General features: G+C 37.1%; 4 protein-coding genes and 2 pseudogenes across 5 annotated transcripts; 3 read left to right on the top strand and 3 right to left on the bottom strand.

Moving 5' to 3' along the window:
- The first annotated feature begins 13,447 nt into the window (after positions 1-13,447).
- On the top strand, positions 13,448-13,558 carry LOC125470913 (annotated as a pseudogene).
- A 10,824-nt stretch (positions 13,559-24,382) lies between these two features.
- On the bottom strand, positions 24,383-35,465 carry LOC103942226 (probable methyltransferase PMT14). Its single transcript, XM_048570713.1, is given in 9 exon segments — positions 24,383-24,911; positions 30,942-31,019; positions 31,260-31,643; positions 32,229-32,305; positions 32,307-32,512; positions 32,940-33,056; positions 33,059-33,149; positions 33,528-34,208; positions 35,206-35,465. Coding segments are annotated over 8 exon segments (1,845 nt in total). The 5' UTR covers positions 34,182-34,208; positions 35,206-35,465; the 3' UTR covers positions 24,383-24,673.
- LOC125470907 lies at positions 28,565-30,054 on the top strand. Its single transcript, XM_048570714.1, has 5 exons — positions 28,565-28,720; positions 28,828-28,867; positions 28,959-29,012; positions 29,093-29,149; positions 29,235-30,054. The coding sequence occupies exons 1-5, from the start codon at positions 28,641-28,643 to the stop codon at positions 29,304-29,306; spliced, it is 303 nt and encodes a 100-aa protein (XP_048426671.1). The 5' UTR covers positions 28,565-28,640; the 3' UTR covers positions 29,307-30,054.
- Positions 35,466-49,748: 14,283 nt separating the features above from the next.
- On the bottom strand, positions 49,749-50,249 carry LOC103942038. Its single transcript, XM_048570724.1, has one exon. The coding sequence runs from the start codon at positions 50,247-50,249 to the stop codon at positions 49,854-49,856; it is 396 nt and encodes a 131-aa protein (XP_048426681.1). The 3' UTR covers positions 49,749-49,853.
- LOC103942037 lies at positions 50,115-54,745 on the top strand (annotated as a pseudogene).
- A 4,567-nt stretch (positions 54,746-59,312) lies between these two features.
- On the bottom strand, positions 59,313-71,418 carry LOC103934529. 2 transcript variants are annotated; one of them, XM_048570703.1, is made up of 3 exons: positions 71,027-71,418; positions 65,787-66,152; positions 59,313-60,653 (listed from the first exon to the last, which is right to left on the bottom strand). In XM_048570703.1, the coding sequence occupies exons 2-3, from the start codon at positions 65,852-65,854 to the stop codon at positions 59,567-59,569; spliced, it is 1,155 nt and encodes a 384-aa protein (XP_048426660.1). In that variant the 5' UTR covers positions 65,855-66,152; positions 71,027-71,418; the 3' UTR covers positions 59,313-59,566. The 2 variants fall into 2 exon arrangements, with proteins under 2 accessions (XP_048426660.1, XP_048426659.1); XM_048570702.1 differs by lacking the exon at positions 71,027-71,418 and having other exon boundaries at positions 65,787-66,942.
- Between the last annotated feature and the right edge of the window lie 671 nt (positions 71,419-72,089).

Below are 72,089 nucleotides of genomic sequence, written 5' to 3'. Positions count from 1 at the left end.
CACTTGGCGTCGTGGACCGTTACCAAGTCCCCGTGGCGATGTTGTAGGGGTCATGGATGGTGTCAAAGATGTCTTCTTCCCAGGTTCGACTGGTGTTTTACAATGGTCGCATAAAACCCTTGATTCATGAGTCTCGTCGGAACTCAACCCCATCATAGGCTCATCGATGGGTGGCCCCGAGCGTTCCGTAGGCGGTGCATTTGAAAATAAGTCAATCTTTAGTCTTGTCTGACCATTCCGTCTACGGATATGCTGCACCGGGACGTATTCGTCCTTCCCTTTGTTTTTAGGAAGATGAGCATCCACCATACCAATTGTTGTTGAAGGGAAGGGATTGACGTCGACCGCCATCTGCTTTTCCGGAAATTTCAACTTTCCTTTCTCGATCCAACTTTGAATTGTATCTCGGAATACAACACAATTATTGGTTGCATGCTTATTAGAATTATGATACTTGCAGTATATCTTGCCCTTCAATTCATCGGCCTTAGGGATGGTATGTCCCGGCCGAAGCTTGATGATTTTTGCTGCCAATAATTGATCGAAAATTGCGTTGGCTTTGGTGATATCGAAAGTATATACTTTCGACGGTTTACTCATCTCTTTGGCGGCCGAACGAGTCTTGGTGTCTTTGGAACTTACTTGAGCTAAAGCCTTGCAAACGTAAGGTTTATCTATTACTATCTCGGCCGCATCCACACTAGCATACTGAGGGTCCTCGCTTTCGGCCAATGCATAGCTAACCGTGGGATTTTTATACAATGTTCCCCGGGATGGTGACTTTGATATCTTTTCTTCTCGGAGCAGATAATCATACTGTTCAACGTGTTGAGCAAGTTCGTACATATCTCGAATGTTCGCCCCCAGAAACTTCTTTTTGTATTCGACGTCCAATCCGTTGAGGGCAATCCTGACGAATTCCACTTCGGGGAGAGGTACTCGGCACCAATTCCTGGCCGAGTTAAACCTTGTTAGGTATTCCATTGGAGATTCGTCGGACGCTTGAGCCATCCTGGCCAGCGATGATACGGACATTTCCATCCCTGGCCGATAGAATTGTTCATGGAATTTTTCGACTAACTCTTCCCAATTCTGCACGGAGTTGGGTGGGAGATTAATGTACCAGGCGAAAGCTGAGCCTGTAAGTGAAAAGTTAAACAGCCGTAATTTATAGAAGTCGCTATTGACGTCTCCACACTGCGCTGTGAACCGAGCCACATGTTCTAATGAGGATAAAGACGATTCCCCGGCGAAGAGACTGAAATCAGGGATCTTAAAACCTCGTGGGTATTCAAACCTTTCCACATAAGCCGGGTATAGATGGATGAATTTTGGAAACTTCGGCCCCTTCTTTAGGGCCAAGTCAATCATTCTCTGGACTTCGGTTATGTTTACGGAGGCGGCTTCTTCTCCCTGGCTTGGTCCCTCGGATTTATTGCCCGGTCCACCTCTTTTATCTAAGGTAATTGGTTGTGGCCGGGCGGACCCTCTCTCGGCTTGTATTGGAATATTCGTAGAAAGCTGCCGAGGCTGGCCGACCTGGCCATCTTCGAAGGCTTTACTAACCAACAGTTCAAGCATCCTGGTCTGTGTATCGTTGTTACTTCGTATTGCTTCCAGTAAATCATTCATTTTTTGACCAATCGACTGCTCGACCTGTCGATACTGTTCATCGAGTCGTCTCCGAAGAAACAACCTAGTTGGTGGATCAGAACCCTCCCCACCATCGTCGTCGCAATCTTCCATTATTCCTTCCACGAATATGCCTGCTGTTTGGTTAGGGACCTCTGAGTTGTGAGGTTGTCCACCGAGATAGATTTCCTTCTCTCGGCGTGTTGCGCTTGTGGCCTCGGGCGGCGCAACAATGATCGGATTTTTTGCAGGGTGCAAATCCTGCCCAAGGCCTTGCACTGGTAAGTCAGCTGTTGACTTTCCCATGATTGTTTTCTTCTTTACAGACCGTGTCTCAATGGTCATGAACTCCGAAGGTTTAGCACAAAGGTCCCACTGGGTGTGCCAAAATGTTGTCTCTAAAAATTACAAAACCTACGTGGCGCGCAGGCCGAGTAATTAATAAGCTAACTACGTCTTTCGGTTGAATGCGAGGCGTGCCAACTCGTCGGTCGAGCTTGGCCGAGGAGTAAAATTCGGTGATGTCGCATTGAGCGCGTCGTTGACTTCTATCTTGCGATTGCGACCGAGGAAGGAACACTCTCGGTCTCTGGGTTCTATAGCCTGAAGACAAGGCTACTAATTCTGCGGAGTTCACAAATCGTCGGAACCCGATTCGGTCACTGTGATTATATTCGTAAGAGTATAAGCACGCCGAATCGAGACCAGACTATATGGGCACAGGTACTCAAATGTGATGTATGTCTTGATGGTAAACGTAGTTCGGCCGTCAGAATGCCGAACCCTGAAACTTACTTGCGAGTATCCAATCATAAAATCACTCGACGTCCAGTACGCCGAGTAACGCAATTCGTAACACCTGACTATGCCGAGAAGGCTAGCAAGATGACCTCTACCAACAAGGGTTCGAAAACCCTTCTTGGTCGAGACTTAGATAGGTAATCGGTCGGCCTCGACGCAGTGCTGTTTATCCAAACTGAAGGTGCTTCTTGGTCTGTTGATTCTGCGGCAGCAGTGCTGTTTATCCAAACTGAAGATGCTCACCGGGTGCCTCCACAGTGCTGTTTATCCAAACTGAAGATATGTTGGCAGAAAAAGAAAGGAAAAATCTCAAGGTATTTGAGAGGTTTTGCGCAGGGCAATTGTATGCTGGATTAAAGGAGGTTTTTCTGTTGCGTGATTTCTTGTATTTATAGCACCCCATTCCTTGAGACCGATTTGCATCCTGATCCGGATTGGGAGTCCTTGTCCCGTTTCAACTCTAACTCGAACACACCTACTCCCATTGGGTTTCTGAACTTTCCCCCCTTTCGAGGCTTTATTCTTTGCTAGTCGGGAATCCAGGTCGTACCAGGACTTCCTCGACCCTTTCTGTTTATCTGGACTACTTAGGATAGGACTTGTCCGACCCTGGCAACTGGCCCGGGATTTATCATTCGACCTATAGTATTTGACACAGCCTTGGGCCGAGCATATCCTGCTGCTCGGCCCAACAGTATTATTTTGGGCCCAAACAGTCACCCATCATGGGATTGCTCTAGCCCCCTTCTCGCTTAACTTCGGAGTTCCTACGGAACCCGAAGCCAGTGAGCTCCCAAAAGGCCTCTTGTTAGGTGGGGATGGGAATATACATATAAGGATCACACCCCTGGGCGATGTGGGATGTCACAATCCACCCCCCTTAGGGGCCTGACGTCCTCGTCGGCACATTTCCAGCCAGGGATTGGCTCTGATACCAAATTGTCACATCCCGGCCTAGGCGAGACCACTTCCTGGCCCTGCTCCACCACCATAGCACGATATTGTCCGCTTTGGGCCCCAACCACGCCCTCACGGTTTTGTTTTTGGGAACTCACGAGCAACTTCCCAGTGGGTCACCCATCATGGGATTGCTCTAGCCCCCTTCTCGCTTAACTTCGGAGTTCCTACGGAACCCGAAGCCAGTGAGCTCCCAAAAGGCCTCTTGTTAGGTGGGGATGGGAATATACATATAAGGATCACACCCCTGGGCGATGTGGGATGTCACACAATCTCTATTAAAAAATTCATAAGAAAAATTATAAGAGATATAATTACTCTTTCTCTTTACAGAAAAATGCAAATCAATGAGAAATAACACATATAAGAGATAAAACCTCTAATCTGAAAAATGATTAAGGTTGTGACATAGAAAAAAAGAAGGGGTATCGTCAGGGAGGAGGTTGGAGAGTTGGGAGGAGAATAATTTTTCTTTTAATTTTTTATTTTGTTTCACTTTTAAATATTTTAAATCAAATAAATAATTTTATAAATAAGTTTATAAAAATTAATTATTTTTTTTTACAGAAATTAGATGAAAATGTCCTTAATTGGCTTACAGAGATAAACACAAGAACCAAATTGGCCAAATTGAAAACACAAGGACTAAATTGACCCAATGACTAAAACACAGGGACCATTCTAACATTTAAGCCTATTTCTTATTGGTGACATATCATTTAGCTTATTTTCCTACTTGCAAATAATATATTTTATTGTAGAATTTTATAATTGGGATCATTCACTTTCATATTCTTTATTTGAAGATTACTCCCACAAAAGATCATTCGAATTGGAAATGATTTATCATTATAATGTATCAAATAATCATAGGCATTAACACATTAAAAACAAATTGTTCCTTTATTTGATAAATTTGAATGACAACACGATCTTCGTTCAAATGATTCTTTTGTAAGAATGGTCTTCAAACGAAGATTAAGAAATTAAATGGTTCCAATTATAAAATTTTTATGGTCAAAATAAGTTATTTATAAGTGGGAGAATGAGCTCATCTTTTCAAGGGGCAATGCCAGTATTATTCTTTCGGTATACGGAACACAAGGTGGTACACGGCATGTCATAGTACAAGTGGAGGGATATTAAAAAAATATATTTACTCTCTGCTTATATTATAACACGTGATATACCAACTTGTATTCTGGATATATAGAAAATATCTCCTCATAATATTACACACAATGCATATTATTTCATATATTACACTGCATTAATTTTCTTGTGTACATAAAAATTGTTTCCTTGTCGAACTATTTTTAATTTAAAGGTAATGCTAGAGAGACTAAATTTACAAATTAAATGATGTGTCATCAATAAGAACAAGCACGTTTATCAACGTTTAAGTAATAAACCAATCATTAACTTCCATATCTTTTAGTTTCCAAAATTTTCTTTACAAATTTAGTTTTCCTAACATTATCTTTAATTTAAACATTAAAAAAGACATGCATATGTTGTTAAATTGGAAATCTCAACCATTTATCCGCATGTTTAATTCCTATCTATTTTTTTTCTTTCCAAATAGCAATGATGGGAGAGAGAGAGGATTGAATTCATGACCACGTGTATAAGGATGAACTGTTATACCAACCAAGCTAAATATTGGGACATATAAAATCGAATTTAGTGGACCACGTATATGAATGCTCCTAATCAATTTGGGTATAAGTGAAATATCTTATATTCGATTCTTGCTAAAAATGAATTTGAACTACTTTGTTGTTAGCCTATTGTGTTAAGCACATTCATTCTCCTTAATACAGATAATATTATTTGTTTAAAATAAAAATCATGTTCATAGTCTAATTGTTCATTAGTCTTTAATAAGCTATAGTGGGCATTTAGGATTTTCCTCTTTTAATCACGACATGGCTTGGGATTTAGTCAGACACTCAACTAACATTACATTTTAAATTCCTTTAGCCATCATACCACATAGGGCTGGAAAAAAATCCCAAAAATCCCAAACCAAACCGAAAAAATCCCGATCCCAAACCAAAAAAATCCCAAACCAAAATTCCCGAAATTTTCGGTATGTCATCCCGAACCAAACCGAAATTTTCGGTATGGGATTCGGTATTGCATCTCCATTTTTTCGGTATTCCCATACCGAATAGAATTAAATATTATATATATATATTATTTTTTAATATATCAAGGAAACAAAGGAGCAAAGACCATTATGCATGCATGAACATATCAGTATACATATATTATATATATACACGGACAAGGTGGGTACAGGGCATGCAATTAGTTGAGCTCAAATTTTTTTCTTTTGTTTTCGAGTACACAATATGGTTGTTCTTTCAGACATGGGCGCCGTCAAAATTTTCATTTAATTACAACTATGTGGAGGAGGAATCAAAGTTGGAATGTGGGGTGAGATGGCATTAGATTTTTTGATATGATATGCTCGTTCTGTCAAATTATTGGCATTAATCAGTATATATTATCATAATTATTGGATATGATTTGTTTGTTCAACTGGCATGGCTTTTGGCATTTTTCCAGTCATTCATCTCTTAGTAAAACTGTATACGTGTTTCGTTTTCTGCATAATATGTCAAATTTTAGCCCAAAAACATAATATGTCAAATTTTAGTCCAAAAGCCCAAAAGCATTTCGGGATTCCCGATTTGTCCCGAAATCCCGAAATTATTTCGGGATTCCCGAAAATTGGGATTCCCGAAAATTTGGTTTGGGATTGGTATTGAATTTGGGATTCCCAAAAATTTCGGTTTGGGAATCGGGACAAGGGTTTCGGTATGGGATCCCATACCGAACCACCCCTAATACCACATCACACTTTTCCATGGATACAGATTTAAAGTGTCCTTTGTATCATGATTTTTCTTTACTTTTAATTAGAGCTTTGATCTCCATCGATAATTTTCTTGTCATATAATGCCCACAATTGAATCATGATGCAAATGCTAATGGATTGTAAAACACTTTAGTGTTGGTTTGAAAGTGATTTTAAAATAACCAATAATATTTGACATAACAAGTTAAAAGTTACTTTAAATTGAGAAGAGCATTTGAAGTACTTTCTAAAAGAATCGATTGTGTGCTTCATTCAAGAAGCAGTTAAAGTGTGTTCTTTTTTTTGTTTTTTGTTTTTTTTTTTTTTCTTAAAAATCTTGATGTATGCTAAATAGAAGTGCTTTTAAAGAGAAAATTGTAGCAATGGTTCCTCAATTTTAACTCAATTGGAGCAATGATCCCTCAACTTATCAAAATGTGCAGCTATGGTCCTTTTCGTCAACTTCATTAAAACTTCTGTCAAAATGAGTCACGTGCAATGCGTGTGAGGCTGAATCAAGAGGCAAATATGAGAAATTAAATGAGAAAATTGTATAAATGGTCCCTCAACTTTAATCAAATAAGAGAAATGGTCCTTTAACTTTAACCTAATTGGAGCAACGGTCCCCTAACTTTAATCCAATTGTAACAATGATTCTTCTTATTTTACTCGTTTTTTATGAAAGTTCTAGCGGGATTGACGAAAATGACCATAACTGCACATTTTGTGGAGTTAAGGGACCAATGGTCATAAGTTTTTAGTTGAGAGATCATTGCCCCAATTAGGTTAAAGTTGTGGGACCATTTAAAAAAATCAAGAACATCAAAAGTGTCTGGAGAATAAGGGATGGTTTGGGATTCTAGATTCTATTGCTTTTAAAAAAAGCAGCTTATTAAAAAAATCAGAAACATCAAATGTGTTTGGTAAAACAAAAAAGTGATTTAAAAAAAAAAAAAAAACTATTGCCAATTAGAAAAGCAGAAGCATGGTGTATACCATGCTGCGTTTTCTGAAAAGCCGAGGGAGCGTCGCCTAACTTACGCCGGAAAATCCGGCTCTTTGAATCGGTGGACGCGTCGCCTTGGCTTTTTATAGAGCTATCGATCACCGCCAACATACACACTCTGAAGATTTCCCATTCTTGAAAATCGTCTCCGGCCCTTCGAAATTTAACTCCATCCACCCCTTCTCATTGAACACTTTTGAAAAATGACTAACTCATCGAACCTTAGCTTAGATTTGAGTCTCAGCAGCGATCCGGTTGCGCCCCGTCAAGGTAATGTATGGCGCCCTTCTTTTTTATCTTCTAATGGTCCTCTTTCAGGTGAAGACTCCATGATGACCGATGCAACAACAGCTACGATAGTAGCTAGGAACCTCCTTATTCCTAAGGACAGTAGGCTGCTTTCAGGACGGTCGGATGAGTTGGCCGTTCAAGAGTCCCTCGCTCTCAGCGTTCAATGTGCAGGCTCTGTGTCCAACATGGGCCAACGCCTGCTTGCTCGGTCCCGCCAAGTGGAATCGTTGATGGCAGAGGTGGAAAGTCTTAAGCAGGAGATCAAACAGCTTAAGTACGAGAATAGAAGTTTGCATGTGCTTGCAAATAACTATTCGTCGGGCATGAAGAGGAAGCTTGATGAACTGCAAGAATCTGAGGGTCGAATTCACAGTGACCGTCAAAGGCTTGCGGCTTATCTCCAGAGGCACCTTTTTCCTGGGTCATCCAGCGTTTGGCCAAGTATTGAGGCCTGGAATGCTCTAGCTCCGATGGCTTCCGCTCCGATGGCTTCCGCTCCGATGCCTCCCGCTCCTATGCCTCCCGCTTCTATGCCTTCCGCTCCGACGCCTCGTAGTGGGGCTTCACGTAAACAACCTTTGTGAAGCTCCATCTTTCTCCATGTTTAGTATCTTTTTTTTTTTTTTTTTTTTTTTTTCAAATCAAACGGCATGGAATTGATCTTTGAAAGGAGGGTGATACTTGAAATGATCCGGTAATGGTTTAAATTCTAGAGTGGATGCCTGAATCATTAACAACATATTAGTATAAAAGAAAATTGAAATTCGGGGAGGCGGCTTACCTTTGAGCTCCGACATGAACTTAAAAATAAACACCCCTTCGAAAGTTATGACATGTCCCGTGTCATAAAACCCTTTTTCATAGCAACCCAATAGTTTGTCTACAAACATAGCCCTCATATACATTCGTATTAGTAAGCAAAAACACACTTAGTAAGCAAAAACACACTTAACCAAAACTAACACAACTAACACAAAAAAAAAACACAAACCTTCCATCCCACACCCAAACCTAACCAAAGCATTGTCCTCGATGCTTAAAATTGTATGTAATGCAAGTAGGCAAAGAATATGGAATGGTGACAACATAAACACAAAATGAGGAAAGAACACAAACCACACTAGCTTGCCTCCTACTAAGCGCTTTATTTAATGTCTAGGCAAGACATGGTAGCTTGTTCACGGTGTTGTAAACTCAAGAAAATCTACAACTTGATAAACTTGCTCTTCCTCCACTTTCTCCAAATATGGTTTCAATCGCTGCCCATTGACTTTAAAAGAAGTGCCATTCTTCATGTTCTCTATCTCCACAGCTCCGTGGGGAAATGTTTGCAGCACCTTAAATGGTCCCACCCACCTAGACTTCAATTTACCTGAAAAAAGTCTCAAACGTGAGTCATACAACAGTACTTTCATACCTTGGTGAAACTCCTTCCGTAGGATGGCCTTGTCATGATAGAGCTTAGTCCGTTCCTTGTAGATTTTGGCATTCTCATATGCTTCATTTCTGAGTTCTTCCAACTCATTAAGTTGGAGCTTCCTTGCTATTCCAGCATCCTTGTAATCAAAGTTGAACTTTTTGATGGCCCAATATGCACGGTGTTCAAGCTCCATTGGCAAATGACAAGCTTTCCCAAACACAAGGCGATAAGGGCTCATGCCAATGGGGGTCTTATATGCTGTTCTATATGCCCATAGTGCATCATTCAACCTCAGTGACCAATCCTTCCTTGTAGGGCTTACGGTCTTCATCAAAATGTTCTTAATCTCCCTATTGCTAATCTCCACTTGTCCTGAGGTTTGAGGATGGTACGGGGTTGCCACTTTGTGGTTGATGTTGTACTTCTTCATCAAGGATTCAAAGGGTTTGTTGCAGAAATGGCTGCCACCATCACTAATAATAGCTCTTGGGGTTCCAAACCTACAAAAAATCACATCTTTAAGAAAATTCAAAACAACCTTATGATCATTAGTTATTGTAGCAATGGCTTCAACCCATTTGGATACATAATCTACTGCCACTAATATGTATAAGTAACCAAAAGAGGATGGAAATGGTCCCATGAAATCGATTCCCCAAACATCAAAGAGCTCCACCACCAAAATGTTGTTCAATGGCATCTCATTTCTTCGGCTAATGTTCCCCATTTTCTGGCACCTATCACACTTAGAACAAAAATCAAAAGCATCTTTGAATAAAGTAGGCCAAAAGAAACCAGATTGTAAAACCTTTAGAGATGTCTTTTTGGCACCAAAATGTCCTCCACATGCCGATGTATGGCTGAACGTTAGAATGCTTTGTTGCTCACTCTCTGGGACACACCTCCTAATGATTTGGTCAGGGCAATATTTAAACAAATATGGTTCGTCCCAAACGTAGTGCTTTACCATGGCAAGGAACTTCTTTCTTTCCTGAAAAGAAAGGTCATTTCTAATTATACCACAAACAAGATAATTACCAAAATCAGCATACCATGGTTCTTTTTCTTGAATAACAAGGAGTTGTTCATCTGGAAATGATTCATTTAGAAGCAAAGGTTGTCCAACTCCATGGTTTTCATTGAGCCGTGACAAATGGTCAGCCACAACATTATCATTTCCCTTCTTATCTCGAATTTCCAAGTCAAACTCTTGTAGTAAGAGTATTCATCTAATTAAGCGTGGCTTAGCATCCTTTTTTGTCATCAAGTACCTAAGGGCTGCATGATCAGAAAACACAATAACTTTAGATCCAACAAGATATGACCGAAACTTCTCTAAGGCAAAAACAATAGCAAGCAACTCATTTTCAGTTGTGGAATAGTTAAGTTGAGCATCATTTAGAGTCCGGCTTGCATAGTAGATCACGTGTGGGAGCTTGTTCACCCTTTGCCCTAAAACTACACCAATAGCATAGTCAGAGGCATCACACATTAATTCAAAAGGTAAAGACCAATCTGGTGCCATAATAATAGGGGCCGAGGTTAATTCATGTTTCAAAGTATTGAATGCATCCATACAAGCTTTATCAAAATGAAATACAACATCTTTAGCTAACAGATTGCATAATGGACGAGTGATCATTGAAAAGTTCTTAATGAAACGACGATAAAAACCCGCATGTCCCAAAAAACTTCTTACTCCCTTCACGGTTGTGGGAGCTACCATATTGGTGATGATGTCAATTTTGGCTTTGTCCACCTCCATTCCTTGGCTAGAGATTACATGCCCCAACACAATTCCTTGTTTCACCATAAATTGGCACTTTTCCCAATTGAGAACCAAATTTGTTTCCTGACATCTTTGAAGTACTAAAGAGAGATGGTTAAGACATTCATCAAAAGAGGAACCAAACACTGAAAAGTCATCCATAAATACCTCAATGAATCTTTCTACCATGTCAGAAAAGATTGCCAACATGCATCTTTGGAATGTTGCTGGAGCATTGCAAAGTCCAAAAGGCATTCTTCTATATGCAAATGTGCCAAACGGGCAAGTAAAGGTAGTTTTCTCTTGATCCTCCGGAGCAATTGCAATTTGATTGTAACCTGAGTAACCATCAAGAAAACAATAGTGTGAGTAACCTGCCAATCTCTCAAGCATTTGATCTATGAAAGGCATAGGAAAGTAATCTTTTCTAGTGCTAGAATTCAACTTCCTATAATCGGTGCAAACACGCCAACTAGCCGTGGCCTTTGTGGGCACAAGCTCTTTGTTTTCATTCTTTATCACCGTGATTCCCACCTTCTTAGGTACCACCTGAATAGCACTCACCCATTTGCTATCAGAAATGGGATATATGATCCCCACATCTAACAACTTCAACACTTCATTCCTCACAACTTCCTTCATGTGTGGTTGAGCCTCCTTTGTGGTTCACGGGTTGACTTTGCTCCTTCTTCCAAAAGAATCCTATGCATGCACATGGTAGGGCTTATTCCCTTGATATCTGCAATAGACCAACCAATAACTGATTTGAACTCTTTTAACACCCTAATTAGTTTATCTTCTTCATTTGGGGTGAGGTCAGAAGTTATGATAACTGGAAGAGTTTCAAATTCAGCTAGATATGCATACTTTAGATGTGGTGGAAGTGGTTTAAGTTCAAGTTTTGGTGCCTTAACAGTGGAAGGGGTTAAATGTGACCTCGATGGTTCTAAAGGCTCTAAAAGAGGTAAAATATTCAAAGGATACGGTGCCAATGCTTCCAAGGCAGCTACCTCTTCCATGAGTGCATCTTCTTCATCAAACTCATCTTGAGATTGACTCAAAATAGTTTGTAATGGTTCATTAGATTGTGCCTGCAAGAACTTAGAGAAAACAAGCGAATCAAGCACATCAATGGCATAACAATCAAGAGATGAAGAAAGATGTGAAAGAGACTCAAACACTTTGAATTGAACGGTCTCTCCTAGCACTGTCATAGTGAGGAGTCCATTTTGCACATCAATGATGGTCTTGGCCGTGGCCATAAACGGTCTCCCAAGCAAAATAGGCAACTCTCGGTCATGTATAGGAGCTTCTTCCATGTCCAACACTACAAAATCCGCAGGCAAGATTAGTTTATCAATTTGAACTAGAATATCCTCTACTATACCTCTTGGATATTTCACGGATCTGTCCGCAAGTTGTAATGAGATGGTGGTGGCTTTCAATTCCCCTAAACCTAGTTGAAGGTACACGGAATAAGGCATTAAGTCGATGCTAGCACCTAAGTCAAGCATCGCCTTCTCTACCTTCTTGTCCCCTATGGTGATGTTGATAGAAAAACTTCCTGGATCCTTGAGCTTTGGTGGAAGTTTTCTTTGCAACACGGCACTTACATTCTCGGACACCACTACCTTCTCATGTGGTCCATACTTCCTTTTGTAGTTGTTTAACTCTTTGAAGAACTTCCCATAAGCTGGCATGTTCCTAATGACATCAAGCAAAGGTAAGTTAACATTCACTTTACTTAGAATATCAAAAATCTCCTTAAATGACTTATCCTGCTTGCTCTTGGCAAGTCTTCCAGGGAATGGTATTGGTGGAGTGTAAGGTTTCTCGGCCTTGTGAAGATTTGGTGCTTCAAACGAGGGAGTAGCATGGCTTGGTTCCTCATTTGGTTTCTTATTTTCTCCTTGAGTAACCGCTGCATTCACATGATCAGATTCATTAGTAACTTCATTGCCAACTCTATTATTGATAACCTTACCACTTTTAAGAGTAGTGATTGCTTTGGCTTGCTCTTGGTTCCTTTGGAGTATCACGGGTTGGCTTGGAAACTTTCCAACCTCTCTTTGGCTCAAGGAATCTGCAATCTGCCCCAATTGTGTCTCCATTTTGGTTAGAGCCGCCGAATGTTGTTGGAGAGTGCTATTGGTGGTTTGTTGGAATTGCAAGGTATTTTGGGCTAACAATTTAACCGTATCCTCAAGAGTAGGTTTTGGTTGGAAGTTTTGGAATTGATTGTTGTTCTTCCACGAAAGATTGGGATGATCTCTCCAACTTGGGTTATATGTATTGGAATACACATCACTCCTTGGCCTTTGATTGTAAGAATTCATGAGGTTCACTTGCTCTTGGACATACTCGGGGTAAGCCTCCCTAGATGGACATTGATGAGTAAGGTGGCCTGGTATGTTGCAAATGGCACACACTTCACTTGCTTTTGGCACCATGTTGAGCACGGATTCAAGCTTCTTTTCTAGGTTAGCTACCTGCAAAGAAAGATCATGATTAGAGCTTGTTTCATATACTCCAACTCTCTTACCCCTTACATCTTTGTGTTGAGCATTAGATCCCAACATCTCATAAATGTTATATGACTCTTGAGCATTCTTTTTCTTCAAAGCTCCACCTGCTGCATTATCAACAGTTGATTGACATGTTTGGGTTAGTCCATCATAGAAAATTTGCATTTGTAAGTGAAGAGGTAACCCATGGTGTGGACATTGCAACAAAAGGCCTTTAAAGCGCTCCCAACACTCATTGAAAGGTTCTCCATCATCTTGTTTGAAGTTGAAAATTTGTCCCCTTAATGTGGCTGTCTTTTGAGTGGAAAAGAACTTTTCCAAAAACTTCTTAGCCACGGCATCCCATGTGGTGAGTGAACCAGGTACTAGAGTCATTAACCAACCCTTGGCCCTATCTTTCAAGGTGTAAGGGAACACTCTCATCCTCAGATTTGCTTCACTTACTCCCTGTAAAGGTAAACCACTCACAACATTGTAAAATTCTTTAATATGAGCTAAAGGATCTTCATTAGGTAAGCCATAAAAAGAAGGAAACATATGGAAATGTGAAGATTTAAGATCATAGTTTCTAGCTTCTGTGGGCAGCAAGATGCATGAAGGTGAATTTGGTATGATTGGTTGAGCAAAATCCTCCAAAGCTCGAAGATCATCTTGGTTGCCCGCCATCTCTTCTTCTCTTTCCCAATTAAAGTGCTCAGATCCTTCACTTGTTGGACTAGACGGTTTCCCTTCCTCTTCTTCACGGACAATGGAGGAACTTGTTGGCACAAAGCTTTCCAAAGTGTTCCCCTTTAACCGTTCAATTCTTTGGCCTAATTCAGCAAGTCTATTTGACATATACTACCTGAAACAAGATAAAACAAGTTTGAATAAAAATCAGAAATCTACTTAAAATGAAAAGAACAAGTTTTAATATCAAAACAAGCAATTATAAGGGACTGAAATCAGTCCCCGGCAACGGCGCCATTTTGATTGATGTTTTCCTTCTTCGTGCTAGAATATGTTTAGTGTAATGGCACAAGTAAGGGTGTCGAATCCACAGGGACTAATTGGACCTATATAATCACTTGTTTTGCAAGAACTCTTTACTAGAGAAATAAAACTAATCAATGTAGGCAGATTTGTTGTTGTAACTTGAAAGCATAAGGAAATGAAGTAAACACAAAATGAATGAATCAACAGCTAATAAAATGAGATAGTACCAATGGAGATGAAGCTAGGGATTCGATTTTACCATTGCTAACCCAAGGCCATGCTTGTTGAATCAGATTATACTCATCCATCTACCTATTTCTTGAGTTTGTTTCACTTAGATATGATCAACCATATGATGTGTGGATTTGATCAAATGTCTCTAATCATGAGCCTAATTGTGATGTGCAACTTTGGTTCCTAATCAAGAATATGTAGTGCACAAGAAACTTTCACAAAACCAAAGGGAACACTCGGAAGGATGTTTGCAAAACATTCCCTTCATTCATTCACATATCCACCAAGATTATGCATGATGTGTGCTTTAATCTTGGCTAAACAGCCTGTGGTTAATTCAAATGATGATCAAGCATTAAAATCAACACACTAAGTCACAATTAAATCGGAGAATGAAACAAGAAATAGATAGATTAAATGAGAATTCTGAATTAACTACATGGCAATCTTGCAAGGCTACATCGAATCCCTAGAGAGAGATTAGTTACACTTCATGTTTACAAAAGGTTTGACATAAAAATATATAACATGAGTGAACATAGGATTAAGAAGAAAGAACCCTTGAAGCAAAACTGATGTCGAAATCCCTTAAGAGTTGCCTTCGGTGTTGGTGCTCCAAGTGTGTTGTAAATGAAGGTGGAGCGGCTAAGGTTGAATGGTTTCTGCGAATGGGAGAGTGTATGGAATGGAATGAAGCCGAGAAGAGATTGTGTAGAAATGGAAGGGGATTTGCGGCAAAGGGGAAGATTGGATGTGTTTGTGGTATCTTGTGTATGAAAATGAGATGTGTTTAGGTAATGGGAATGCAAGGGTATTTATAGGAGGAGTGGAGGTGTATATGGCTGTTTGTTTAAGGTGTTTGTGTGGAGGAATGATGGAAAAACAGCTAGGACAACATGTGAAAGCTGGAATTGCATGTGAAGATGCTGGAATGTCAATGTGAAGTGCACGGCATGGGTGTTTTGGTGCATGTGTTGGCTGTTTTGTTTGTTGGTTAAAGCTTGTGTTTGCATGTGAATGTTGTTTGTGTGAAGTGTGTGTGAATGCATGTGGATTAAAGAGTGAATGGTGGCTGAAATAATGATGGAAAACAGCTAGGAGAAGTATGGAATGCATGTGAAATGTAAAGGGAAAAGCTGGAAATGGCTAGGAAGGTCACGGCATAGACTTCTTTGGTGCAGAAATGGGTGTTGTTTGCATATGAATTGAAGTTAGGGTGAATGATGATGAATGGATGTGGATTAAAGAATGAATGGTGGTGTAATGATGAAGTGTGATGGCTGAAAATGGCAAGGGAAATGCATGTGTTTGCACGGCAAAGAGGGAACGTTGGTGTTTTTGTGTTGGTTTGAATGGTTTAATTAATGGGAGTGCATGTTTGAATGATTAAAGTTCATGTGGTGGAATATGTGGCTGATTTATGAAAGGAATGCATGTGTTGATGAAGTGGAATGACAACTAGGTTATGAGGGGAATGCATGTGATGCATGGCAAGGTTTTAGAATGGGCTTAAAATAGGGTTGTTTTTGATGGAATGGATGGTTCTTTGCTTGGCTATAAGGGAGAGAATAAGAGAGAATGGGCTAGGCCCTTTGTTGTATGTCCTAAATTGCATAAATGGCCTTCAATTTCGTCCATCCTTTTGGCTCCATGGATAAGCTATCCAATCCATGCCCAAAAATGCTCCAAATAGCCTCAAAATGCACTTTCTTGCTCCCTAAGCCCTTAGAACCTGAAAACACACAAAAGAAGCATAAAGAACTAAAATAACTAAAGAAACATAACGTAAATGTACGAGAACAAGCCATTTAAGTCGCATGAATATGCTCCTATCAGAGACCTTAACTTAGTCCTGATTTGCTCGAGCTCTCTAACAAGCTCGAGCAAAGAGGATGTTGCAGGAATGGATGCTAGAGGTGGGGGCATTACCCCCAACACATTCAGAGGCAACAACGGAAGAACCAGCTTCAGATGGAATCGAGGGAGATTCTTGTTTTAAACTAAACTAGTTTAATGTAAGGGTAACAATTCTTGTTTAAACTCGTCTCATTAAATATTGTACGCTTAAATGATGAGTCCAAGGAATATGTAATTAGGAGAATGTGATCTGAATAAGTTAGATTCATGAAACCATTCTCTTTCAATGTGATCTAAATAATTTAGATTCATGAGACCAGTCTCTTTCTTAGACATATCCTAAACGTTCCTGGTCATAGGATTGCCAATTGGGCATTGACCATCCAGATAGATCAAGACATGCTGACTTTCATCCCTGCTCGACAGGTGGGTCTTACAGTCATGCTCCCTTCTGCCTTTGCACTCAAGGGCAATATGTCTTATTTCTCAAGAAAGTGGCTAGTCTCAAGTCATTGGTGCGAATGACACCAAGACAAGTATGTAGGTACTTAATAGAGACGGAGTCCACTAACACAATCAACGATGAGCTCTCATACTCATGTGACATGAAAACTCATGGTTGGGATAATGCAAAGTAGTCCTTTAACTTGAGACATCATAATTGTCTTGTGGTTAGGTCCTTAGTCTTTGTATGAATGAGATTTAGGAAGTCGTTCCAAATAACATTCAAGGTAATCATATTAACAAGAGAATCGCATTGGATAGTAGACATGAATAAATTATCAACCAAACAATGTAATAAAGGACTATTGAATTAGAGAAAGACCATATTGCAATGTAATCTCAAACTAAATAAGTTCTCCAACCTCTTCTGATGAGCTTAGGTAGCCATGATTGAAAGATCCAATGAAGATGAGTATGGATAATTGGATAGTTTAATTCCTTATGTTTATATTAGTTTTTAATATGTTAATTAATCAAACGAATAACTTTGTTTTAGATCTCAAGTTAGTTTTGGGCCCCGCGGTCCAAATGGGCATTGAATGGTCAAGCCCATTAGACTAAGTTGTATGAGAACTTAAACACAAAAAAGCACAAGGCCCTCTAACTCAAGGAGGCCAACCATAGAGACGAATGGGTACGAATTAGTCTTATTACAACTTATGTCACTCACTTGTAAGGGGCTATATAAGTGACTTTATGTTGGAAATATGCCCTAAAATATAGGAGGCCGGCCACACCATGGGAGTTTTAGCTACCAATCTTTGCTCCCATGGTCACTCATCTGCTTCCTCAACCATCTTTGGTATCAAAACTTATAGGCCCTCTCCTTTGGAGGCTTTTGGATTCTCCACTTCTCCACCAAAATTCAAGAACACATGGGGCCAAGAAGCAAGTTTCCTCCATCCATATCCATGGAGCCAAGGAGCAAGAAAGCAAAGGAAAGGAGGCCCTCACATGGGTGAATTTCTTTTGCTAAGCAAAGAGGTGCTTCAAAGGTATAAAAGTTTCTCAACTCTCCTTATGTTTAGAGGTGACTCCTGGTTCACCACCACTACTAGGTTTTGAATTTCATAATTTAATTTTTGTTTTAAAGTGCATATAAGCATGCTTCCACCATTTAATTGTTAAATGCATGCATTATGTTGCTTAATGAACTTAGTTTCTCAAATAATTTCCTCCACTTTATAACCTCACACTTCATTAGGGTTTCAAAGAGGCAAAGAGAGAAAACACAAAGCTCTCTCTACCCTCTAAGAGGCCTGCCACCATGGGAGGAAATAGCCAATAATCTCTTCCTCCCATGTCACGCATCTTCTTCCCTCAACCATGCTAGGTGTCGGAACTTGGAGACCCTCTTCTTTGGGGCTTTTGGAGAACCCATTCCTCCATCCAAATCCAAGAAGACATGGAGCCAAGAAAAGTTCATCCTTCCATATCCCTGGTGCCAAAGAGCAAGGAGGCAAAGGAAAGAAGACCCTCTCATGTGTGAATACCTTTGCTAATCAAAGAGGTGCTTCAAAGGTATAAAGTTTCTCAACTCTCTTTGTGTTTAGAGTTGAGTTTTAGTTAACCACCACCACTAGGCTTTGCATTTTATAGTTTAAGTTTTGTTTTAGAGTGCATACAAGCATTCTTCCCCCATTTTAATTGTTAATGCATGTATTATGTTGCTCAGTAAACTTAGTTTGTCAAATATTTTCCTTCAAGTTAGATGTCAAAAATGCTTTTTTCATGGGTTTCTCCAAGAAAATATTTATATGTTTTAGCCTCCAGGTTTTGTGGGTCCTACTTGCTCTAATTTTGTTTGCGCATTGTCCTTTATTTTCTTAAGCAGGCTCCCCATACATGGTTCCCCAGGCATAGTTTCTCAAAGTGACACGAAGTGGCATAGCCAATTTTAAAGTTGTGACTTGAAATTACATGGTATGATGATGAGATCAATTATCATGGACTTTCGAGTGATTGAATCCAAACTATAAGGTCGTTAGTAGTAATTCATTGCGATGTAATGGGGCGATAGCTCAACCATGGAATCAAGGTCTCATTGAAGTATTCAAACACAAAATAGAGACAACATTATACGTTTAGAAACATGTATTGGTCAAACACTTTAAGATAAAAGGGTCCATACATGACTGAATAACCTACAAACTTAAGTTCACTCAATTTGCATCTATTAGGTGCACAAACCGATTGATTTCAATGCAGGTGCGAGATTGTTGGAAGTATGCCTTGAAATTCAATCTTGAAATAAAATCTTTCATAATAATACAAAATGTTAGTCAAATTCAATCTAACCATATGGTCAAAATCACTAGTTAGGACTGTTGACCCCACCATGAAGAGGAGGTGTTGATGCGACATGTAACTTGATGTCTTTAAGCAAATCTTTTAAACGTTTTCAGCTATAAATCAAGTGTCTGTGGCATTAATTTACAAAGAAGTCTACATTAAAAAAAAAATTTGAAATGTCATATAAACTTGTTGACCCTAATCCTCGCGCCTCTTCAACAGTCATATAACTTTATATGAACCTCAGAGGGCGTATTTATAATGATTCATAGAGATTCCTTGAGAGGATTAATTTCCTCGTAAAACTAGGAGAATCCTAGAGGAATATTTAAGATTAAGTTCACTTTCCTAAGACTATGATTACTTGTGGCAACCTAACCAATCCCATTTGATCCAAAATTTCTCAAATCCTAAGGATTCCTTCCTAATTAGAGTTTAACTAGGTTTTCCGTACCTGAGCGACAAGTAATTATACTTAAACGAATTGGCCCGTTATCACCTAAAGCCTCTTGAACCATCTAGAGTATGCCCGAAAAGCAATTAATGGGGCAACACATAATTGGTTATTGTGGCAACCCAAAATCGAGTCATCAACAACAAAGGGTAAGTGAGAACATCCGTCAATCAAGTGCATGACCCAATAGCAGATTAGGAAGCTTTGTATTGATTAGGATGAGTCCAAGGAATAACTTAATAAGTAGGGACGAGACTCCAATGATGTTCCATTCTTGAGATACGTACCTTACGGATTTTAAGTCCTAAATTATGTTCCTAGCCATAAGTCCTAAATTATGATCAAAATGACTATCGAACGTCCGCAAAGGCCGGTTTATGTCGTATTCAGTAGTGAATCTCAGACTAAGCATGTAGAGACATGGAACAAACATAAAGGTGCTCATCTATGAGATCGAGTTCACTGAATATTGACTAACCATAGAAGTGTACAAATAAAAGTTTACCCTGTCAATCATACCACACTTTTGAGTTATGAATGCAACTAGTTCTTAGATTCAAGGTGTCAATAGTTATCTTGTGTTTATGAATGTGATCTTTTGTCTCACATCAAAGCTCTAAAAACAATAGCGGATTCCTAAAATGTGAGGTTCGGGATAATGTACACCAACATAGAGATATGTGAATGCACAACGAAGAAACTGTCACCTCTAGGTAATCATGAAGATTGATGTTACAATAGCCTCTTAACGATCTATCTCCATAAGTCTTTGGCCAAAGCAACGTATTGGAGATACATCAGGGCTATCATATTTATGTTTAGAGTTTGACAAAAGTTCCATGCTCTAAAATATATGATTGGAATATAGTACTCAGAAGAACCGAATTGCATTGTAACTATAACTAAGGTTCTAAATATGTGTTATATGAATTCAAGCATATTCTGACTAATCTGGATAGCCGAAAACTATTGCTAGCTGTTAATGTTCAGTTTTGGATATTCTTACAAGGTTGAAATATAATAGTTTCTAATTATGTAAAATTAGATTAATTAGATTAATCAAATTATGTGAACTTTAATAAAATAAGGCAACCTAGTTCGAAAAGAGAGACCGAATTTATTAAATAAATAAAATATGAGTGAATTGGGCTAAAGCCCGGTGGTAAAGGGGGTGTGTGGCAAACCCAAATGAAGTGTCTCCTAGGGCATGCGGCACATGTGTGGTGGAGGATTAAATTGTAATCCTACTGGCTTACAGAATTGTTCTACATATAAGCATAAAGTGTCTTTAGATCAAGTGTGGATTTTACATATTGTGAAATAAAAAAAATTTAGAGAGAAGGGAATTCAAGTTTTCCAATTTGGAGAAATCGAAAATAAAACATCACACAACCCCACCCTTGCCGCCTCACCTATTGGAGGAGAAGAACCTAGCGGTTTGTTGTCTTCCTGCTTCACCAGCCAGAGATTTATTCGTGTGGATGCTCGTAGAGGGCTAACACTTGGGAGCCTTAACAATGAATTCATCCTCATATGAAATCTAAGGGTTGGAATTCTAAACTTAATTTGAGGTTTTGCATGTGTTCTTAAAATTGTTTTGCATGAACACAAGCATGTCGACTAACCTACATTACGTGGATTAATTTAATAAGATTAAACATAATCCAACGTTCCGCTAACCATGCATGTAAATTGGATTATATACAGTTATGTCACGTTATCGTGCTTTCGTACACATGTACTAGCGTAGTCCACAACCTGACAAATTTATGGGCATGGTCGGTTGAGTTATGCCATCTCTTCCTACACATGCGGAACAACCAAGTCTACCTCAAACCAACTCGCATGCCATGTGTCAGACCCATAGTCTGAAATATCGATAATATTGACGAAATATCGAGGATATTTCGGTTTTTTTGAATCACGGATATTTCAGACCATATCCATGTACATATCGTACAAATATCGACAATATCGACGATAATATCTGAAAATATCGATGTCAATAATTTCGCTCACACTTCAGTAATATTTTGTCAAAATATCGGTGTAATATCGCTAAAATATCAAAAATATCGATGTAAAGGAAGGAAAAAAAAAAAAGAAAAAGAAGAAAAAAAGGGAAAAAAGGGAGGAAAAAAAACACAAAGGGGATTTGAACCCCTCCCATTTTACTCCTCCAACACCTTAACCACGATATATCACTTATGTTTTAGTGACTATGTGCTAAAATATTTATATTTATATGAGTGGCATGTTAACAATTACATGCAAAACTATTTTGGGGATTTATCATTTGATGAATACTCTTCACAATAAACTTACTCTACACATAGAGATGATGAAGATAGTGAAAAATTTGAACCTCATAGGAACTTAATGTGGTACTAAATCACTCATGTATCTTACCATGCAATGTATAAAGTGTAAAATATTGTAGTAAATCATTATATATAAATGATTATGGTGTGTTTAATCTTTTTTTCATTAATTACTACATATTTTCTACACTCACAGTGTTTGCCAGCTCGCTGTATAATCAACTTAAAATCCATCATATAATGCATTTCCTTCTAATTTTTTTTGATAAACTAATAGATAATTGACTAAATAAACATTCTCCAAAGTTTCAATAAAAATTTCCAAGTTTTCTTACAATTTCCATGGTTTTTATTCAATTTTTATCGATATTGATAATATCCTGATATTTCCATCGAAATTTCCATGTTTTTGGACTACCGATATTTCCGATATCATCGATATTTTATACCATGGTCAGACCTTCTGTAAATTGAGGTCTTACAAAACTTACACACATTTTAATTTGTTATATGTCCAAATCGCAAAGAAGGCCCTAATCCTGTTCAAAATCAGTTACACAAAGTATTTAAATTTTATTAAGAGAACTTCAATGATTTTACAAAAGATGGTAGCACTTAGGTCAGTTGATACCAAAAATATAATTTGATACCACTTGTCTGATCAATGACCAAAGATTATTAAAAGTCTAAATTAACCCTAAATACAAGTCATGCAATTAAAGTGCAACGTACAATTTATATGAAAGTTATCAGAACTACAAATTAAGAATTTCAAGATTCAGATGATTGTGGGGAACAAATTTCACACAAGGGTAGAACTACTATGGTGTACATGCAACCAAAAAAGACAAGACAAGTGAGATCTTGTCGCATCGATGTGGTGTGAACCAAAGGCTCTTCATGCCTGAATTAGACTTAATTGTAGGAAGAATATCAAGCTATAGTCCACAAGTATTTTGGCTAAGGAATAATTACCTTTTCATGGAAATGATCATGCTTTTATATAGGGGCATGCAAGGGCTTGAAGATGATTCATTAGGTCTCGCATGACGCTACCTAAATGGTTGGATTGAACCCCACTTAGTCCCGCCCATTTCGCCAACAACAATTGACATGGGAAACGTGATGAAGGGCACCAGTGAAGAGTTTCATTTAGGGATAGTTCTTAACAGCATCAGTGATTGTGAGCTATGTCTACGTCATGATTATAGGGATGACTATCCCTTGAAAATTCTACTGGATCTTACCTTATATAGCCTTTCTAGGTCTAATCTCATTTGTGAGTCCAACTGGGCTCACAAGATCCTTTTTGGGCCTTGCATGGCCAATTGAGCCCAACTACTCTGTTGAGTGGGTGTGGCCCGACACATCATTTTATGTGAGTCGATCACATGTGACATGGAGAACACGTTGACCTTGCACCTCTACTAGACGTAATTTATGGGGAGACGTCCCCTCCTCCATTAATTCTTAACCCTTGCAAAAGTTAAGGGTTGGTGAAATTTTAGGAGTAACTTGACTCTGCTTTAGTACACGTGGCGTCCCTTCTAGTGCCAGCAAAATTTGTTTACCACATTGACAATTTGCTTAAAATTCTAGTGTAGATGAAAAATAAAAAATGGTACCAATGAAGGTTGGTCAGAGTGGATGCAGAAGCAAGTGGTCTCGGTTTCAAGCCCTTGTGGATGTAGAAAACTTTCTTGGGAGAGGTCCCCGCATATGCGCCCGACGGTACCTCGAAGGATTAGTCCTAGGCTTTGCCTGGAGACACCTTGGGAAACCCAAATTAAAAATAAATAAATAAATAAATAAAAACGGCGTATAAATTATATGACATTTCAAAAAAAAAATACTAAAATAAAAGTACTTATAAAGGCCCTATTCCTTAAGACCTCAACTTTGTTCATCTTTGTTTAGTCAAAGCTACATTATCTTCATGACTGATTGTAGTTGTTCCTTGTAGATAAGTAACAAGTTTCCCTACATCATCTTCATGATTGATTGTAGTTGTTCCTTGTAGATAAGTAACAAGTTTTCCTTGGCCTCCAAGCTCCAGTCTGGAATCACGCCAATTTCTTCTTTTTTTTTTTTTTCTTTTTTTTTGTACATCAATATATTTTTACACTAGAGAGAGAAGGGAATTCGGCTAAGTTACACAATGAACAACCTAATTTAATATCGAATTCGCCATTCACGAGATTCAAATCTAAGACCTCTCACTTCCAAGCACAGAAAAATAGCACCAGACCGTAGTATTGAGTTGTAGGACACACCAATTTAAAGAGAAACTTTGAAGGTATATGTTTTCAAAGTTTAAGAGAAACTTTTAAGGCTCTATTGTCTCCCTTAGTAGAATACTTTGTGTTACATAAACTTCTGCCCAAAGAGAGGTGAGGTGATTTCCGGTCGAACTCGGACTGAGTTAGGTTGCGTTCTAGTTTTTATGACCAAGAAAGCTCGACTTTGCCGGGCCTTCAAATGCATCAACTTTAATCTTTATGAATTAATTCTGTTCCATTGTCCTCTCCAAATTCAATGACATTCTTAAATTAACAATTCAACATCCCCGTAAATCTTATTTCCCCGTGAAATGAAGCGAAGTAGAAAGGAAAAATAAAGGCTGTTTATCGGTCATTACCATCACCACCACTCATCCGTAAAGGTGGTTCACAACTCTTCAGCCTCCCCACGCCACTCCCCCCCAACTAAGAGCATTTTTACCATTCCTTGTGCTATATTCTGTCTATTCACAACCAAATGATCACCCGTTTTACTCATCACTGGATGTGCTGTTTCCACTGCCGGCAACCCAGTACTGTTTAACGACGACCAATATCTTCTCGGGAACGAGGGGCCCATCCTCATGATCCATAATTTTGGCATCCCATCTTATGCCCCCGACAATCTTCCTAACCTTGTTAAGGACATCAACTTCATCCCTGAAGATGACTGTCCCTTCTGGCCGCAAAATGCGATCCATCTCCAAAAGGATGTCTTCCAGTTTGCACCTGCTTAATCCATTTGATAAATGATCAGCACACAAGTGATTGTTAAATGCTTCATGAAACAATGTGGAACCTTAAATGGAACCCTATCCAAAATTAGCTGTTAAATTACAAGAGAATTGGAACATTGGCTCGATTGGAGCTTTCACCATAACTAAAAATCCGTGAGTATTGGTCCTCCTGGGTAAAAATGTTCAAATTTCTATCCAAAACTAGCCCCTTAGCACACGCCTAAGCGTGTGCTAATTGGCTTTTTATTTATTATGTTTATGTATTAGTATTTTTTTCTTGTCAAATATTAGTATTAATTTTATCAAGTAACCACCCAAGTAGTGGGTGCTTTGTTTGTAATCTTCAAAATGATGTAGTTTACTATTTTACCCTTATTTATTAAATTGTTTTGTTTTGAAATTCTTAATTAGGGAGGGGCATTTTTTGCCATTTTGAATGTTTCCCCTTTTTTACCTTCTCACTTTATATATATACTAGCCTCTCTGCACGCAAGCGTGCGTGCGAGAGGCATTTTTGCATCACAGGCGCTACGCGCCCCTAAATGTGTATTGTGTTAGTTTTGTTCCATTGTGGTTGTCAATGTATATGCTTTAGAAAGTATGATACCAAGTTTGGAGGTGAGGAATTGTACACTAACCAATCCACCTTTTCTTTTTTTTTTTTTTTTTTTTTTTGCTTGCTAATTATTATGGTGTCTTTTTTAACCATTTCACTCTCATATAAAAAATAAAAAAATATGCTTAATTATTTAATGTTGTATAGAAAATATGAAATGATCAATATATTTTGTAACATGATGATTAGTGGCTGTATTAAAAGGGTGCACAACAACATTTTTTTTATTATGGTGGACAAAAAGGTATTATGGGCAATATTTGGCGTCATTCGAGCAGGTTGGCAGATCATTTGTTCAATGGTTGTGTGAATGGGATAGTTGATGCGGTTAGAGGAGTGAGTACATAATTATGGGTGTGCCATTTTGGGTTGGGACTGAGATGTTCAACATTAGAGCATGAGCCAGGCTACGTAGTTCCAATTGCTTGAGTTGAAGAAAGGTTGATGAGATAATGTAGTTCCAATTGATTGAGTTGAAGAAAGGTTGATGACATAATGGTGTTACCGTACAATCATCCCATCATTCCAAAGTGATAATGGTGTTATCGCATGCCATATTGTCATATTGCCACATTTGTTGAATAATTTAGGAGCATATATTCCACCCAATTTGCACATATGTGAGTAATCTCTCATACATTTTTTACTATTTTTTCTTTAAAACAACAACGAAGATAAAATGGGAAAACATATACTATTTATAAATAAAAAAATATGAAAATATGATATGTAATTTGATTTCTAAATACATATTGACAACCCTTAATGTCCTTAAATCAAAATGTTTCAGATTCATAAGTTTTCAATCAAAGTTAGAGGCTAGGTAGGGATGAACTCCTAATATATGAAGCAAAGCAAAATATGGACAACATGTACATATGTGAACATAGCGCCTACGTGTGAAACCAAAGCCATGCTTGCCACCCACTTGCTTGCACTTGATGCTTTAGATTTTCATGGTTAATCTGCAAGCAATGATGATAAAATAAGAAGTCTAACTATAATGCACAATCCCAACTATAAAGATTGTAAGCAACTTAACCTAAATACCTTTAAGTTTGACAATTTTCTCATGGCAATACTTTTACTCCAGTTATTTGTAGAATACTGAAAGATAAATATATTTGTCAAGTTTGAGGTAACAAATTGTAACCATATTTACAAAATTAAATAATAAGAAATATTACCTTAATCTTGTACTTCAACCTTGGTACTTTGAGACGGGTGTGATGCTTGTAAAACTGACAAAAAATGCAATTTTATTTATATTTGAAAATTGAATGCAATTTGAATTTATAGTATATTTTTGTATGAAAATAAGAGAAGACTTACCGTATTTAGAAAAGTTGTTTGGCCACTGTTAATCTTTTTTCTGCACCCATAAATTGTTTTATTTTATTTTATAATTTGAGATAATGAATTTGTAGAATGATATAGAGAATGCCAGTAAAAATAAATAGGTAAGAAATGGTGTTGTACCTAATTTGTTGGACTTTATTCCAAATACGTATGATCTGAGGAGTTGTTGAAGGTTTTAATTCTTCCACAGCCTTTTTCATGCGCCACCTATATATTGAAGGTATATATAATGTTAGATTTCTTGTAACAAATTTGTATATAATTTAGGATACATACTGCTCATGCTTCTTCTTTCTCCACTCTTTGAGAATCAGTTGGCTTAGATCAGTAGTTTTTACTCCGACAGATATCTCCCAACCAGGTGTAAAAATAGAGACACGTCTGTTTGAGATATTATCAATAGGTTCCTTCTTCATTTTTTGTGGGTATTCTTGTAAATATCCTAAGAATGAAAACAAATAATTTTTAAAATTACCATAGCACACGTATAGCACATTAAGATAATCAAAAGTGAAACTCATAATCTGACCGAAATTTTAAAAAACACACAATGAAGATTTCAAAGGAAGAAGTTAAAGGAACCCATATGAAGCTAAACTTGAATATTCATACAATTACATATTATGCTTACATGAAAATGTGTAAAATGAGTACAACCATGCAGGAAAAAAAGTGAAAAAAAGAACACCTAGATTAATTTCCTTTTTACGCCTGGGGAGAGGGAGTGGGAGAAGAATGGCAAAGCAAAAAAATGAAAAAATTGAAATAAAGAAGAATGATGACTCGGGTGTTGCTTAATACCCGTTTTATCCTATGTTGGAGTGTGAGAGTCTGTAAAACCAAGCAACAACTGTTGATAGCAGTTATATATATAGATATAGATATATATATATATATATATATCTATATATATAAAGGGAGAAGGCCAGTTTGGTGAAGCATTCAGAAATGCCTATAAAATCCCTTTGTTATCTTCACAATCAAACCTTTAAAAGTTCAAAAAGCTAGGACAAATTGGTAAAAAAAACCATAACCGAACAAAAAAACTGTATTGGAAAAGTGTTGCTTGGTTTTACAAAAAAACTGCTATCAACAGTTGTTGCTTGGTTTTACAGACTCTCACACTCCAACGTAGGATAAAACGGGTATTAAGCAACACCCGAGTCATCATTCTTCTTTATTTCAATTTTTTCATTTTTTTGCTTTGCCATTCTTCTCCCACTCCCTCTCCCCAGGCGTAAAAAGGAAATTAATCTAGGTGTTCTTTTTTTCACTTTTTTTCCTGCATGATTGTACTCATTTTACACATTTTCATGTAAGCATAATATGTAATTGTATGAATATCCAGGTTTAGCTTCATATGGGTTCCTTTAACTTCTTCCCTTGAAATCTTCATTGTGTGTTTTTTAAAATTTCGGTCATATTATGAGTTTCACTTTTGATTATCTTAATGTGCTATACGTGTGCTATGGTAATTTTAAAAATTATTTGTTTTCATTCTTAGGATATTTACAAGAATACCCACAAAAAATGAAGAAGGAACCTATTGATAATATCTCAAACAGACGTGTCTCTATTTTTACACCTGGTTGGGAGATATCTGTCGGAGTAAAAACTACTGATCTAAGCCAACTGATTCTCAAAGACTGGAAAAAGAAAAAGCATGAGCAGTATGTATCCTAAATTATATACAAATTTGTTACAAGAAATCTAACATTATATATACCTTCAATATATAGGTGGTGCATGAAAAAGGCTGTGGAAGAATTAAAACCTTCAACAACTCCTCAGATCATACGTATTTGGAATAAAGTCCAACAAATTAGGTACAACACCATTTCTTACCTATTTATTTTTACTGGCATTCTCTATATCATTCTACAAATTAATTATCTCAAATTATAAAATAAAATAAAACAATTTATGGGTGCAGAAAAAAGATTAACAGTGGCCAAACAACTTTTCTAAATACGGTAAGTCTTCCCTTATTTTCATACAAAAATATACTATAAATTCAAATTGCATTCAATTTTCAAATATAAATAAAATTGCATTTTTTGTCAGTTTTACAAGCATCACACCCGTCTCAAAATACAAAGGTTGAAGTACAAGATTAAGGTAATATTTCTTATTATTTAATTTTGTAAATATGGTTACAATTTGTTACCTCAAACTTGACAAATATATTTATCTTTCAGTATTCTACAAGTAACTGGAGTAAAAGTATTGCCATGAGAAAATTGTCAAACTTAAAGGTATTTAGGTTAAGTTGCTTACAATCTTTATAGTTGGGATTGTGCATTATAGTTAGACTTCTTATTTTATCATCATTGCTTGCAGATTAACCATGAAAATCTAAAGCATCAAGTGCAAGCAAGTGGGTGGCAAGCATGGCTTTGGTTTCACACGTAGGCGCTATGTTCACATATGTACATGTTGTCCATATTTTGCTTTGCTTCATATATTAGGAGTTCATCCCTACCTAGCCTCTAACTTTGATTGAAAACTTATGAATCTGAAACATTTTGATTTAAGGACATTAAGGGTTGTCAATATGTATTTAGAAATCAAATTACATGTCATATTTTCATATTTTTTTATTTATAAATAGTATATGTTTTCCCATTTTATCTTCGTTGTTGTTTTAAAGAAAAAATAGTAAAAAATGTATGAGAGATTACTCACATATGTGCAAATTGAATGGAATATATGCTCCTAAATTATTCAACAAATGTGGCAATATGACAATATGGCATGCGATAACACCATTATCACTTTGGAATGATGGGATGATTGTACGGTAACACCATTATCTCATCAACCTTTCTTCAACTCAAGCAATTGGAACTACGTAGCCTGGCTCATGCTCTAATGTTGAACATCTCAGTCCCAACCCAAAATGGCACACCCATAATTATGTACTCACTCCTCTAACCGCATCAACTATCCCATTCACACAACCATTGAACAAATGATCTGCCAACCTGCTCGAATGACGCCAAATATTGCCCATAATACCTTTTTGTCCACCATAATAAAAAAAATGTTGTTGTGCACCCTTTTAATACAGCCACTAATCATCATGTTACAAAATATATTGATCATTTCATATTTTCTATACAACATTAAATAATTAAGCATATTTTTTTATTTTTTATATGAGAGTGAAATGGTTAAAAAAGACACCATAATAATTAGCAAGCAAAAACAAAAAAAAAAAAAAAAAAAGGTGGATTGGTTAGTGTACAATCCCTCACCTCCAAACTTGGTATCATACTTTCTAAAGCATATACATTGACAACCACAATGGAACAAAACTAACACAACACACATAACTAACACAACACACATTTAGGGGCGCGATGCGCCCGTGATGCAAAAATGCCTCTCACACGCACGTTAGTGCGTGCAGAGAGGCTAGTGTGTGTGTATATATATATATATATATATATATATATATATAGATAAAAGGTTGTAAATGGAAAATAAGGGACAGAAGTTCGTAAGGAGGAGTTACCGGAAAAGCACCATTGAACCACTATGAGACCAGTTCCAAGGACTAATACTTACGGATTTTCAATTCAGGGACTGAAGTTCAAGACCAATTATCTCAATTTAGAATAAAACAGAAAAGAGTGACTGTATTACTGTAAGTTAGAGAAAATTGGTAAACTACATTACTTTTGTTATTAATATTAGATTAGATTTATGCATGAAAAAACTTTCTGTCATTAAGGAAGCCCGTAATTGCTTAACTTGGTATATTTTCACTTTTATCACTAAAAATCCACCATTGTTCAAACAGTCCTACAGAAAATTACTTAAAGAGTTCTTGGATTTAGTGAATCAAAGATTGTTCCATCTTGATGTTCACCAAACTATACACATTTGTACAAATGAGGTCTAAAATATGAAGGTTTTAGAAATCTTAACAACAAGAAATTGCATCTCATGATTTAATTGCTATCTCATAAAATAATCTAATGGTGTGAACACTATGTATGATATAGGCACACAGATACACAGGAAGAAGATGATGAGGCTTACTCGTTCTTGTACAAGCTGAAAACACCGCTAGTATGAATAAGGTCATATGACCTTGGGTACGTAGAAAAGCCTTCACACCTGAAACAAGTTTCTTTTTTTGGTCATGACATGGACTAGTAACTAGAAAATATGTATATGCTACCTAGATCTCAGCACTGTAAATTATAATCGAGGAAAAACTGAAAGTCTTCATAGGAAAAGCATAAAGGTTAATGAGTCCTGAAGGACACTCATACACTTCGGTAAACACTGATGTGCTTGTGTTTGTGTTTGTGTGTGTGTGTTTGTGTGAGAGAGAGAGAGAGAGAGAGGACATACCAGTCATGATATATGCCGATTAGACCTCTCTCATAAATAACACCTAAAGTATTCTTAGCAATTGTAGGCACAACATTCATAACCCACAATTTTCGTGATTCAAGGGCTGCTGCAAATCCTCCAAGGCCTGCATTCATATCCATCACATTCCAATATCTTGTAGTGCCAATCAATCTGTTGATTCTTTTGTAAACATTTACATGCTTTTTCCAAAGTTTATTGTCCTCTTGGTAAGATTCAGTTGTAAACCCCACAACTAAACCGTTAGCTATTCGAGGAGGGACTGCATAAAGCCTTGCAGGAAACTTCAACTCCCCTACTGCTACTTCATTTGCGTTGGTTACCTCAGGAGAAGGGGTTACACATGTGTCCATTTTCTTGTACCTGGAACAGACCACATAAAAGTAACAATTAGGATAGCTGTAACAAAGTAAAAAAGAGAAAAATGTTCACTTTAACAAATGGAATGTTAAGTTATACAATCATTCCGCTTATATCAATGAATTTTGGCTAACAGTCTAATACTGAACAAGCAGACCAAACAATGCAAACATGTGTAGCAGCAGAGCACCCGTACATAGGATTTGGGAATGTGGGATATGCAGCATGCCAATTCAACTACTTCTGCTTGTAAAACTTGTGTTATATTTAGCATTTTCCTAAATAAGTAAACCAAATTGCTGGACAAAAGTTACCCAATATCATACAACTTGAGATTTTCAAAAATGTTTTTCTTGCGCTATCCTGTCATCTGCTGCAAAGGCATGGGGCTCTTTCCCCTAACTGATTCTGTACCACTTCAGGAAGATCGACCAAACCTCAAATTTAGTGGGAGGTTGACTTATCGATGACTATAGATTATGTATATACATGAATAGGGAAGATTTAAAACAACTAAACAAGGTTAAAAAAATGGGTTATGAAATACCAAAGTTAAATCACGAGCAACCATAGTGCCTGGAGACACACCAGACATCATCAGTATCCTCTGTCTGGCATACATCGACAGACTTTCTCCTGCAGGATTTTGTATTAACTTTTTTTTTTCCAGATAGCCATATCTCCTTTCTCATACTTTTTCTCCCAGCAAAGACTTTCAGCTAGTGCTTCAATCTGTTTTTGCTCTGCCTGCACGTCCTCCTTAGACCGCTTCCATGTTTTGTAGTAGGTCTTCCAATTAATTGGAGGTCCAGACAATATCCAGTATCCACCAGGTCTAAGGACCCAATCAACTTCTTTTAGGTACATTCCATCTACACGAAGGCATTCATATTTGAATCATAAAATTTCACCATATTCAGTAAATAAACTATTTTTGCATGTTAAAACATGGAAAACAAAGTAGAATATGGAGCTCCAATGAGAATCCCTCTTTTATATAGAAGTCAACTGGGGGGAATTCATCAAACAAGAGAATTGGGAAGGGGAAATTTAGCAGGGTTGGTAACTAAATTAACTGCCAGACATGTAAGAGTTTCAGGAAAATGGTTAACTTTGCAAATCAGTAATTGCTTATACAAATAGAAATCAAGTATAAATGCTAAGCAATTTAGATATGTTTTCCAACTTTTTACATCTTCTTTTGAGTTTGTAATTTCAACTATATTTTATCAGTATATAATACAAAAAGATATGAAATATGATTGCTCAAGCTTAATGTTGGTTACTCCAAGATCTTACCATTTGCAGTCCATGGAATTAAACACCGAGAGCACTGGGCCATATCAAAGGCCCTAGCTGGGTATGGAAGACGAATCGATCCAAGCACACCAATAACAGCAGGTACTCCTCGCTCCATGCAAACTGCACTTGGGCTTCATGATTGTCCCGCGGTGCAAAGGACATGGCTAATACATTTCTCTTCAATAAGTATGCACCCCAACTTGCAACCTGGGTTATGCTTGGCCTCATTAGTACAGAACCACAACCAAACGAAAAAACTGACTCTCTGTGAACATGTACACTATTATAGATCACTGCTCATGCACATAAATCATCTAGTCACAAGTATATAGGCACTGATTGAATGTGCATTTGCAGTCAGTATATGCATAGTGCTTTTTTAAATGACAGGTTGGTCGGAAGTGAAAGGTTCTTCAATATTCTCTGGAGGATGAAAAGCTAATGCTCTCGTCAGTCTTGGATTGACTGAAGGAAGGTAAAAAGCTCAAACTGAATCCAATTGATAGAATCGCAGAGTGGAAAAATTAATGTAGACATGCATATGCAATAATAAAAGCACAAAAATAGTTTAGAAAACAAACATACTCCACAACCGGTATCCAATGCTGTCCTGACAGAGCCATCTGCAATCGGACTAACTGATGCAAGTTCATCAATATATGCATCTGCGCCCTGGGGGAACATTGTTCCTCCACCTGGAAATTTGAAAACATTTCCCTGAAATTGCACCCAGTTCTGTACAGCTTTCTCAACTGTGAGGCTTTTATAAGGTACATTGGCATAGTGGACATAGTCACGGCCTTTAGGCCAGGGGAATGGAGTCATATACCCTTCCCATGCTGGAATAAGACAACGCAATTGTTCCTCTTCTGGTGGACAATGTCTTTCCCTGTATATCATATTTTCCCTAGGGAATTTCATTGCTCCGTCTTGTTCTTGACAAGGGGTATAATCAGCATATTTCACATCACAAGGTTTGAAATCTTTGGCTTTAGGTTCAGAAGGTTCAACTATCTCCACAACATTGTGATGAGTTTCAAAGTTCAAATCAGAGTTCAACTCAGCAAAGACATTGCAATCTTTCTGCTTGGTAACTTGAAATGCTATCTTATCTCCTTTTCCAAAACCGCTCTTTTGCCATGCTCCAAGAAGGTAGAAGAAACAACAAAGAGAAATCACAACAAATATAGATAATGTGCTTCTTGTTCTGTTTCCTGAAGAATTATGCTTGGGGCCCATGATATTCTTGCAATAACTCCCTCAAACCTGCACAATTAATAGAAAATTGGGAGGCAGGTATTTGAAGTAAATGATCAATGGTTGACAAGTTGAAGCCAAGCACTACCAAAATGTAATGAAGGGCAAATTCATGAACAGTATTAAGTAGGTAGCTATTTATCGAAGAATCTAATACGCATGCATATTAAAATTTTAATAAAAATAACTCGACTATTTGTTCCGAAGTAAGTACCGTTAATTTTCTCTAGCTAAAGTTGTAGTCAATATGCATCAGACTTTCAATTCGAAAGGCTTTTGGTATAAATGGCCTACACAACGATAACTTGTTGCTCATTCTACATTTAGCCAATCTTGAAAATACAAATTCCAAGTGTATACATAGATGTGTGTGTGTGTGTGTGTGTGTGTGTATCTTCACATACGAACCAAGAAGTAGTTAATTAACATAAAACATCCTGGATGATAGTATAAAAAATCCAGATGGCACCACTGTACAAAGTTTGAGACACGAGAAAGACGATGGATTCCCAAATACGGTACGTTTCTAAGGGCAACTATGCATACATTGTTATGGTTAACTAGTTAAGGACTTGCAGAAATCAGCAGTAACTAGATTTGCTGAAAAGAGTGTGAGTTTGCATTTTGCAATCACAATATGATTAAATGGAGTAACGAATAAGTGGGATCAAACCCATACATTTGCCACCAGTTAATTTAAACTTAAGGGCATTGCTGTTTCAAAGTATGTCATAGGATTAAATTCCCATCAGTAAACAAATTCTATCATCATCATTAAACCTATTGCCTCAAATGGAGCTCACCTTTTGGATCTTTAAATTTTGAATCCTTTTCACCTAAAAGAAAACTTTGGATCTTACTCAAAAAAGACAACAACTTTGGATATGAATGCAAGAAGAACAAACAACGAAATTTAAATCTGAAAACTTTTAAGCCAAAAACAGATACACTGTTTTTCCAGAGACCCCCAGAAAAAGCAAGTGCAAGCACAGATCAAATTGGTTACCTGAAAATTGGTGAGAAAGCTGTGTGAGAGCTGCAGAGAGATGAGTTCTCAAATGGGTTTATTGTATTTGAACTTCTCTCTCGCTCTGCATCCCCCACAGTGGTAGTGAATGCTAGTGAGTAGTGAGAGAATCTGCCGAAGCTAGAGAGAGAGAGAGAGAGAGTGGGAGAGAATTTTGGAGGAGATTATATATAATTAGGAAGAAGAGGAAGAAGAGGAGAGGTGGTGGCAAATCAGTGGCATTCTATACGAGTACAAATTTGATGACTTTTTTTGTTTTTTTTTTTTTTTGAACACCCAAATTTGATGACTTTGGTCTTCAACTCCTGGTGGAAATGGAATTACCTGTTGAGTTATCCGCCGACACAGAGGAGTAATTCACTACTCTCAGAGCACGCGCTGTTAATTAATCTTTTCCCCTTTATAAAAATAAAAATAAAAATAAAAAAAGGACAACTGATAAAGATAGATCTAATTTTCAGTATGTAGTGAATAGTAACTGTGCATTTCCGCTCTTAAACTAAAAAGCTAAATAATTCGTATTAAATATTAGTATTTTTTATTTTATAAAATAATAAAAAAATAACTTATATTTTTATTTCTAGATAATAATTAAAGATTAGTTGAAAGTATTGAAAATATTGAAATGTAGGGTAAACCGGAAAAACATGGTTAGATATTTATAGAAAAAAATATATAATTTTTATTTTTTAATTAGTTTTTAATATTTTTTATAATTTTAATAATTTAAATTGTGGCTAACTATCGTGATGACATGAACCTTGCATCACATAGGTAGGTCGTTGAACCAGACGATTATTGTTTGACTTCTCCATTAGGCTTGCCTTAAACTCTTATTTTTATCTTATGCTTGTGTTTTCTACTTTATTTGGAAGTCATTCTTGAAAGACACAAAAAACCAACATGATGTTGTACCCAAGCTAGGCTAAATAGTATATTTTGTGTTTTTCATTATTTATTCTTTTAAAACAACATACCAAAAGCATTTTACAATGGTTTTGGTTCCATAAAATGAACAACAGTTTTTCAAGACGTTACCAAACAAACTCTAATTTTCTTTTATACAAGCAATTTCGAAGAGGAGCATTCAAATGCAGAAACCAATGTAACCCAAGATTTTAAGAGACAACAAAAGTGAATTTCTACAACACAAGAGCCATATGGCTCGTTTGGTGGGTTGGATGTGATGAGCCTTAGGGATTGGGTTAGCAGAGATTGGTTACGTTTAATAAGACATGACTTGTAAACCTGTATAAAGATTTAGATAACCCACTCTATTATAGATTCATAATCCACCCCTTAAAAAACAAACGAAATACCAATATGATGTTGTTCCCAAGCTAGGCTAAATATTGTATTTTGTTTTTTCATTATTTATCCTTTTAAAAGAACATACCAGAAGCATTTTACAATTGTTTTGTATCCATAAAATGGTCGTTACCAAACAAGCTCTTGTTTTCTTCTATTCAAGTAATTTTGAAGAGGAGTATTCAGATGCACAATCTAATGTAACCCAAGATTTAAAAGACTGCAAAGTGAATTTCTACAACACTAGAGTCTCTAAAGGCTCATTTGATGAATTGGATGTGATTGGGTCTTAGAGATAGGATTGAATTAGTAGATATTGGTCACACTTTGCAAGACAAGATTTGTAACTTGTATATATGGATAGACTAGATAACCCACTCTATTGTAGGGATGGGTTCAAAAAACCAAAAACCAAAAAATCGAACCAAACGCCAAACCAAAACCTAAAAAAAGCCAAACCGAAAAAAATCAAACCAAACCGACATGTTTTGGTTTGGTTTCAGTTTTAGTAGTTCAAAAACCAAACCAAACCGAATTAAATATAATTACTTTTATTTATGTTGGATATTTATTTTTTAAGCCCAATTTCAAATCAATCGTTAATATAGTTTTAGTCCCAAATATGACGAATAGAAGTCCCAGGACCAACTTGGTGGTTGTGGTGTTAACAAAAATCCAACCCAACAGGCTACCAGAGACAGGCAGAGACAGAGAAGAAGAGGGATTGAGAGCTCAGAGACTAAATCAGAGGTATTTTAGAATACCTCATTTTGCTGAAAGATTCCATATGCATGTTTCCTTGGTGGATCATCATCATCACAGCCACCATCTCAATGTACACCCGCATCTTCCTTGTGAATTTTCAAATTAAAAAATATGTATTTTAAATTTTTATGAAAGAAGAAGGAAGAAAAAAAAAAAAAACCGAACTAAGCCAAAATTAAACGAACCAAAGAAAAACCGAAAAAAAAAATAAACCAAAATTTCGGTTCAATTTCAGTTTCGACAAATTTTATCATCATCATTAAACCTATTGAAACAGAATTCATCTTGTCTAGTCATGTCCTTCCACATTTTGACACAACTATACTACACTCAAGTTCATTTTAACTAATCACAACTTATCCCAATTGGGCCACCAGACATATCCTAAGGGTCTCGTTTGGTGGGTTGGATGAAATAGGACATTGGAAGTATCTTTGAATTGGCAGAGATTGATTACAGTTGATAAGACATAACTTGTATCTTGTGTATAAAAATAGGTTAGATAACTCATCTGCCTACCAAACATGCCCTAAATGTAAAGTGAGTCCTACCTAGCCAGCCATTATGAACAACATTCTACAAGAAGAAGTAGGTGCCTCATCAAAACCTCGTTAGGTTAGCAAAAACCCACTATGAATTTGTTTTTTTTTTTTTTTTTTTTGTTCTTTTGCTTTAAACTATGACCTTGTCTTATACGTGTGTTTTCTACTTTATTTGGAAGTCATTCTTGAAAAACACACAAATACCAATATCATGTTGCACCCAAACTAGGCTAAATATTGTATTTTGTGTTTTTCATTCTTATTCTTTTAAAACAAGGGAGTTTTAATAAAATTGACATTTTACTGTTTATTTTTAATCAAAATGACATTTCAGGTATGAAAAGTCCATATTGGGTTAAGCTCTTTTTTTTTTATTTACTCTTATGTCATTATTTCATTATTGGAGCGGGGTCCACAATGATGTTGACATTTCTATCTGATCAAAATACATTATTTTGCATGATGTTATTCAACTTATGTTAATTTGCTGCCAGCTCTTCATGCTTCCATCATGTTGTCAATGTTATGCAGTTCTTCTTCTGTCAAATTGTTCCAATATTGTTCATCACCTTCTACTAGCTTTGCATCTCTTTCTCTATCTTCTTTCACCTTGTTGTACATGTTTACTGTTTCTCCTTTGAAAATTTGAGGTTTCCAGTAAGGCTGATGATTGATTTTTGTCTTACTGTAAATATACATTTCTTCTTCTTCTTCTACTACTAGTAACATGTCATACCTAAAATCTTCAAACTCATCTAAGGCTAACATTTGGATCCCTTGAAATTTTAGAATATTTTTGTATGAAGGAGTCTACCTATGTGGGGGATATAGAGGATATTCTAAAGGATTCTTCCTTAATCATGGCTATATGCATAGCTTTCTCCTTCTGCACATGTTCATACTAATTTGGAGGACTACTAATAAAACTTATGCAAATTTGTTTCCACTGTTCTAGATAATCTTCTGCTAATTTTATAAGCTTTTCAGGAAATTATTCTAGTTGGGAAATATGATCAATGAATATTTTATCAAGATAGTCAAACTCTAATAGTAAGGCTGGGGTAACTTCTACCACATTATGCTTTTTTTTATACTCATAACTAAAATGTCATGGTCTATAATCTTTCATATTAATCCTGACCACAGCTATACTAACTTCTGGTTTACAAATACAACTCTCTATACTATCACAAAGATATGGTAGATACATCTTTGTAATAATATTCATCCCTGGTTTTGGGATCAAAGATGGACTGATACAAAGCACATTATAATTGTAATTGTAACTCTTTCATGGATTGTGATGCTCTTCTCAGGATCTCATTTTGCATATCTGGTGCCATTATTCTTAATTTTGCTTTTGAAATTTCTTCTAATAGGATATCATATAATGTTAAGTCTAAAGATATATTCCTAAGAAAACTTTCATATCTCTCTTGTTTTTCTTTATCACTCAAATACTGATGTTGTTCCATTTCAATATCTTCTTCTAAGAGCTCAATCTTAATTTCTTTCTCTGCATTGGGCTCATTAGCCTTTATTGTTATGGGTTCAATAACCTCTTTTGCTTTATTCTTATGTTGATCAGGTTCTAAACCTATTTTTAATTCTCTTTTTAGGGTGTCACTTGCCTTATGCTGCATTCTAACAGTTTGGAGTTCTTGATTCATTTTTGTAAACTTACTAAGTAATGACTCATGGTCTCTAGAAATGACTTGAAAGTTGTGCTCAAGAGAATGAATCTGATGCTGGCTTTGATGGAAATTAAAATTAAAGTTATCAAACTCTTGTTCTAAGGCTCTGATTAGTTTTTCATGGCCTAACCTTATGCTTGGCTGTTTGATTTGGATATTCCAAAAATTATCTAAGAGAACTTGTTGCCTTTCAGGGAGTTTTGGTACCATTGGCTTATACCTTAGAGTTAGATTTCTGATTCCTTCAACAAGAGTACCATTAAAGTTGAAAGTAATTAATGATGGTGATGTTGGTCTGCTTATGCTATTTTGGAATCCACTAAATGGTGGAGTTCCATAGTGCATCATTATGCTATTGAAATGTGCTCTTCTGCCTTGTGATATTGTGCTATTTGAGGATGATGGTCCACAATATTCCATTCCTGTTCAACGAATTAATCTTGATAAGATATCATCTAATGTATTGTCACTACCTTTTATATGTTCAAAAATTGGTTTAAAACCATTTTCTATAATTGAATCAATAAAATTAGCCCATCTTCGGGCTGCCTGTTTATTAGCATGTATCTTATTATAAGGAGAAACTATATTTTAACAATCTGTTCTAATCGTAAATACTTCATTATGTAAGAATAAAGAGAAGGCTTCAAGTGAGTTAATTATTCCTAAAAGTTCTAAATCAGTTGATGGTAATCTTAACTGTACATCACTAAATTTTCCTGATGAATATCTATAAACTTGTTCTTTAAACTTTGGTGACACCTTATGTTTTTTCTGATATAATATACATGCCCATCCTAATGATGAAACATCTGTTTCAACTATTTTGTAACTAACATCTAATGCTAATGTTAATAGCTTAAGTTGAGTAATTTCTTCCTTTATATTTTGAACTAATTCAATATCTTCACTATTAAAATATTTTTGTCCTATTTTGCTAGTTTTACTATGTAATAATTAGGCCTAGCAATTTCTGACACGACCCGATAACCCGACACGACACGACACGAAATTAACAGGTGTTTGGGTCGACACGATAACGAATCGGGTCGTTATCGGGTAACCCGATAAGCACCTGTTAAGATAACGGGTTGGTTCGGGTATACACGTGGGTAACACGATACACGATAAGCAGAATATTATTTTTATAATTTTATAACCCTAAAAAAATACTGTAATAATTATATACATTAATTTTACAATTGTATACCCCTAAAAATTATAATAAATATATATATATATATTAAATTTTATAAAAACTATAATAATTATTAATTAATAATTTAATATGCATGATGCATTGCATGATTTTGCATCCATTGAAATTTGATGTGATTTCTTTCCATTCAAATTTCAATAATCAATTTCTTGCCGTTGCCAACTTGCCGCCCTTTTTGAAAAAAAAATGGAGGGAAAATGAAAATGTTAAGAAAAGTTGAAAATAAAACAAAAAAGTGAGGGAATTAGGGAAAGATGTTGGAGGGAAAATTGAAAATGATAAGAAAAAGTTGAAAAGCAAACAAAAAAAGAGGGAAAAATGAAAATTAATAGAAGTGGTGAGAAATTTTTTTTTTTTTTAAGTTATTAACTTTTTATCACACACATGACTGTCATGACATATCTCACTATTTTTATAATGACACACGTGACACGTGATGTATGTATTATTCCGTGAACCAGTCAATTATAATTTATACATACAAAATAAATAGATTTAAATCTACTTAATAAATATATATATATACACACACACACGGAACTTGATTGATGGCATACGAATTCTCCAAAACTAATTTCAACGATCCCAACCGTCAAACTTGTTTGTATATGCTTTGAGATCACATCAACAAAAAATCATAAAAAATAAACATTCAGAGATCAAGTAACGGGACAAAGCTTTTCAACGGTTATAAACGAAAAATCACGATTTAACGGTTATTTTAACTCCGATTTTGATGATTTTTTATAACTACACTCCATGACCCTATATGAATACAATGAATGAATTCGATCTTCAATTTAAAATATTTACACAAGTGGATACCACAAAATCTTATGTTATACTTAATGAAAGTATAAAAAACTCTAAGTGTTAGTCAATCTATCGTTTTACGAATTTTCCAAAACTAATTTCAACGATCCAAACCGTCAAAATTGTTTGTATATGCTTGGATTTTCGAGTGTAGATATAGTGCTTGAACGAGAAATGTTTTAATGTTTTGAAGTAATATTTATGTGGCAATGTGTGGTATGTGCAAATTTTTTAAAAAAATATCTTTTTCTTAACGGGTCATAATGGGTCGGGTCACTTTACCCGTTGGGTAAAGTGACACGACCTGTTAAGGACCCGTTAAGATAACGGGTGTGACACGACATGACCTGTTTAGATAACAAGTGTTACACGAAAACGACACGAACACGATAGACACGACCCGTTTGCCAGGCCTAGTAATAATGCTGTTTTTCTTTCTAAATCAGGGATAAAATTTCTTGCATAATTTAACAATCCTAAAAATTCTTGTAACTGTTTTTTGTCTTCTAACTTAACTAGAAATTCTAAGACATTTTTAGTTATATGATCTTGTAATTGTATTGTACTTGACTTTATATACATTCCTAAAAATTCTATATCTTGCTTTTCTATGCAATTTTATTTTTGCTAATCACAATTCCATTATTGATAAATTCTTGTAAAACTATCTCTAAGTGATTTCTATGTTCATTTCTATTTTTACTATGTACTAAAATATCATCTACATAAACACTACAAAATTTATCATATTTCTTGAAAATTTGGTCCATCTTTCTTTGAAATATCGATGGAGAATTTTTAAGTCCAAATGGCATAATAAGCCACACAAAATGTCCTTCTGGACAAGTAAAAATTGTCCACTCAATTGATTCTTCTGCTAATCTTATTTGCTATTTACGATCAAATTTACTAAAATATTTACTCTCTTAAATTTTATTTATAAGCTCATCCTTATTTGGTAAGTTATAACAATCTTCATATGTATTATCATTTAATCTCTTGTAATTATAAACTATTATAGCCTTACCTCTTTTTAGTTATAAATGTTTTCTCACAATAAATGCTACTGATCTATGTCTAGATTTAGAGGGTCTAATTACTTTTAAAGTTAATAACTCTTTTATTTGTTGCTCAAACTCTTGTTTATCTATTAAACTACAAGGCATATCAGCTGTCTTTATCGTTAAATCTGGATTAATAATATCTAATTTTGCTAGTATTTTATTTTTACTCCAATGTAATTGTGGGTCTTCTCCTATAATTCTAGTTTTTTCTGCTAATTGTAACAATTCTTCCAAACTCTTTGGTCTATTATAGTTCCTTGGTCTATTTAACTGTAATGTTTCTATACAGATTTTTTCTTCTTCTAAAATTGGATATTCATGTTCAAATATTTCTTCATCAAACTCGTCTATATTATTATGCTCATCATTTTCTTTTGAGTTTTCTAAATAATAACTATCTTGACCACTAGACTCTTCTATACTTATGTTTTTGTATGCTTCTACAATATTACTTTGATCAGTTATTGTGATGACTCTTTTGAAAAATGTTATGTTATGATTCATAAATAAAAAAACCCTGCAAACTTTTCAAAAAATTTAAACCTAAAATGAATGGATATGATCCTACTGGTGAAACAAATGTTAATGATAAATTAAATTGTTGTTTTTCTATTTTAATAGACTCATTATTAATACAATATGTTAAATAAACTGGTCTCTCATCAAACTGTGTTATTCTCACTGGTTTTGCTAATTTTTGTCTATATTTTTCTGTTACTAACTCTTCTCTTATGACACTCTTTGGACTATCTGTATCTATCATATATGTTGTTTGTATTTTGTGTTCTTTTGCTAATTTTATTTCACAATTTATGGTAATTAAAGAACTATTTTTTGGCTTTTCTGTAGTATGAATAGTATTTCCTAATATTTCAGTGCTTTCGTGTGATTTTGCTGAATTAATTTCTAATAACTTATTACCATAACACTTTTCACATAATATTGAATATGTATTATAGTATTTATTTGCAACTAACTTGCTATACTTGTGACATTTTTCTGACCAACCTAAATTTATATATTTATACTCTTTTCCATGCTGTTCTTCTATGAATGCACACATATACTCTTCCAAATCACTATTTGAACTACTTGAATCTTCTGAGTCTGAATCTATCATATTTATACTTTCTATACTATAAATACTCTTATTATCACTTAAATCATCTAAACTATATATTGACTTAATATCTTCATCTTCTTCTAACTTAAACAATTCCATCAAATGTACTTTTTCTCTTTACTGCTTTCCAAATTTTGGACATTTAGGTCTAATATGTCCAACTTCTCTACATGAATAACATTTACAACTGCTCTCATCTTTTGGTGCTTTGTATTTCCTAATTCAAGGTTTGCCACTTCTTTTTCTAAATTGTTTTGGAATATATTTTCTCTTCCTTTATGTTCTTGAAGGTTTTATACTAAAGTTCTTATGTTGTTTGTGTGGTTTGTATGACTTATATTTCTTTTTGTATATTTTCTTATGACAACTCATATAAAATTACTTCCTAATTTGTTTCTTAGCTTTTATTTGACTATACTCTTGTCTAAGTATATCATATATATGTTGAATTCTAGGTTCTATTGCAATATCATTTTTCTTTGGATACTTTTGTAATTCATTCCAAATCTTTTCACTTATTGGTCATTTTATTTTTGTCATATAAGTATTTAATAAATTAATATCACTAATTCTACTTGTTCTTCCTAATTATTTAAAGAAATTTGTAGTATACTCAACTATATATTGTAAATCACAATTTGTAATTGTTCTAAATTTCTAATTGCTCTTATTTGTTCTTGTTCGCTTCTGCCATCTAACCTATTATGATCTAAAAGTTCTTGTTTAATCAAAGTAACAAAATCATCAATATTAAAATGTGTTTTAGCTACCTGATGCTATTCTAGATTTTGAACATTCCATGATTTAAAATAATAAAAAACTAAACCATCTAAAGTATGCTCAAAGTAGTCTAACATATTTTGTGAATTACTAAAATCTAACATTAATGCTGCATATACGCAATCTTTCTTCCATCACTCAATCGTTCTTTCCAAATCTTATGGATCTACATTATCTAAATTTAATATATGGGAATTGTTATTGACACTCCAAAAATCTCATTCTACACTCCAAACTTTCTATATTTGGAAAGAAAAATACACTTGTGAGGAGTGTAGAATGAGATTTTTGGAGTGCCAATAACACTTCCCTAATATATGGAATCCTATTTTTTTCTAGGTGGCTTTATCATAGTTTCTTCAACAAAATCTACTCTTGGTTGTTCATGATATTGTTCATTTGTTTGTCTCAAAAATTGTTGATCAGTTCTACCTACATATCTTGGATTTTGATTTTCTACTCCTGATGTATTCCTTTCTTCTGCTGGATTACATTCTGCTTTGAACTCTAATAAATTATTATACTCTTTTGATCCTAAAATATGTTCTACTCCTATCTTTATGATTATTTTTTTCACCTCTTCATCTGAAATTCTATGTAGTCCTAAATCATGTGTCTTATATTTTTTTAAGTATTGTTCTTCATCTAAATAATCAATATATCTATAAACAACAATATGATCAAAATTTTGGTCAACTAAATTAATATCTATATTATTAAAAGCCATATGAATACTCTCATTTTCGATCTCACTCTCATCCTCTTCTATATTTTCTTGTGCTTCCTCTTCATTTGGGTTAATATCTTCTGCTCTAACTACTTCTTTTCCTTTTCTTTTAAAGAGTTCCATTTTCTATTATCAAAAGGATTTATCTTAGGTCTTCTAATGTTATTATTTGCACTTAAAATTAAATTTTCTAATTTTTCTAGCAAAGATGGTGGATGTGACATCCCACATCGCCCAGGGGAGTGATCCTTAAATGTATATTCCTATCCCTACCTAGCACGAGGCTTTTTGGGAGCTCACTGGCTTTGGGTTCCGTTGGAATTCCGAAGTTAAGCGAGTGTTGCGGGAGAGCAATCCCATGATGGGTGACCCACTAGGAAGTTACTCGTGAGTTCCCAAAAACAAAAACGTGAGGGAATGGTAAGCCCAAGGCGGACAATATCGTGCTACGGTGGTGAAGCGGGCCTGGGAAGTGGTCCTGTCAGGGCCGGGATGTGACAATTGGTATCAGAGCCTAACCCTGGTCACATGTGTGCCGACGAGGACGTCGAGCCCCTAAGGGGGGTGGATTGTGACATCCCACATCGCCCAGGAGAGTGATCCTTAAATGTATATTCCTATCCCTACCTAGCATGAGGCCTTTTGGGAGCTCACTGGCTTCGGGTTCCGTTGGAACTCTGAAGTTAAGCGAGTGTCGCGCGAGAGCAATCCCATGATGGGTGACCTACTGGGAAGTTGCTCGTGAGTTCCCAAAAACAAAACCGTGAGGGAATGGTAAGCCCAAAGCGGACAATATCGTGCTACAGTGGTGAAGCGGGCCCGAGAAGTGATCCGCCCTGGGCCGGGATGTGACAATTTGGTATCAGAGCCTAACCCTGGTCACATGTGTGCCGACGAGGACGTCGGGCTCTTAAGGGGGGTGGATTGAGACATCCCACATCGCCCAGGGGAGTGATCCTTAAATGTATATTCCTATCCCTACCTAGCACGAGGCCTTTTGGGAGCTCACTGGTTTCGGGTTCCGTTGGAACTCCGAAGTTAAGCGAGTGTCGCGCTTGAGAATCCCATGATGGGTGACCCACTGAGAAGTTGCTCGTGAGTTCCTAAAAACAAAACCGTGAGGGAATTGTAAGCGCAAAGCGGACAATATCGTGCTACGGTGGTGAAGTGGGCCCGGGAAGTGATCCGTCCCCGGCCGGGATGTGACAGTGGAAGTGATGAAGATGCGTTATGTAAAACTTGGTTTATTTTTGCTATTTTTTCTTCAACTTGGTCTAATTTGTCAGCCAAACTTAAAACTAAATGAATAATTAAATTATTTTGCCTAACGGGAATATTACTACTAGTTATTTGTGTTGAAAAATCTGTTAAACCTACTGATTCTTTGTCTAACTTACTAATTTTTTTTCAAAGCTTGGATGTATTTTCTGCTAGTTCTAGAATTGATTATTAAAATAATAATCTATCTATTTTATTATGCAACTTATCTACTTGTTCACTCAACTCTTTTTGCACTAGTTGAATTTTTTGAACTTCTAATTTTAACTATTCAACTATTTCTAATGATCTGAGTTCTACTTACTTAGGCTTACTATCTATGAGGTTAATAAGCTCTTTTATCTCTCTTTTGCTAGGAAACGTTTGAATATTTTTATTATTATCTTCTAACTGAGATGTAATATAATTTAAATTTTGTCTAATTGTTTTTATGGAATTTTTCTGAAAATGCTCTAACAACCAGTTTAACAAATGATTATGCTTATTATTTTCTAATTTTATATTTTCTGCTTGACTAATAATAAGGTCTACAATACTGTTGGCTTGTGGATTTTCTTCACTATGCAAAATATGATTATGCTTTGTCAATGGAAAATAACAAACTAAACTGTTTTGGTCTAAGGTTATTTTTCTTTTTTGTGGTTCACTAATTTCTAAATTAAAATAATCTATCATAAACTACAGTCTACCTTTTTCTAAAGTTACAGCTAACTGATCTTAGAAACTCTATTTCTTCTCTTAGGGTCTCTAAAGTTTGATTTGTTGCTCTTTTTGCTTCTAAAATTTTATGTTGTACTTCTGCGTTATTATATTTATTAATAAATGAAGAATGTTCAAGATAACCAAGATAAAACTTCTGCTTCTTCAAGGTCCTGCTAATTCTTTTAGATATATATGCTAATCTTCTCTGTATGCTAGTTATAGTTGGGTTATCTTCACTTTATGTTATTTATAGTTGGGTTCCTAGACACCCAATAAATGTCTAGTAGTTATGGTTAACAAGGTCTACAAAGGCAATGATATATGTTGTTCATACAAAATTAAACAAATGTGATATCAGTTGTATTAATGACTTCCGTCCTCGAGGTACTTTACTATTATAATTATACTATTAAAATGTTAAACTTGGTTCTGATACCAAATTCGTACAGCAGACTCGGTTAAATAGTTGGATGGCCATTATAACAACTAGACATAAAACCTTGCACATGGAACTCGACATGTTTTAGCATGACGACCACTCACAATGCAGGTATAAGGCCTTAACGGCTGAACTCAGAGGTACGAAGAACTCAGAGGCACCTTGGTTAATGTCCAGTTTTTGTATGGCAAGCATTCAACTATAACAGAGTGCTCGAACAAAGCATGATCGTCAGTTTAACAGGTAATAATATAACTACAATAGTGTTTCCCTATTTTAGACTAGAAGTCTATTTAAACAAACACACTAAAGAAAGAAAAGAATACTTACTTAAGACTTGGAGATTACTTGAATATGTATACTTGAACTTTTATTGATATATAGAATGTTTACAAATAAGCGTTTACAAAGGATGCTAGGAAGGTTTCAGATGCTTTAGTGTATGAGGATTGAAGTATGGTGTGTCTGGTTTTGAGGGGTTTAGATGTTGAGGTGTTTTCCGTGTGTTCTGCATGGGAGGAAAAACTCCCTTACATAAAAAACCTAATTCCTAAAAGACAAAATAACTTTTCAACTATTTATAATTTTTTGAATAGTGACAGTACATTGTTGCTGAAAGCTGTCACCATTGTTTCTGAAAGCTGTCTGACTTGTCTTTGCTTTAATGAAGGTCATGTGAATCCATGTTGGCTTGGCTACTGCAATGTTTGCCACCTTCTCTTTTGCATTTAAATGTTATATGAAAGTGACAATCATTCTTTCTCTTCTTTTGGACGTATTCTTTAATGAAGACCACATGAACTTTGCTGAATACTGGGCTATTTTTGCATAGATATTTGAAGGGTAGCATAGGCATTTTTGAAAACTTTTGTCCTGACGATTAAAAGGAAACTTTTTTGGATGTTTCCATTCGTTTTCCCTTAAAACAACATACCAAAAGCATTTTAGAATTGTTTTGTATCAATAAAATGAACAATAGTTTTGCAAGACGATACCAAACACACTCTTATTTTCTTATATACAAAGCAATTTTGAAGAGGAGTGTCTAAATGCAGAACCTAATGTAACCCAATATTTTAGAAGACTACAAAAGTGAATTTCTACCGGCTATAAGGGCTCATTTGGTGGGTTGGAAGAGATGGGCTTTGAGATTAGATTGTCAAAGATTAATTACGTCTTGTAAGACAGGATTTGTAATCTGTATATATGCAGAAGTTAGATAACTCACTATTTTGTTGATTTATAACTCATCTTATCCAGTCATGTCCTCTCATATTTTGATACAACAAACAACATATTACATTTAATTCCATTTTAATTACTCACAACTTATCCCAAGTGGCCAACCAAATAGGTCTTAAAGGCCTCATTGGTGGGTTGGGTGAGATTAGACCTTAGAGATATGTTTGTGTTGGCGATTTATAGACAAAATTTGTAACTTGTGTATAAAAATAGGCTATATAACCTCCTAATATGAATCTATAACTTATCTTGTTCAACCATATTCATTAATATTTTGACACAACAAACAAGAAACTGAACTCATTACAACGTGTCCCAACCGGCCTACCAAACATGCCCTAAGGTATCGTTTAGTATGCAGACGGGACGAGACGGAACGAAATGGGACGGGACAGGACGGAACGGAGCGGGAGCAAAGATGCCCTTGGACGGAAACAAGGAGGAAGAAGAAGGAGACAGAGAGGTTATAATTTTGTGTTCCACAGATGTAGAACGAGTCGTTCCAGGGGGTGAGGTGGAACGAAAATTCACCCAAAACTCGTCCCGTGAAACAGCTCGTTTCACCTGTTTTAGGCGCACCAAACGTGAGACGGAACGCCTTGTCCCACTCTATTCCGTCCCATTCTACATACCAAACGTACCTAAATGGAAGGGGAATCCTACCCAGCCATTAAGAACAACATTTTACAACGAGTAGTTAGCAAAAATTAAAAACAAAACTTGAAAATCAGAATGCAAAATGTAAATAATTGGGTTGTTTAAACTAAATTGTCCATCCATGACCACAATCCAAAGCCAAAAACTTGAAATTGTCTACAACAAAACCTCAACTGAAATCCTGATCATATCATTCATAGCTGAAAATTACTCTACTGAGTATGAACATACAATGATTAACTGCTCACACGCACAGAGACACAACGGTGAGTGCTTAGAAGACCACTCGAAACTGCGGCGCGTCTGAGCCACTAGCGGGGAGGATCTCCCAGCGGCAGGGCTCCAGGTCTTCGGAGACCGGACAGTACCCGGCGAGAGTGACCTTATCGGCCGAAGCCGCGACTGATCCGAACTCGAAGACAGTGATGTTGGCGGCGGCGGGGGGTCGAGGCACCTCAACGGCGCCGTTCATGCCGGGAGCAGGCTCGGCCGGTTTCGGATCCGGGCTGGTCTTGGTTTGGGGTTTAGACTCATCCCCTTTCCACCACGAGAGCAGACCCATCGCTCCCCCTTGGACTTTGACGCTGCTGCTCGTCTTGTTGTGAATTGTGAGGTAAAATGGAGTTTCTGATGCCTTGCTTGGGAACGTTGGCGGCATATCCATCCACATGGGTAGGTTTTGTAAGAACAAAGGGAATATTATTGGGCTTGAAAATGCACGAAATTACGGAAATGCCATAGACCATTTAAGGGTTGGTTTGATATTTCTATGCTTTGAAAAAAAATGCTGCTGTGCAGCGAAAATAAGCTGAAAACTACTTTACGTTTTCAGCTTTTTTCACAAAAAAATGTGAAAATAAGCTGTTTTAAGTATTTATCGAATATCATTTTAAGCTCAAATTTTTTTTTAATTTTTTTTTATACCTACTTTTTTATAAAAGCAAAATTAGAAAGTTTGTTGATTCTGCAGGTGCAGGTAAGCATTTGATTGTAATTCGATTTTGTGCATTTCTCTACATATTAGAATTGCATGGAATCATTGTTGTAAACTAATATGGATTCAGTAATTTGTGAAAACTAATGAATTGGGTTTTGTTCTATCTAGATAGTTATTATTTTTGGGTAAATTTGATGTTAGTTTCAATCAGGATTAACAAACCATGAATGAAGGCCAACGTTCACTCCTCCTCAGCTCCTCATCTCGATTCCCGCCTCCACAAGGTCCACATTTCTCTCTCTCACATTTTTCCTTTCCTCTCAACGGAATTCGGTTTCTGGTTTGTTAATTTTGAGATGTTGACACCAGGTGTGAAACTATCGTATGGAATGGCTGGCAGAGCTGACGCCTCAATGCTCCAATCCACAGTTTACAGGGTGGGAATTTTGGCTGCTCTAAGGGCCCTCAAGACCCAATCAGTGATCGGCCTGATGATCACAGCATCTCACAACAAAGTCTCTGATAATGGAGTCAAAGTTGCTGACCTAAGTGGTGGAATGCTTTCTCAAGACTGGGAGCCATTCGCAGATACCTTCGCCAATGCTCCTGATCCCCAACAGCTTGTTCATGTTTGTTTTTCTTTTTCTATATAGCCTTTCTGTGTGTGTGCGTGCTCACTCCTTTCTTTTCTTCTTGTGAATTTGTGTACAAGGCTGATTGAATTCTTGAACAGTTGATAGCTGAGTTTGTTGAAAATGAAAAAATCACACTCGATGGAGCAAAATCCATGGAGATATTGTTGGCAAGAGATACAAGACCCAGTGGAGAATCTCTGGTTGAGGCTGCTAAACATGTATCTTCTCTTTTACCATTGCTTACCATGCAGTTTCTAAGTTGTTTTACGCTCCTCATTTCCTAGCATTTGTTCCTTTAAAGGGAATCGGTTCAATTATTGGAGCGGTTGCCCATGATTGGGAATTTTAACTACTCCAAAACTAGACTGGATGGTTCGTGCTGGAAATAAGGGTTTGAAAGTATCAGGCAACGATTACTTCACACAGCTTTCAAGCTCGTATAGGTTAGTTGGAGCTAGAGTTTTGTGTAATGAGTTAGTTTGATCTTTAAAAAAATTCATTGTTGTTTGAATGCCTTCATTAAGTGTTTTGTGTGGCATGTTATGTTAGGTCCCACATCGCCAAGGGGAGTGGATCTTGTAAGTCTTATATGTATATTCTCATCTCTACCTAGCACGAGGCCTTTTGGGAGCTCATTGGCTTCTGGTTCCATAGGAACTCTAAAGTTAAGCGAGTTCGTACAAGAGCAGTCCCAGGATGGGTGACCCACTGGGAAGTTCTCGTGTGAGTTCCCAGAAACAAAACCGTGAGGGCGTAGTCGGGGCCCAAAGCGGACAATATCGTGCTATGGTAGAGTCGAGCCTGAGATGTGGTGGGGGCCCGGGCCAGGATGTGATAATTTGGTATCAGAGCCAATCCCTGGCCGAAGGTGTGCCGACGAGGACGTCGGGCCCCTAAGGGGGGTGGATTGTTACATCCCACATCGCCAAGGGGAGTGGATCCTGTAAGCCTTATATGTATATTCCCATCTCTACCTAGCACGAGGCCTTTTGGGAGCTCACTGGCTTCGGGTTCTGTAGAAACTCTGAAGTTAAGCGAGTTCGCGCAAGAGCAATCTCAGGATGAGTGACCCATTGGGAAGTTCTCGTGTGAGTTCCCATAAACAAAACCATGAGGGTGTGGTCGGGGCGCAAAGCGGACAATAACGTGCTACGGTGGAGTCGAGTTTGAGATGTGGTGGGGGCTCGGACCAGGTTGTGACAGATTAGGTGCTTGGTAGATTTGATTCCTAGTGGAACTCATCCCAGTGATGTGGATGACAAGTTGGCTGTGGATGAGGCAAATGGTGTTGGTGGAGAAAAACTTGAACTTTTGAAGACGATGTTGACTGGTTTAGTTATTGAGATTCGGAACTCTGGAAAAGAAGGAGCTGGTGTACCGAATGAAGGAGTTGGTGCTGATTATGTGCAGAAAGAGAAGGTCGTTCCTTGTAGTTTTGGTTCACAGGATGTTGGGATAAGGTCAGTTATCCGTGGATTGTGAAATGAATTTTGATTATCAGTTACTTAAGTAACTTGCTTGAAATGCTTGCATCATAGAGATATTGCTGGAGAATGACTGATGATTGCATTATCCTGACAAATTCTGTTGTGTACATATGGATGCAAGTACACATACTACGTTAATGAGATTATGGGATAGATGGGAGAAACCCTGAATTTTGGTGGCTTGTTGATTTGTTATTATTATCGTATGCTTTGTTGCAACACGTTGGAAGACTTAGTAAAGTTTGTCGTACTAGCATACTACTATTGGAAAACTTGAATTTCGATCTGATTTAACAACTTGTTGGATTGCTTACAATGGATGCATATTTTCATTGATGCAAACGTTTGTTGGCTACGATACAAGTTTGGTTTTCTTTTAAATATTTTTTACCCCAAAAGTAGTTTGGTACCAAAGGATGCCAGTGTGCAATATCCAACCATCGTTTCGGGGTTTCAAACTACTTAAATTTTCTATTTGGTCAATTAGTAATGCTTGACTACTGATCTAAAGTGTTACATTAGATGTAAGAGGCAAGGACTAACTGTATTGATGGTTCTAGCTTTTCAGGTGTGCTAGTTTGGATGGTGATGCTGATCGGCTTGTATATTTTATTGTGCCATCTGGAAGTAGTAATAAGATTGAACTCGACAATGGGGACAAGATTTTATCTTTGTTTGCTGTATTCCTCAAGGAGCAACTAAGTATCTTGAGTAAGGAAATAGATGTTAATGGAAATAATGATTATCAATGTCGCCTTGGTATTGTACAAACAACTTATGCAAATGGAGCATCCATGGATTATCTCAAACAGTTAGGCCTAAAAGTCACTTGTACTCCTACAGGAGTGAAATACCTTCATGAGAAAGTTGCTGAGTATGATATCGGGATTTACTTTGAAGCAAATGGTCATGGCACCATCTTGTTCTCAGAACATTACTTACGCTGGTTAGAGACCAGGACTACCGAGCTTTCTGATGTAGCTAAAGGTTAAAGCAATCTTTATCCACTACATTAGTGCTGACATGGTTGTCCATTACCTATCTAAATGAAGAACATGATCGTTTCTTTTCAGGTTTAGAACAGCATAAGGCAGCTTTGAGAATCTTGGCTGTTAGTGAATTAATTAACCAGGCTGTTGGGGATGCATTGAGCGAGGTACTTTTGGTTGAGGCCATTCTAAAATATATGGGATGGTCGATACAGAGGTGGAATGAGTTTTATCAGGATCTACCCAGTAGGCAGCTTAAGGCAAGTTTCCTTGGTCATCTGTCTATCTTATGGACAATTTATTGTCTTTATGGTTGTTTTCTTTTTGGGCTTTCATGTTATCTGTTTTAAAAATTAATTGAGTTTCCTCCATATTCTTGTTGGACGCAACGTGCCCAGAAACTAATTCTTCTGCTTCACAATTATTAGGTCAAGGTTATGGACAGAACTGCTGTTGTTACAGAAAATGCAGAAACTGTGGCTGTGACAACCCCTGGCATTCAAGAAGCCATTGATGCTGGTAAGTATATTTCTCCTTTTATTTTGCATACAGTTCAATCCTTTGCTTTGCACGATATCCGTGTTGATTATTGGTCAGCACTGTTAAGTTGATTAGCAGTATTTGTTTGTTGCACAAGAAAATTTGCCATTTTTCCTAATTTTACTGGTATATACAATTTACAAACAAATTTTTGAGGATTTTCCCTGTTGATTGCAGTTAAATACCCTAGAGGCCGATGTTTTATATGACCATCAGGAACAGAAGATGTTATACGCGTATATGCAGAGGCATCCACACAGAATGCAGCAAACAGCTTGGCAAACTCTGTAGCAGAACTAGTAGACCGGTTTCTTGGGTTTGGAAGCTCCTAGTGATCAACTTCCTTTTTCAAACCAAAACTGACCGAATTATTATATTGATGAGGATTTATGTTGACTTACAAATTTTTTGTTATTCTTGTTGTCACTACGGTGGATTGAACGCGTAAATGTAGAGAACGGTGTCTTCCCTAGCTTGTATGATTCTTAGACATGTAATATAAGGCGCAGACTAAAATCCAGAAGTGCGAAAACATTGAATGTGTCCTATAATTTGTTTTCTTTTTACATTGTTTCTTACTAATGCATGTTCCCAGTTCACAAGTTGCAAAAATTAGTTGTTGATATGTGTAGATTCTTGTTCTTCGGTTTTTCCTACGATTTGTTTCGTCTTTATTAGCAAACTTGAGAGTTCTTGTTCACTATACATGCACAATAATCTCCCGGAAAAAAAGTTTGTCGTGTCAACTAAGGAAATGCATTAGCAAAATGTATGAAAACAAATAGTTTGTAACTTGTAACACAAGACATTCTCAATTTATATTTCACTAATAATGTGCCTCAACAAATTCAAGAATCCGCTTCTAGCAAAACAACGAAACTGTGCACGATCTTGAATGAAACACAATGTTTTTGAATCTGGGTAAATTACTTGTCTATAAAACTAGAGTCGCAGCAGAAGCAGCCATGCAGTATGATGAAAGGAGAGTGTTGCATTTAGCCGCGACACTCCCAGAAGAAAAATAAAACATGGTAAATGTCCATCCAGCATCTGCTTGAACGATATTCTCACACGCCTCTGCGAAATATAAAATCACAAATCAACACACACAGAAGAGGTAAATAAAGAAAAATATTTCAGGAAAGGCATCATAGAAGATAGAATTCACATACAGTACAAGACAAATTCAAGGAAGAAACAAGTGTAAAAATTAAAACTATAAAACCTTCCTTGTCTGCATTACAAAAAACTTAGAAATCTAGCGAAACACTATAACCTGCTTCCCAATTAAAATTATACAGCTCTGGTTTATTTTTCTTACCAACCAAATAGAAAGTTCAGAATATAATGACACAACACTTTCCCCTTTCCCCACCATTGGTAAAGGTAAAACCAAACAGATGGTTCGGTAATGTTTCTGTTAGACCCTGTTCAAACCTTAACTCATATTTTTTTTTTTGATGGAAAAATAAAACTTCATTAAAAAGGGAAGCCCCTCACACAGCTGGAGCCATTACAATCAAATAACAGGGCTATGTTTGCTTCGACAGGAAGACAAGCATCCTATATACAAAGATTATCCGTTTTCAGCCCAATAGACGCCATAGTGTCTGCAACAAAATTCGCCCCCCTAAAAACATGCCCCCACTTGATATCCTGGAAGAAAGAGGCACACCACCTGATATCTTCAATGATAGACCTCAAATTTCACAGCGTATCGCAAGCACCACGAACAGCATCAATGATAAGTTTTGAGTCACCCTCCACACACACATGCGTCAGGTTTCTCCTCCTAGCCCAGATTAGTGTCTGACGCAGAGCCATGGGCTCAGCAACATTGATGGCAGAAGACCCCAACCTCATAGCACCAGTGAGAATAGGTTTACTGCTCCAGTTCCTGATAATGAAACCTCCCGCCGCCAAGGGGTTTGACACTGAACCATCAAAATTTATTTTTAACATATGGGTACGATGGATGGTTCCATTTGATCACATTATCATCACTTGTTACCTGTATATTTTCCCGGCTCTTCACATTATCCTTGAAATACTCATTAACCATAGCCATAGCTCGGATAAAAGCTTTGGTATGGACATGCTTTTCATTCCTGCAAATGCATCCATTTCTACCATTCCAAATCTGCCAGCAAATAGAAATAGCTTTGCTTAAATTGCTTACAACATTCGAATTTTTGTGAGAGAGGTTCACAAGCCAATCACTTATCTTGAGGTTGATATCAAAATTTGATAAAGACGTATCAGTGGCACAACTCTAAACCTGCTTAGCATACTGGCAGTGGAGGAACAGATGATCAATATCTTTCTCTTGGCTGTTGCACATGGGACACTGAGTATTTATATTAGGAATGAACTTGCTTAGCTTCCTTCTAGTTTGAAGTTTACCTTTGATGAGACTCCATGCAAATAACTTTAGTTTGGGAGGCAAGACTTGCTTCCACACTCTATTTATAAGGTTTTGAAACGAGGAATGGCCAAGATCCTACATTTGAAGCCAAGTTGCAGATTTTATCAAGAACTTACTATTATTAGACAACTTCATCCTTGGAAGAATGAATAGGAATAGGAATATTACATATTTTATTTGCTGTATAGGTGTCTATTACTTGATTTAACCTATTGTTATCCCAGTGCCCGTCAACAATAAAATCAGCAACCTTGATCCCCCTATTGAATTTGATGTCTTTGATTTTCTAGGATGAGATGAAAGAGAGGGTGAGGAAAAACCCAGTTGTGAGTCCAGAACATGATGTCCTTGCCATCACCCACCACCCGCCTCATACCCTTACTGATAATGTCTCTGGACCCTTGGATTTCTTTCATGGCAAACGAGTGGTTTTGCTTAGTTTTGGTCTCTAGAAACCCATCATATCTAAGGTATTTTCTTTTGGCTATATTAGCCCACCATTATCCTTATCAAAAAGCACTTTCCAACCTAATTTAGCAAGACAAGCCTTATTGAAACGGTCTAGGTTCCTGATACCTAAGCCACCCGCACTCTTTGGTCTACAAATTTCCTTCCAACTCGCAGGCTTACATTTATGACTATTGCCCCAAAAAAACTGTCTACAATCCCTGTTTAATTTGCTTATTAACTTATAAGGGCATTTAAAACAAGACATAATATGATTAGGCATACCTAAAAGGTTTGATTGGACAAGAGTGAGTCTTCCTGCCTTTGAAAGGGTGTTGGCCTTCCAACCAGCAAGTTTTTGTTTGAATCTCCTGATTAGCTCGTTCCCATTTAAAGGGTCATTCCAAAACACAATGTTGTGTATATCGAGATATTTTCCAATGGTGGTCTTATGCTGGCTTTGAAGAATGTTAACAATTTCACTTTGTATCTAGTTAGTTGTATTAGAGAAAAAGTATAAAGAAGACTTGCTGAAGTTTATTTGTTGACCCGAAGCACTTGCAAAACAATTTAGAACTTCTAAAACCTTCTTGGCACCTCTTGGAGATGCTATGGCAAAGATAAGGCAATCATTTGCAAAAACAAGATTAGAGACTTTGTAGCCAAATAGGGAAGTGAGCAGGCCAATATGGGATTTTGAGGTATACGCTAACTCATTCAACTTCCTAATCAAGGGTTCTATGCAAATGATGAAAATATATGGGGATAATGGGTCCCCTTGCCTGATACCTTTACTTGCATTGAAATAGCCATGAGACTCACCATTAATGTTAATGGAAAAAGAAGTTGAAGATATACATTCCATAACTAGGTTAATCCATTTAGTACAAAACCCAAACCTTTCCAAAACACATTTAATATAGTCCCAGTTTAAGAGATCATATGCTTTCTCCAAATCTAGCTTGATAGCTAGCTCCCCGATTTTACCTTTTTTCCTGTTAAAAGTTGAGCACAATTCATGAGCAATAAGGATATTATCTTGTATTGACCTACCTGGAGCAAAGGCACATTGGTTGGGCAAAATACACTCCTTCAGAAGGGGCCCTAACCTAGTGATCATTACTTTCGTTATAATCTTGTAGCTAACATTACAGAGGCTGATTGGGCGATAATTATTGATTGTTTATGGATTCTCCACTTTTGGGATTAGGGCAATGTTGGTAGACCTGGCAATTTCTTACACGACCCGACACGTAAACGACACGAAAATAACGTGTTTCGGGTCAACACGATAACTAATTGAGTCATTATCGAGTCACACGATAATAACCCATTAATAATGGGTCCTTAACAGGTTTACACAAGAGTGACAAACAGATAACTTGTTTCGACACGATAAGAAAATAGTTATTTTGATGATTTTAATTTTTTAAACTACTAAACAAACTTAGTATAAAATACAATAGATATAATGAATACGTATATATTGTTTATTAATTATTATTCTATATAAATTTTAAAATTTAATTTTTATTTATTTATTTATTTTTATAGTATATTAGAGGCAAAGATTGAGATTAAAAATAAAAATATCAAGTAATTTAAAAATACCAAACACATTAAACAAATTATAATACTTAATTTACATGTGCGAAAAATATGAAAAAATATGCAAACGCTCGTAGTCGCATCCTCTACACTTTGAGGATGGGTATATGATTGTTTGAATTTTTTAAAACCATACAAACTCTCATGAATGGTATTTTTAAGGGAGTTCAAAATAAACAAAATTCATAATCATTAATGTGTAAGGCTGAAAGATGTGAAAGCATAATAAACGTTCATAATTGCATCATCAATGCTTAGACGTGGTTACCTGGTCGTTTAAATTTTTAAAACCCTCCAAATCTCATGAACAATGTTTTTTATTTGAGTGAAAATTAATAAACTTAATAATAATTATTGTAGAAGTGTGAAAAATGTAGTCACTTGAAGCTTTACAACTTTCATGAAGAGGTCAACTGCGAAATTTAGTATGTATACACTAATTTAGTATTATGTTTTACATTTTTTTTTGGTCAAATTATGTTTTTCAGTTTCATTTTTATTGATTTAAAATATATTTTTCTTAATGGGGTAACGGGTCGGATCATATTACATGATAATATTAACGGGTTGATTTCGGGTCGGCTTACATTACCCGTTTACTTTAACGGGTATTACACGACACGACCCATTAAGTTATCGAGTATGACATGAAAACGACACGAACACAAGAAATACGACACGAATGCCAGGTCTCAATGTTGGTATGGTTGATTAACTTTAGGCTTGTGTTATTTACAAAAAAGTCTTTCACCATATTGCACACTGAAGGCCCTACCTCCTCCCAGCATTCCTGGAAGAAACTTGCATGGATAACATTTGGCCCTGGGGCTTTAAGAGCTTCAATGCTTTTAACAGCATTCCAAATCTCGTTACTTGAAGGAGCCTTCGTTAACATGGTATTATGATCAAGTTGTTGTGCTCAACATTGGGAGGGGTTGGATCGATTGGTGAATCGCATTTTGAATTCCTGCATAAAAACTTGCTCCAGGGCCTCACCTTTATACCACCAAATGCCATTGCCATCTCTGATTTTATTAATTTCGTTTTGCTTTCTTCTGATTGTAGCACAAAGTTGGAAAAATCTTGTATTTTTATCACCATGCTTTAACGAATTAGATTTTGTTTTTTGCGCCCACATCACTTCCTCCTCCTTAAGAACTTGAGCAAGCCTTTCATTAATTTGAGCCTCTAGGTGAACTTTTTCATTGAAATTGTTTAAAGAGTTAGCATTATAGTTGAAAGACGTAAGTTCCTTCTGGACACAGTTCATCTCCTTCAAAATTTTATCTTTTTTCTCCCTAATTGACCCAAAAACTGCACGATTCCAATGTTTAACAAGAAACGTGAAAGTACCTAAGCAACCCCTAAAATGATCAAGAGGGGGAAGTCCCTCACTGCATTTCCAAGCCCTCTTAACAAACTGTTTAAACTCAGGGTGAAGATTCCACATGGCTTCAAATTTGAAGCACTTTCTCCTTCGACTAACTTGAGAACCAACAGTGTCAATAAACACAGGACTGTGGTTAGACCCCAGGATAGGACAGTTGTGAAGAATGTAGCTTGGGTGCAATTCAAACCAATAGGAATTAGCAACAACTTTGTCTAATCTCTCAAAAATAAGCAAGTCATCCTTGTATTTGTTAGGCCAAGTGAAAGGAACACCCAAAGCTTGTAATGAAATAAGCCCAACATTGTTCATGAAGTCCACAAATTTAGTCATACGAGCATTGACACTTTGGTTCCCACCCCATTTTTCTTGAATGCATGTAATATTGTTGAATTCTCCTGGCAACATCCAGGGTTTATCTTCGGGGTTTAAGAATAAAAACTCCTCCCACAAACTATCTTGGACAGATTTTTTAGGGTAGACATAGACAAAAGTAGCATAGTACTCAATGTTTGTATGCACATCTTTAACTAGAGCATGGATATGTCTAGGAGAAGCAGCAATCACATTCAGATTAAGTGCACTGTCATTCCAACACATAAATATGCCACCCAATCTCCCCTTGTAAACTAATATAGACAGAAATATAGAGAGAGAAAGTCGAGAGAATTTAGAGAGAGAGAAGTATAGAAACTGTAATCTTCAGTATATTTTCTTAACCTCCAAGCTAGTACATCTTTCTGTATTTATACATCTCAGCCTTCTTAACAAACTAACAACTTAACTAACTCTCTAATCTCCATACAAGTGTCAACATCCTAGCCTTTCATTATAATCCCTATCATCCCCCCACAAGCGCATGTTTGGAGGATACTAACATGAGATTGGTACAATGAAAGCGAAACAAAGGGGCACTGAGGCCTTTGGTTAAAACATCAGCAAACTGTTCTTTGGAGGATACAAACTGCACCAGTAGCTTGTGTTTGGCAACCCTCTCCCGCACAAAGTGCACATCAATTTCAATGTGTTTGGTCCGTTGATGTTGAACTGGGTTGAAAGACAAGGCAATAGCAGAAAGGTTGTCACAAAACAGCACAGGTGGCGCAGAGATGGGAATATGCAGGAAAGTAAGAATCTGTTGAATCCAGTCCAGTTCAGCTGCCGTGGTAGATAAAGCACGATATTCCGCCTCAGTGGAGGATCGTGAAACTGTTTGTTGCTTCTTGGATGACCAGGAGATAGGGTTATTGCCTAAGAACACAGCCAGACCAGTTGTTGACCGGCGATCATTGGGATCCCCCGCCCAATCAGCATCGCTAAACGCATGTAAAGTCAAATCACCCTTAGAGTAGTTGATACCAAACTCCATCGTGCCTTTCAAATAGCGCAAAATCCTTTTGACAGCAGTGAAATGAGATACCATCGGATTCTGCATGAACTGGCAAACTTGGTGCACAGAAAAGGCAATATCCGGCCTGGTAAATGTAAGGTATTGAAGTGCGCCCACTACACTTCTATACATGGTAGGATTAGCATATGGTACCCCATCATCCGTGAGTAATCTGGTGTATGGAAGACAGGGTGTATCACACGGCTTGGACTCAAGCATTTCTGTTTTAGCAAGCAAATCCTGCACATATTTCTGTTGTGACAGAAACAGACCGTTTGGGGTTTTAGAAATCTGAATGCCCAGAAAGAAGTGAAGGGGACCTAAGTCCTTGATATCAAATTCAGAAGTTAAATCCTGAATCACTTGTTGGAGCTCAGGAAGATCACTGCCTGTGAGGATAATGTCATCAACATAGAGCAACAATATCACAGTATGGGCACCAACAGTCTTCACAAATAAGGAGGAATCAGAGTAAGTGTTATGAAATCCCAACCGAGGCAAGAAAGAAGTGAACCTTTCATTCCATGCCCTGGGTGCCTGCTTCAAGCCATAAAGAGATTTATGTAACTTGCAGACCAAAGACAGATTCTGAGGATCCTCAAATCCAGGTGGCTGGGCCATGTATACTTCTTCTTGCAGAATGCCATGAAGAAAGGCATTCTTGACATCGAGTTGATGGAGTGACCAATTGAAATGTGCAGCAAGAGCTAAAACAATCCTCACTGTGGTGGGTTTGACAACTGGGCTAAACGTTTCACTGTAATCAAGACCCGGTTCTTGACTAAAGCCTTTGGCAACTAAGCGAGCTTTGTGCCTTGCTATGGACCCATCTGAATGCCTTTTGATTTTGAAGATCCATTTACAGCCCACTAAGTTTTTATTGGCTGGTAAAGAGACTAAACTCCATGTCCCTTGCTTATGTAGAGCACTGATCTCATCCTTCATTGCTTCAGACCACACGGAACTCTTAAGAGCAGATTTATATGAGGCTGGTTCACTTAGGGACAGATCAATATCATTAGAGGTCTCAAGAGTGGAAAGGAACACCTTCTTCTTTATAATACCACTCTTACTTCGAGTTTGCATCGGATGTAAGTTGAACTGCGGGATAGAGGAAACCACGTGTACAATATCTGGACTATGATCAGGAGCCACAGGGATGGGAGATGTGGCTGAAACTGCACCAGTAATGGATTGAGGTATGGAGGAAGACACAACAGATGGTGGACTGGGGGATGGTTCAGAGGGACTTGAAGGGCTGGAATTAATAAGTGGAGAAGGAGATGTGACTATATTCTGAGATGTGACCACATGAGATGACAAAAGACCATCAAATGAGGCAGAGGATTGGGTTTGTGTTTGTGCCAAAAGAGTTGTATAAGGAAATTCATACTCATTAAACATCACATGTCTAGACACAAAGAATTTATGTTGAGACACAAGATAACAAATGTACCCTTTGTATTTGGAAGCATAACCCAAGAAGACACACTTGGTAGTCTTGGCTTGAAGTTTAGTGGAGTTATAGGGGCGTAATAAAGGATAACAAGCACACCCAAAAATTCTCAAGTGAGTAAGGACTGGGACAGCACCATATAGGACTTCAAAGGGAGACTTGTTAGACAATATGGGAGTAGGCATCCTATTAATAAGATAGAGAGCTGTTTGACATGCAAAAGACCAAAACTGGGAGGGTATTTTGGCTGTTTGTAACAGGGTGACTGTGGTTTCAATGAGATGTCTATGCTTGCGTTCAGCCATGCCATTTTGTTCAGGGGTGTAAGGGCATGATTTCTGATGGGAAATGCCTTTTTGTAAAAGAAAGGATTGAAGAGATTTGCTAATGTATTCACCACCCCCATCACTTTGCAAAACTTTGATACTTGCAGAAAATTGGGTGAGAACATAAGCATGAAACCCAACAAAAATGGCACAAAGATCAGATTTATTAACCAATGGGAAAATCCAGGAATACCTGGTACATTCATCAATGAATACAACATAATACCGATACCCATCCACAGATTTACAAGGTGCAGGACCCCAAAGATCACTATGCACCACTTCAAATGGAATTACAGATTTATTGACACTGGAAGAAAAAGGTAGTTTGCAAAATTTTCCCTCTAAACAACTTTGACACATGACAGGACTAGAGTCTTTGGGAAAAACAATATTAGACTTATGCAACATGAGAGATACAACAGAATTGGATGGATGTCCTAATCGATTGTGCCAGACATTAGAGTTAACAAGCTGACCAATGAAAGCTTTAGATGGGACAGAACTGTGAGAAGTTGCAGGACAGACAGTGGCAGGGGAAGAAATGGGATAGAGTCCATTACTGCACAGCCCTTTGTATAGAATCCTCCCTGTGGCCTTGTCCTGAATCCAAAAACAGAAGGCATCGAAAATAAGCCAACAGTTATTGTCCAAACATATCCTATGGACCGAAAGAAGATTCTGTGTTAATTTGGGAACATATAACACAGATTTCAAGTGGATAGGATAAGCAGAAGGGTTAAGAACAGTGCTACCAATGTGAGATACATGCAAACCTTCACCATTTGCAGTTTGGATGACTTCATTAGTAGGATAAGGAGATGCCAGTGATAAGTTGGAGAGATCAGCAGTCATATGATTCGTGGCGCCAGAATCAGTGATCCACATTTGGGAATTAGAGGTAGAAGCAGGTGAAGGAGTTGATTGTGATACCATAGTATGATAAGCATGCAGGGGAGCCTGTGAGTGAGGCCTTTGTGACGGATAGGCAGCAACTGGAGAGTACTGATACCCTTGCTGTGAAGAGGACGCCATCGGGGAATAGGCAGGATGAGCAGCAGCACCAATATAGTTGGGACCCTTCTCATTATAAAAACAGAACCATGTAGTGTGATTGAATCGGCCACAAATTTGACACCTTGACTTCTCAGGTGGAGCAGAAAGAATAGGCTGCTGTGTATTGGGAAATTGACCAAGAATACCAGGACTTGGAGTTTGAATGACATGTGTCTGAGTAGGCATATATTGGCGAGGTGAAAAAGTCCTGGTGTAGTGATTGAACCTGCCCTTGCCCTTGTTCTTATTAACAGGGAACGGCTTGAAACCACCAGGTACATAGTTTGGGTGAGAGGATCCTCTCGGAGGTGGAGTATTGGCAACCATGGCTGTCATAAATGGTGCATTGATAGTGGACTCGAGAATAGCTTCTTCAGCCAGTAATTGTGTCCGAAATTCCTTCAGAGAAATGACACTCTCACGTCCCCTTATCACAGTCCGAAAAGTATTGTACTCTGCGGGTAAACCATTGAGTGCAAGTATAGCAATGTCCTCATCCAGAAAATTAACCCTAACAGCAGAAAGATAATCTCTGGCTTCCTTTATCTTCTGCAAATACTGAGTAATGGAATCAGAACCCTTCTTAATTGTTTGTAGATTCGATTTCATCTGAAAAATGCTAGTCTTCGAGACAGTGGAAAACTGCTCTTGTAATCGAATCCAGAGCTCTCGAGAACTGGTACTCCCAATCGCACAAGACATGGCTACAGGACTCAAGGATGCAGTAAGTAATTGCATCAAGGCTTTATCATGCATCATCCAAACCAAATACTCATCACTATCAGTGGAAGACAACAAATTATCAACAGAATCGCCAGATATTGCGCTAAATCGAGCAGGACAGGGATGAGATCCATCAACAAACCCTAGAATTCCATTACTTTCAAGTAGTAATTTCATTTGAAAATGCCAATTCAGATAATTCGAATCATCCAGTTTAACACTCACAGATGTGGAAATCGATGACACCAATGCAGTTATCGGAGATTGAAGAAGCTGTAATTGAGAGGCAGTTACCATTTTTACACTCGTGCAGGTCGAAGACTGCTGAATTTGGCAGAAATGTTGTTGAGACCAAACACCAAACACTTGGAGTGCACGAATTGAAGAAGACGAATCGCAACCAGTAGTACAGTTGCAGAACCCTAGGGATGAAGATAAACCCTAGATTGCAGAGTAAACACAAAGAATTCAACCAGAAATAACCAGCAAGAAGCAGAAAGAGAGATGAAGACGAAGAATCAGAGCTGCGGAAGACTTGGATCGAAGATCAAGCGTGAGCTTTCATGGCGATTGATACCATGTAAACTAATATAGACAGAAATATAGAGAGAGAAAGTCGAGAGAATTTAGAGAGAGAGAAGTATAGAAACTGTAATCTTCAGTATATTTTCTTAACCTCCAAGCTAGTACATCTTTCTGTATTTATACATCTCAGCCTTCTTAACAAACTAACAACTTAACTAACTCTCTAATCTCCATACAAGTGTCAACATCCTAGCCTTTCATTATAATCCCTATCACCCCTCAGGGTTAAAACCAAAAGATTGATAAAACAACCTTCTAAAACAACTAACGGGGGCTTTATCCATATCAAACTTAGTTTCTACAAAACAAAAGAAGTCTAGCTTAACCAAGCTATTAAGAAAGGTAAAATTACTAGTAAAATCAGGTCTTCCCTAACCCCTACAATTCCAAACAATACCATTCATCAATCAATTTCCTCAAGATAAGCGGACGGACCAGCCTCAATAGCTTCCTCCTCGCAGACACGTTTTCTTGGACTCATCATTCCCTCGGTTGGCCTAGCACTTACGAAAGCCACCTCAGCCACAAGCATGGCCGCAACAAAGCTTCCCGAGTTCTCCCTAGCTTCGGACTCACCACCTCCTACATTTGACATCATCACATCTTGATTTTTTAACAAAACACACATAGCATCAAAGAAATTTACCTTGCCTAGCCTAAGATCATCATTGTAGTAAGACTCAAATGGAAACAAAAGCTCAACCAAATCATCAAACATTTTTAACTTAGACAGATTTCAATCAGTTATAAAATCGGTAGTCGGTTGAGAATAATGATTTGCATTGTCCCGATAATCCTCTTCATTCCCACTTATCTGCTTCTTTCTCTACTTTGATTTCCCAGCCCTTCTCCAGTCCTGCACAATATCAGCCTTTGCTACCCACTTTGGCTTAGGGCTAGCAACCACTTCTCTATATGACTTGTCATCCCTAGAATTATAACTCATTTTCCTCTCTCTTGGAACAACCGTAGTCCAACCCTCCTCATCAGGCCCCACATCATCAACATGTTGCCCAGATTCCTCAACTTTCGTGCACTCCTCCTCGACAATTGTTGGATTTGGAAAACAGAGCATCACATCCTTTTGCAAACTCGCCTTAACATCATCATCAACAGCCACGTCCTCCGGATAGATAGACAATTCATTATCAAAAACCTTGTTAATCATGAAACAACCATCATGCGCTTCAATTTCAGGGCACACATGCCCCTCAAGCCCTATTCTTTAGCAGTAAAAACAAACTTCAAAAATCATTTCATAACTGATAAGGATTGGGTAATCATCCTCATGGTTAACAATGCAGATATGTTTCAGGGGGAAGCGTACGTCAACTTTTAAAAGAACTTTAACAAATACGCCGCTTAAACCCGAAGTTACTGTTGGAAATGTGCCCTAAAACCAATCATATGATGATACTTTACGGACATTTCACAAAGTTAAACTAATGTAGTTTAAATGTAAAGGGCAAAGATTATTGTTTGAGCCGTCTCATATAAATGTTATATGCTTAAACGATAAGTCCAAGGAATATGTGATTGGAAGAATGCGATCTAAAGAAGTTAGATTCATGAGACCATTCTTTCGTTGACACATCCTAAACGTTCCTGATCATAGGATTGTCAATTGGGCATTGACAGTCCGTTAAGATCAGTACGTGCTATGTCTTCTCTCAGGGAGAGTGACTAGTCTCGAGTCATTGGTGTGTGTGACATCAAGACAAGTACGTAGGTGCTCAATAGAGAATGAGTTCACTGAACACGATCAACGAAGAGTTCTCATATTCATGTCACATGAGAACTCATGGTTGGGATAATGCAAATTAGTCTTTTGACCTGAGGCATCACAGTTGTCTTGTGGTTAGGTCCTTAATCTTTGATTATGTCAAAGTCACTCCATCAGGAGGGTGTCCACGGCATCGTTGGGGTTAAGCCACTTAGCCATGGAGGCAAGTGAATGCGCAACAAGGAATCTCTAACCTTCAAACTGTTTGAGGGAGAATACTCTATGATATGATTAAGAATCTTTGGCCAAAGTATGAATGAGATTTAGGAATGTGTTCCAAATCACATTCAAGGTAATCATATAAGCACAAGACTCACATTGGATAGTAGACATGAATAAACTATCAAACCAAACAATGTGGTCAAGAGTATTGTATTAGAGAAAGACCGTATTGCATTTGTAATCCTAAAACTGAATAGGTTCTCCACCTCTTCTGATTAGCTTGGGTAACCATGACATGCTGCTAGGCGTCAACCATGGTTTGTGGAAGCCCTAAAAGTGTATTATCACTAACGGGAGAATTGAAAGTAAGTTTCAATTCACAATCGATTAAAAAGAGTTTTAATCGCCCACTGCCTCACTAAAAGGAACCTAATGGATCGTTCATCGAGTAAGGTAGAGTTTGAAGAAACAACAGAGATGAGTAAGAATAATTAAATGGTTTAATTATTTATCTAAGGCTAGGATTAATTAATATGTTAATTAATCAAACGAATAAGTTCGTTAAAGACCTCGGGTTAGTTTTGGGCCGCAAGGCCCAATGGGATTTGAATGTCAAGCCCATTAACTCAAGTTGTATGACAACTTGAATAAACAAAGGGCTTGAAAGCCCAATAAACCCTATAGGCCGGCCATTTTAGAAGAATAGGGCTTTTGGTCCATTAGGTCACATATTTGAAGGGACTATATAAAGGACTTTATAGCCTAAAATTCATTAAGGGGTTGTTTTTGGGGAAAGGATGAGAACACAAGCTCTCCTTTCTCTCTAAAATTTCGGCCACCTTGGAGGGATCATCTAGCAATCAAACTCCTCCAAGGTCACTCATTTATTCTTCATTATGCCTTGGTGATGAATCATTAGAGGTTCTCAATTTTGGGAACTTTGGAGAAACCTTTTTCATCCATCCAAATCCATAGATCTAAGATGCAAGGAATGAAGGCCCTCTCTTTGGGTGATTAGCCTTTGTTTAAATACAAAGAGGAATCTACAAAGGTATATATATTTCAACTCACTTTGTTTTGAGTTGATTATTGGTTCACCATTTTACTAGGCTTTGAACATTCATGGGTAATGTTTTGTTTTTAAGTGCATGCTAGCATGATTCCGCCTTTAATTTGTTAATTGCATGCTAATGATGTTGCTTAAATGAACATGTCATCTTCCAAAAATAATCCTTCAGTTACCTCATCCACTCTAATCACAAGACCTAGCGGCTGCAAAATATCCTTGATAATCTTCTCCACTTTGTATAGCACAGGGACTCGAGGTAGTCAAGCCCAGACAACCAACTTGGTAATGACGTCCGTGTCCTTGAAGTTTGTTGTCCACCGTTCCAAGTGGAAGATTTGTCCATGAACGTACCATGGTCGATTCTTCATGACAAATTTTAAGTCATCCTCATCCATGAATTCAAGAGCAAACCACTTCCTACCGAAATGGTCCAAATAGAAGGTGCTATTCACCTCGTTTTTCCATAGCAGCCGCAGCTTCCACTTGATCAAGCGAGTGTCAAGGTTTTGACCTAACATCTTCCCCATGAGAACCCTAGACAAAATATGCTTAACACGCTCCATGGTAAAGGTGCTCATAGCCCTTTCAACAACAACCGGATCTTGTCTAGGTTTAGGAACATGAAAAGGATTCTCCTAACTAGGGACACAGCTTTCAGAGTAAATTCTAGGCTTGTGAGGAGTGCTAGAGGAAGAGGCAGCCAATTGAGGGTTAGACATTTTGAAGGAACCAGTAAGTGAGGGAAATGAAGGCAAGAAGTTTGATGGGAATAGGAGGCACCACCGAACCTGGAATATATAAAGACGCTTAGGAGGAAACCAACCATCAAAGCACACCAATAAAATAAAGAAATACAATAAATAGAAAATCTAAAACCCTACACCGTAAGTCATGATATCAAATCTCAACCATTTACTGGGAGTGGCAGCCGCATGCAATAAACCAACGTCTAGAACATCCCAAAGCACTAGCTTATAGCCAATGAGAGATCTCAAAAAGGGGCTAGGGCATGCCAAACGTCTTCGCGTCCAGCAGCCCCAAACGAAAGTTAGCCAAATTCTACACCCTAAGTAACTCCAGTCATAATGAGAGTTGCAAACCACCACCCCCAAGACATCGAGGCAAAAAACAACAAGCACAACACTTGAAACGTCACTTAACATCTAAAACCAGCAAATCAAGAACCATACAACCATCATAGTAGAAAGACCAATAAAAAACCAGCCTGCAAAGCACCACGAAAAAACCAAGACAAAGAACCCTAAAAACTTATAATGATTAGCTAGACACCTCTTATTAGCTACTACACTTATCCAATAACCCTACTACAAGAGACCCCTTGGGGTTCACCATCCACTTGGCTATCCTCCAATTAGCAATCCACCTCCATCTACTTGAGCTTATGATTAACCTATTCTTAATTATCGAAACCTTAATTGTGGCAACCTAGAACTTATCTACACCATACTTAACTGAGATCTCTTTATCCCCATAACAAATATCTCTTCCCAAATTGTAAAACCTAAAGAAAACACAGTGGAGATCCTTGTGAGGACGTCGGCGGTGCCTCACACGCAAAAACCCTAGACCTTCCCCCATTTTTTTTTTCTTAGTTTGTATTAATTTTAAGATATTAGGGGGCTTGCAACCTTAACTCATATAAACAACAACATTTGCTATTATTTAGAATACGATCAATATTTTCAATATACTTTGCTCTGCACAAGGGCAAGTATATAAACTTCCTAAAAAGTATTACACATGGACCAATAAAATCACATTTCAAATGATGACATGGCATCCTAACCATTTCAAAGCTTCATATTCTGAAGAGTAGTTTTCCAAGGACACCTACAAGAATATTCTAAGCACTCGAGCAAAAGCCACATTTCCCAGGCATAACCTCAAACAGTTTAACTTCAATACAAGCTACAGGCTGGGAAAAGCTTAAACACAATAGAAATCTTCCATAATTCATCAACTGGCACAAAACCCTTATGCACCATACACATTCTTAATCATCTCATTGAAGTGTAAACCCTAAACCCTCTAAACCCTAAATCTCTAATCCAGCTATTGTAATCCACTTAACCCAATTAGCACAAATCAATAATTTACTCGAAATGCACAAATTAAGCATAATAAATTAATAACACATGGGTTTTGGCGTGGATTACTTGGGTAGATACGGTCTTCATGCGTCCCCGGTTCAAATACAGTAACCTCACTCCAACTAATATCGAAGCTTTTTGTGCCCACACCTGATGGATTGTGTAGTGATAATTACCAAGTTGAGACTAATACCAGTGTTGTTGGAGTGGGGCCTTTTGACCCGTCTCTCTGATAATTCTACACATATCACTTTTAATCGAAAACAACATATGGGTTTTGTGTATAATCCATAATTTTGCGATTTATTGTTTATGATTGTGAAATGTGCACCTGATTTTCTTGAGGAGGACGACTTTGAGCTTGCAAGCGAGGTCTTGAGATCAGAGTTTCTGTTCAAGATTCTTGCAGGCCAAGATGCGCTTCTCGGAGTTCTTAAGGTGGTAGGTTTTCTCCCGCTTTACCATCCACTCGATCCCACTTGACGTCATCTTCCTTTGTATAACCGTAAGTACCCACTCCAGGTTCCCGTTCATCACCTTCACCCGAATCTCGATTGCTCGTGTCGATGACCTACTGTCAGTGCCATTAAGTCCACCCCCTCACTCGCCTGCTTCAACACGTTCTAGGTGCTCCTTACCGTTACCGAGTTCATTGCTCCGCTTTCCTCCTACAAGAATGCACAGATGCCTAGCTGTTTTGTTTAAGTGATCAAATGTTTTACTGAGGTTTTTATTTGTTTATTTAGTTATTTTTATAATTATAATTATTTTAAGTTATAATAATGCCCTTTTGACTTTGAGTGAGAGGTGTTAGGTTTGATTCTCGTCAAAAGCGAGTTTGAATTACATTATTGTTAGCCTATTATGTGGCTAAGCCTACCCCTCTCCCTAGGTAATATCGTTTCTTCTTCAAAAAAAAAAAAAAAAGCATTACACTAATCCCCCGTTTGTTTCACCTTATGCTATGTGAGTTTGAACTACATTATGCTATGCGCTAGTCAAGTGGCGGGCTAGCGCCTAGCGCTTAGGCCCTGGCTAGACGGGTTTGTATTTTTTAAATAAATTTAAGATACAATATAGAAATAATTGCAGGTTTACACTTTAAAAAAACCCATGCTTATATATATAATTTGAAAAACAAAAAATGCAAAACATACAAAAATAAATATCTGTTATAAAATATTAAGCGTTATTGAGCGTTTGTAAACTTTAGGGTTATTTTAAAGACCATAAATTTAAAGTTATTACTGAGCCTTATTTTCTTTAAGAAAGATGAAGTTGGGCCTGATATACTTGCTAAAAGAAAATGTCAAAAACTTTTACTATATTAAAAAAAAAACCCTACCAACCCTAACTAAACATTAGTTGCAACCCTCAAATCTCATCTGCACATT

This window comes from the organism of the source record quoted next, unplaced genomic scaffold (genome assembly GCF_019419815.1).
Source record: "Pyrus x bretschneideri cultivar Hongxiangsu unplaced genomic scaffold, Pyrus_bretschneideri_v1 Contig54, whole genome shotgun sequence".
NCBI lineage: Eukaryota > Viridiplantae > Streptophyta > Magnoliopsida > Rosales > Rosaceae > Pyrus > Pyrus x bretschneideri.
The sequence above is the reverse complement of the archived record's forward strand: the minus strand, read 5'-3'. Positions and strand labels throughout refer to the sequence as shown.

Coding starts and splice junctions, on each gene's coding strand:
- LOC103942038 (XM_048570724.1), bottom strand. CDS start 50,249: ATGTGGATGGATATGCCGCCAACGTTCCCAAGCAAGGCATCAGAAACT.
- LOC125470907 (XM_048570714.1), top strand. CDS start 28,641: ATGAAAAAGGCTGTGGAAGAATTAAAACCTTCAACAACTCCTCAGATC. Junction 28,721..28,827: donor AATAAAGTCCAACAAATTAG/GTACAACACCAT, acceptor TTATGGGTGCAG/AAAAAAGATTAACAGTGGCC. Junction 29,150..29,234: donor GAAAATTGTCAAACTTAAAG/GTATTTAGGTTA, acceptor CATTGCTTGCAG/ATTAACCATGAAAATCTAAA.
- LOC103934529 (XM_048570703.1), bottom strand. CDS start 65,854: ATGGATAAAGCCCCCGTTAGTTGTTTTAGAAGGTTGTTTTATCAATCT. Junction 60,654..65,786: donor TTTGGTTTTAACCCTGAGGG/GTGATAGGGATT, acceptor AGTTTACAAGGG/GAGATTGGGTGGCATATTTA.